The sequence below is a fragment of the Oryza glaberrima genome, chromosome 7 (genome assembly GCF_000147395.1).
Source record: "Oryza glaberrima chromosome 7, OglaRS2, whole genome shotgun sequence".
In the NCBI taxonomy this organism is placed as follows: Eukaryota; Viridiplantae; Streptophyta; class Magnoliopsida; order Poales; family Poaceae; genus Oryza; species Oryza glaberrima.
The window spans coordinates 10,008,594-10,080,682 of record NC_068332.1 but is presented as its reverse complement, the minus strand read 5'-3'; the positions used below and the strand labels follow the sequence as shown (position 1 = coordinate 10,080,682).

At 41.0% G+C, this 72,089-nt stretch overlaps 3 protein-coding genes and 2 pseudogenes across 10 annotated transcripts in view; 4 read left to right on the top strand and 1 right to left on the bottom strand.

Moving 5' to 3' along the window:
* The window catches only part of LOC127780804 (uncharacterized), a 5,142-nt gene extending 567 nt beyond the window's left edge, over window positions 1-4,575 (top strand). The window contains exons 1-12 of one of the 5 annotated variants that reach the window (XM_052307775.1): window positions 1-156; window positions 313-511; window positions 654-1,256; window positions 1,340-1,480; window positions 1,558-1,896; window positions 2,091-2,802; window positions 2,898-3,346; window positions 3,437-3,521; window positions 3,660-3,797; window positions 3,872-3,978; window positions 4,077-4,149; window positions 4,258-4,575. The exon at window positions 1-156 is cut by the window's left edge and continues 310 nt beyond it. In XM_052307775.1, coding sequence (XP_052163735.1) covers window positions 795-1,256; window positions 1,340-1,480; window positions 1,558-1,896; window positions 2,091-2,802; window positions 2,898-3,346; window positions 3,437-3,502 — 2,169 coding nt within the window. In that variant the 5' untranslated portion in view covers window positions 1-156; window positions 313-511; window positions 654-794 and the 3' untranslated portion in view covers window positions 3,503-3,521; window positions 3,660-3,797; window positions 3,872-3,978; window positions 4,077-4,149; window positions 4,258-4,575. Of the gene's footprint in view, window positions 157-312; window positions 512-653; window positions 1,257-1,339; window positions 1,481-1,557; window positions 1,897-2,090; window positions 2,803-2,897; window positions 3,347-3,436; window positions 3,522-3,659; window positions 3,798-3,871; window positions 3,979-4,076; window positions 4,150-4,257 lie in introns of those variants that run through there. The other 4 variants (XM_052307777.1, XM_052307776.1, XM_052307774.1 and 1 more) reach the window with 4 other exon arrangements.
* A 9,738-nt stretch (window positions 4,576-14,313) lies between these two features.
* LOC127779964 (uncharacterized) lies at window positions 14,314-22,143 on the top strand. Its single transcript, XM_052306897.1, has 11 exons — window positions 14,314-14,680; window positions 16,196-16,388; window positions 16,486-16,571; window positions 17,281-17,365; window positions 18,365-18,443; window positions 18,575-18,702; window positions 20,307-20,393; window positions 20,504-20,616; window positions 20,956-21,086; window positions 21,296-21,423; window positions 21,697-22,143. The coding sequence occupies exons 1-10, from the start codon at window positions 14,598-14,600 to the stop codon at window positions 21,406-21,408; spliced, it is 1,098 nt and encodes a 365-aa protein (XP_052162857.1). The 5' UTR covers window positions 14,314-14,597; the 3' UTR covers window positions 21,409-21,423; window positions 21,697-22,143.
* Window positions 22,144-26,184: 4,041 nt separating this feature from the next.
* LOC127778843 (L-type lectin-domain containing receptor kinase SIT2-like) lies at window positions 26,185-28,075 on the top strand (annotated as a pseudogene).
* Window positions 28,076-31,979: 3,904 nt separating this feature from the next.
* LOC127778784 (L-type lectin-domain containing receptor kinase SIT2-like) lies at window positions 31,980-34,710 on the top strand (annotated as a pseudogene).
* Window positions 34,711-58,788: 24,078 nt separating this feature from the next.
* The window catches only part of LOC127778799 (putative aldehyde oxidase-like protein), a 42,831-nt gene continuing 29,530 nt past the window's right edge, over window positions 58,789-72,089 (bottom strand). For 3 of the 4 annotated variants that reach the window (XM_052305424.1, XM_052305427.1, XM_052305423.1), the window contains exons 2-10: window positions 66,820-68,472; window positions 66,441-66,703; window positions 66,075-66,284; window positions 65,305-65,523; window positions 62,359-63,324; window positions 60,153-60,248; window positions 59,989-60,087; window positions 59,433-59,622; window positions 58,789-59,338 (exon numbers count right to left, since the gene is read on the bottom strand). In XM_052305424.1, the coding sequence (XP_052161384.1) occupies window positions 59,106-59,338; window positions 59,433-59,622; window positions 59,989-60,087; window positions 60,153-60,248; window positions 62,359-63,324; window positions 65,305-65,523; window positions 66,075-66,284; window positions 66,441-66,703; window positions 66,820-68,472 (3,929 nt within the window). In that variant the 3' untranslated portion in view covers window positions 58,789-59,105. Of the gene's footprint in view, window positions 59,339-59,432; window positions 59,623-59,988; window positions 60,088-60,152; window positions 60,249-62,358; window positions 63,325-65,304; window positions 65,524-66,074; window positions 66,285-66,440; window positions 66,704-66,819; window positions 68,473-69,445; window positions 69,494-72,089 lie in introns of all 4 variants that reach the window. The other variant, XM_052305426.1, reaches the window with a different exon arrangement.

Below are 72,089 nucleotides of genomic sequence, written 5' to 3'. Positions count from 1 at the left end.
TTTTTCTAGGGTGATTCCCATGGGGCATTACTTCATTTTTACTAGGTATCGAGTAATACATTTTTTTTGTTTTTGTAGGGCTGCAATCTAATGCTAGAGTTTTAGATTTTTCCTGTCCCATGGTTTGTTCGCGTGATTCCTGAGGGATGTTACTAGGTATCAAGCAATACATGTGTTTTATAAGGGCTGCAATTTTACTGCATTATTAGCGTAAATGATGTACGGTAGTAGTTTCGTCCCCTGATTTTTTCACAAGGTATCAACAATGTTTGAAAAGCGGACTAACTGCTATGTTTTCCCTTTTTTTTGTAGAGCCGTAATGGCTACATCTTCAAATAATTCAGATTTTGTCCATGTTGAGGGAAAGGGTGTGCGGTGCTCACCAAGGTTGAATAAGTTCAAGCAATCTGATATTGGACTGTCGAAGAAGACATGTTCATCAGTGCCGAAGAAGTCATGTGCATCGACCAGTGGAAACAAGAAAAGGAAGAGAGCGGAAAATGGAAAAGAGGTATCGTGCTTCATTTTGCCATAATTCTGTTTAAGTTTCTTTTTCATGTTCATCTTTTCATTGTTTTATACTAGTTCCCTTTAAGTTTTTTTAAAAAGAGATTAAATGAAATTTTTCTTATGTTTTGGTACAATATTTTTAGGTGCAGATCATTAAATTGAGGTGCAACCCAAGCAACATGAGCACGATAGCAGCTCAACTGTCACCAGATTAGATCCGCTATGTGCACAACATCAATTTTGAGGAACTATTGTTGATACAGGGTTGCAGTTTCCCCAAGGACATGGCATTGTGGCTTTTGAACCATGTCAATACTGAGCTTGGTACCTTGGAGTTCAATGGATTATCAATCCCCATAAGACCACTCATTAAGAAGGTGATTGGAATTCCTGAAGGACATATGCGTTTGAAGTTGACAGAAGATACTGACCATAGGTTGAAGGAGAAGTTCACAGAAGGTGGCAGAGGCCAATCTTTAAATAAAGCCATTTCTCGGATGTTACTGGAACATAATGAGGATGAATTTATTGTGTCCTTCATGATGGTTGCTTTGGGTGTCTATCTTGTCCCAGGTAGCAACTTGACAGTTCATAGGGAATATCTAACAGCTATTAGTGATGTGAAGAACATCAAGAACCTGAATTGGTGCAACCATGTTGCTGATTATCTTTTCGAGGCCATCCATGATTTCAGAATAAACACAAGCATCAATCTAAATGTCCGAGGTTGTGTTCATATACTTAATGTTAGTTTTCCCCTTCTGATTTTTTTCTGGGTATCATGTTCCTGTCATTTTTTTAAATGCTTGAATCCATTTTTTTTCTGCAGGTTATCTTCCTGGATTTTGTTGCAGGTATCAATGTTCCACAAGGCACACCGCGCATAGCGCATATAACCACTGCCCATATAGATGAAGTAAAAACTATTGCTACCAGCAGATCCAAGCATGCTGACTATGATTCTATCCAGGTATAAGGCTCTCAATGATACCTCCTTTTTTTTGTATCATGTAGGTAGACTAGCAATTTATATATCATTTTTTTCAGATAAAAGATATAGAATCCACTGTTTATCGCGATGGAGAATCTCCACTGCACGAATCTCCACAGCACATGCTCTCCATTGGATATAGACAGGATGTGGAGGAAGGAGTACATGATGATGCTACTTGCGTTGATGAAGGACAACACACACCTGATCCCCAGGGACATATCACTGCTGGTGTTGACGAAGAACATATGAACATAGGACAACATACGCCAGACCCCCAAGGAGCTCCTGCTGCTGCTGGTGACGAAGAACAAATGAATATGCAAGATGGCCAAGTTGGTCAAGACCCAAAATCAACAGGGTGTGATGCAAATCCAAATAATGTATGTGATGAGGTAAACCCAACAATACATTATGATAGGCAACTATAGCAATACCTTGTTATTTTGCCAGGCACCAGACATGGTACCTGTATTTTGCCAGGTATCAGACTTTGGTACCTGGGTTATTGCCAGGCACTCATCACTTTTTATTATAGCTGATTTTTCATGTAGATGTTTTTTTAAAAAAAATACTGTGTTTTTCACAGCCACCTGTAATCAGCGAGTTGTTAATGAAGATGAAAGAGAAACTCAAAATTAGGCGCACTGAAATCATCTCCACATGCATGGAACAGCTTGAATTTATATTGGACAAATCAGACAACGACATACTTTCTGAGTTTAGCACAGAATTAAAGAAGTTGGCAAGGGTGAAAGGCATGGCAAGTACTTCTGAAGGTGATGCCGCTGTACTTGGCACTCCCAACTTTAACCATGGTCCTGACAAGCATACAGAAGCTGAAACTAGAAGCAATTACAAGGCTGAGGAAATTGGGCGGCACAGTGGCAATGTAGATGCAACTGATTTTGCAGAAGTCGTTGCAATTGGGGCTGTTGCTGCTCATGAGGTATCTCAATTTGATGTTCAGAATGTGAGGGATAACAATATGGATGGCAAAGTTCACCCACCGGCTGCTCATAAAGGTGCTATGGATGAGGGGGCTCAAACAGAGGAAGACGATGGCAAACAAGATGAAGACGATGAAGACAAAGGTGATGAAAAAGTGGAGGACAGTGTTGATGATGAGTATGGTGAAGATGGGGCGGGTGGAAGTCACAGTGCGGGTTCCCAAGGTGGTGCTGATGAGAACAATGACACTGACGACAGCAGCGGTGATTCAAAACAAGGACAACAACCAATTCCAAGCGAAGAGCAATACCCAGGAGCTTCCATGATGGATTCTGTGACGGATGATACCTGTAAGTATCTTTGTTTTATCTATATATTTATTTATTTATTTTCATGCAGATCACTGCCATATATATTTAGAGAGTTTTTGTTTTTTTCTTTGCAGCACTTGGCACACCAGTCTATCATGATGTTGTTGTAATTGAGGATTCATCACAGGAGTCTCTACGCGCCAACACTATGGTCCCTGAACTGACTGAACCAATTGCAAGCGGTGAGCGATTCCCAGATGGTGGTTCTGTGCCTCCAATAAACAAGCAGAGAGCTAAAAGGTGCAAGACAAACCATCAAAGTGTAGAAGCCATAGCAACACTTAGGAAAGGGATTCATTTGGATCATTTTGTCAACGATACCTATGAGAAGCATGTTGTAGACAATTTTGATGGTGATGGTGGTGCAACTAAGGTCAATAGAGCTTGGATCACAGAACAAGATTTCCGCTCCACACTTAGGAGAAAAGGTGAAGTCAGCAACAATTTCATGTGGCTGTGTTGCTCTGCAATAATGAAAGATTGGGATTCAAAATCAAAAGTAATTTTGGACCTTGCCACAGTGGTAAATTTTTTTAATAATCAGTTTTTTGTTTTGTTTTTTTTCCAACTGTTTTTTAATAATGAAAGTTGAGTTTTTTTTTCAAAATGACAGGATCAGCTGGTATCACCCCTGGAAAAATGTTGTGATGCCAAGGTTAGGCGCATTTTCAAAGATTGATTTGAAACTAATTGAGCGGGTACTTCTCATCCCTCATCCATCCCCCTTCCACACTTGACTGTTTTTTTTAATGATTTCTGTGAGAAAATAGGCAAATGTGCGCACTAGCTTATGATATTTCTTTTTTCTCATCTATCTTTTTTTCATGTTTTTTCAGTTGTATTTACCAGTCCTAAAGGAACATCACTGGTTCCTTATCGCCATCAACTTGCGCAGCCGCATTGTGCAGATATACGACTCAATCCGGAATCAAAAGTATAGCAAAAGTGAACACTCAGATGTGTGGGACAATGTGGTAAGTTCGCAAATACTATACATTTCTTACTGATTTTAACTAGGCATCACATTTTTTCCTATTTTTTCTTACAGTGTAGCAACCTCCAAGTTGCTCTTGACACGCGAACGAATAGTAGCCCATTTGGATTTGGTGACTTATTCACAGTCGAGTACCCTGAAACCCCTTACCAAGTAGAACTGTAAGTATCAACAATTTTGTTCTATTTAACTAACTTACACCATAGTTTTTCCTGTACACATTTATAAGTTTTACATTTTTTTTATTTTCTCTACCTAGTCATGATTGTGGGTTCTGCGTTCTGAGAATGCTCGAGTGTCACAATGGCCGGAGTCTTGTTGGATACACTTCTGTAAGTGGTCTTTGTACCTAAATCCATTTTTTTTTCTGTTTTTGGGTTTTTTTATTCATACAGAGATAAACCTCATTGGATTCTCATATTGTTTCCTTTTTTCCTCAGAAAGGCATTCCAACCTATCGCAAGCAGCTATGTCACAGGTTGATATACCATTGCTTCAATGACCTACATCCACATCGTGCAAAATGAGCGATGGTTGCTTTTTAACTATGTAAAGTCCACTATAGTTAACTATGTAGTACCAGCGTTGTCAAAAGCACGTATTTGACGCTTTTGTTCACTGCACCTAGGGGGGCGACCATGTGGTGATAGCTTTTTTTGTGTTTTTGTTTTTTAACAGTAATGTGAAAAATCTTCATGATGTAATGACAGCAGCTGTCGCAGTTATAAAATCATGCACTTTTATGTGTTCATTTCAAAGATACTTGGTTTGTGTGGATGCAATGTTCTGTGACACATTTTTTTTTGACTCCACATTGATATGCCACCCTGATACAGTGTCTGATGCCTATCAGTGTTTGGCAGCAACCCACGTACCAGGCCTGTAACCCCAAGTACCAGGTACCAGGTACCAAGTCTAGTACCTAGCAGTAACTGGTACTAGGTACCAGACTTGGTCCTAGGTATCATGTCTAAACCCAGGCACTAGTATCAGCCCTCACAAATACTGGTACCAGTGTCTGGTGCCTGGCAGCAACCCAGGTACCAAGTACCAAGTCTATTACCTGGCAGTACCTGGTACTAGGTACCAGACATCCAGGTATCAGGTCTAAACCCAGGTACCAGGACTGGTACCTGGCAGTCCCTACTGGGTACCGGACATGGTACCTCACATAAAACCTAGGTATCAGACCTAAACCTAGGCACCAGACATGGTACCTCCCAGTATAGGGGGTATCAGCCCTCACAAATATTGGTACCAGTGTCTGGTGCCTGGCAGCAACCCAGGTACCAAGCATGGTACCTGGCAGTAACCCCGGGTACCAGGTACCAAGTATGGTACCTAGAGTACCTGGTACTAGGTACCAGACCTAGTCCTAGGTATCAGGTCTAAACCCATGTACCAGGCCTGGTACTTGGCAATCCCTACTAGGTATCAGACATGGTACCTAGCATAAAACCCAGGTATCAGGTCTAAACCTAGGCACCAGACATGGTACCTCCCAGTATAGGAGGTATCAGCCCTCACAAATATTGGTACCAGTGTCTGGTGCCTAGCAGCAACCTAAGTACCAGACCTGGTACCTGGCAGTAACCTCAGGTACCAGGTATCAGGTCTAAACCCAGGTACCAGGCCTAGTACCTGGCAGTCTCTACTAGGTATCAGACCTAGTACCTAGCATAAAACCAAAGTATCAGGTCTAAACCCAGGCACCAGACATGGTATCACCCAGTATAGGGGGTATCAGCCCTCACAAATACTGGTACCAGTGTCTGGTGCCTAGCAGCAACCCAGGTACCAGGCCTGGTACCTAGCAGTAACCCCAGGTACCAGGTACCAAGTATGTACTCCTGGTACTAGGTACTAGACCTGGTCCCAGGCCTGGTACCTGGCAGGACCTGGTAGGTCTGATAGCACACGGTACATGCATCATTCATCGACCAGCTCACGGTACAAGTAATAGATAAAATTCAAACCACCTCATTCATGGACCAGTTCACAGTACATGTATCAGATAAAATTCAGGTATCAGTTACATTTTTTCTCAGCAAGTGCAACCACATTTTGACATTTTTCTGACCATACATCACAATTGTTCGGAAGCTTTTCAATTCAGTTTCAAGCAACATGGTTCACCAATCAGCCAAAAAAGAGGAATTATTACATGAAGAAGTCTCATTCAGCAAATGTAAAAAAAATGAAATGTTGCTATCTTTTCTCTCCCACACCCCTTAGTGCTATCTTTTTCTTCTTCACCCCTGCAAAAGGAATGACTCATCAATGAATTTCCTCCTCATAACGCTGAGCTGAAACAAAAGAGTGGGAAAAAAAATAAGAGACCATCTTTTCACCTCATATCAGCAGGTTTGGTTGCTTGTTGATTTCTTCCCTTTTTTACGGCTTGTTGACCCACCACTGGTATCATCAAACACAGAAGATTTTAACCTAGTTGAGTTTTTGGGCCTGCCCCTCGGAACCTTCTTCTTAGGATCTTTCAGTGTTACTGCTACAGGGGTACCATCCAACACTGCAGTGCTGCTCACAGAGGGAGTTTGCTCAAGGTTTTTTGTTGTGTTAATCACTACTAGTTTTTCTGCCAATCCATTAATTGTCTTGACTGCAAGCTCATATCCCTCTTTTGTTTTGCAGGCTTCAGCTGCAACAGAGGCTGATTTCTTACAGAGCCGGACATACTTCATTTTCTTGCTTGATGCCTCATCGATGTCGGCTTGCACAAGAGCATTTGAAGCATGTTCAGACCCTCTGAGCGTCCATCGATCACAAAGGTACTTTTCTTGTAGCACATACACATTCAACTGTGTCATCACTTTCAAAGCATGCCCACACAACATCTTGTCCCTCTGAATTTTGTTGCAGGCGCAACTGAAGCTTTCAGTGAGGTCATAATGAACTAAGAATTTTTTACTGTCATCCTTTAAAATCAGCTGCACAAAATATGATCCAGGTTCCGGGCCAGCAATTGTTTGATAAGTTGTACTCAAGTACAACCTATGCTGAAATTTGCTGAACATTGCACGCGTATAGAACTTTGCAGCTTGTTCTTCCATTGGGTAGCCGGACCACATATCGGGGTCTGTTTGGACAGTGAGGTAGCGCTGTTGGTCATCCCTGTCGAGACAAGATTGGGCAAGTTTCTCATACTGGACGATGAAGTTTCTGATTGAATCCGCCGGGTGAACAAAATCTTTGAACAAATTGTTCATGCTCTCACTTCTTTGAGAGCTGCACATGAAGGGGAAGAAGCAATCCATGAAAAAACATGTGGCCCACTTCTTCCTGTTCTCATATAGGTGCTGCATGTATTTGTTCCCCTACAACTCATATCTATTGATCATAGCATCCCAACTTTCATCAAATTCTTGTTCATTCAACGAGGTCTCAATACATGACTTCAAATCAAATTCAAACCCCTCTTTCTGGTTCAATAGCACACCAAGGTTTGAGCTAGCATTCCTGTGCAAGTGCCACATACAGCGCCTATGCACGGTATTTGGTAGTATTTTTGCAATTGCAGTCTCCATTGCTTTGTCCTGATCAGTCATGATGCATTGTGGCACTTTTCCATCCATTGCTCTCAAGAAGGTTTCGAACACCCATTCAAAAGTCTGAACTTTTTCATCTTTTAAGAATACACACCCAAACAACACAGTTTGGCCATGGTTGCTTACACCAATGATTGGAGCAAAAGGAAGGTTATACCTATTGGTGTAGTATGTTGTGTCGAAGACGATAAAATCACCAAATTTTTTATAGGCTTCTTTGGAGGCTCCATCCACCCAAAATAAGCTACCAACTGAACCATCAAACTGCAACTCCATGCTATAGAAAAACATCGGGTCTTCTGCTTGCAATTCTTGGAAGTACTTGATGGTTTCAGCCATGTCACCATTGCATGTAGTCCGGTTCCTCATTGATGTCCTTATGTTACTAACATTTTTCTTTGTGAACGGTATGTTGCGAATGTTTCCATACAGGTCAGACAAAACAGACATGATCCTGCGAGTGGGAATATTGTTGTTGTGCAGCAACTCAATCAGCTCATAGTCTTCATCCGATACATTACGATGAGATCTTAGGAACCTGAGTGAAGAGGGGCTCAATGGAGGAGGGTTGTGCTCTAAATCCACTATAGTCACAACCCACTTGATAAGGACATAACTAGCTCGGATATAACCATGACTACCTTATGTATTAATCAAATAAAGGTGCATATGTTCTACATTAGATTTACTTGTTATATATTTGAACAAATGTTGCTACACAATGAGTTTCGTGTGTTTTCGTTTACAGAGGTACTTGCTTGGGCGAAGGAAAAGAGACCGAGCGTAACTAATAAATGGATGATTGAAGAAGTTGATTGGGGACCAAACCAAGACCTCTCCAAGTCTACTTCTACCTCACCACATCACTTTTGGTCCATAGAAGACAAGAGATAAAGTTCTACACGTTTTGGATTCGAATTTGGGCCTCCTGATAGCATCAACTTCAAACGGACCTAGCCGCTGATCTAGAAGGAATTTCGGAGCCCATGAGTACTTGTTGGAAAGCTTATGGAGTCTACTTTCAGATGGTTTTGGTCCCACGTCAAAATTCCTACCGAGCTGCCGGGAATCTGCAAAACAAGCCACGTATCTCATCCAGTCCGAATCTGACTCGGGTTTTGGGCCTTGTAATTGTATCGTGGGCTTAGCCCAAGGGGGTGTGCGCCCTAGGGAAACCCTAGGACGTCCCTAATCATATTAATTCAGTAGCCGTCATCATTTAGAGTTGGGTTTTGCTTAGATTATTCTGTCAAGAACAGTTTCGCCGCTAGATCGGTTTGTGGAACCCCAAATTCGAGTGCTTAATCATTCATATGCAATTTGGTTGCAATCTATCTTGTTCTTGCTTGTGTTCTTCGATTCGCATGCAGGGATTAGCCTTCTCAGCGAGGTCAACCGGGTTTCGGCACGGTTGATAACCAGAGGAGACGTGGTGCTGCGATTGCGGGGCTCAGTAACGTGTTTGTTCAGAAGCCGGATCGAGTTGTGTCACGACTCCGCCCAAATCGTTGTTTATCAATACCTATCGGAAGATCGGGACCTAATATCCCTCATCAGTTGGTATCAGAGCGCGGTTGCCCGTTAGGTAATTTATCTTCCCATAACCAGAAAATTGCCACACAAAAATATTTATTCTTTACCTAGACAATTTGAGCCATTGCATTGTTCTATTAGATTTTACTTTGTTGAATTCTAGGTTGCATCGTCGTGTCGAGTGCTGGTTTAGTTTTAAATTTAATTTTTAGTGTTGAGTATTGCATCTGTTCATCACTTAGGTCTAGGGTACATCACTCAAGTGTGTGAGTTGTACGTCAATTTTGGGTCCAGTTTTTCATCTCGTTAGTTGTTGCCGGGACCTTGAAAAATTGAATCATCTCGTCGTCGGGTTTCCGTTTTTGTATTTTGGAGAAATTTTTATCCAACGGTTTGGGAGTTACTCGATTTCTAGAGCTCCTATGTTGCACTGTGCGCGCGCGTGAGGGGAGTACTCTGTGCGTCTAAGGAGAGACTCCGGATCAGATCAGATCTATCTGTGACTATCCGTATTTTCCTTTATAGAATTGTTAAGTAGCGGATTTGAGATATTTGTATAAAAACGAAACCTACATGATATGAGCAATCCATTTTTGAGATGATCCAATTTTAGTTTTGCACTTTGCGTTTGAGTCCCTATATATTCATATTTACATTTGAGTCCCTGTTCAAGGTCAGTGGTCAGTTTTTTTTGAAAAAAAAGTAAAAAAAAAGAATAAAGAAATAAAGAAAAGACAGAAAGGTGCAAAGAAAAAAAAGAAAAAAGCCGCACCTAAAAAAAAGTAAAAAAAGGCAGAAATGTGCTTAAAAAAAGCCGCACCAAGAAAGAAAAAAATCATTCATCTTTTGAGTATGTTTTCAGAGTGCAGAGTTGTGCATTGATTCGTATCTAGTCCTTAGTGTGGTCGGGTGGTTGCTTGAGCTAGAGTTGAGTCTAGGCTAGGCCAGCACGTTGACTAGTACTTTGAACTATTATTCAACTTTGCATTTTCTGATTAGCACAATTGCATTCCTTTGCTACTATATATTGTGCCTCCCAAGCTACACATATATACTTCTGGTCAGCACCGCTTTAATCCTTGCAATCGCCACATCACGTCCTTCAAGGTGTCATGAACCAGCCACCGGTTGTACCGTCCTTAGCATTGTTGGTAAGACACTTATAAGAGCTTGGTAAGGTGCTCCATTTGGCTGAGTTGTTGAGGGGCACCACTACACCGCGTAGCAGATTATTAGGGATAACCTTCATTATTTGTTGTTGTTTTTGTGTTGGCAATGACAGATATGAGTGGCGCTCAAAATCAGCGATACCAACAAGGTGCACGTGATGACAGTACTTTGGTGCAACGAGTGCTAAGTTCTCAAATGGAAAAAGCGGAGCAATGGCAATATCACGAATTATTTGAAACAAAGTTTGTGGTTAAGGATAGAGCATGTCGTACTATAATCGATAATGAGAGTTGCAATAACTTGGTGAGTTCAGATTTTGTTGAGAAACTTGAGTTGCCTACACAACCGCATCCTCATCCATATTACATCAAATGGTTCAACTCTTGTGGTAAGTTCAAGGTAAATAGAATTGTGAGAATAAACTTTTCGATTGAAAATTACCATGATACTGCCAGTTTTGATCTTGTCCCTATGCAAGCATATTCTTTGTTGTTTGGTCAACCATGGGTATATGATAAAAATGGTTTGCATAATTTTGTTGCTAATACATACACATTTAGACATAACGGTCGAAAAATGAAATTGGAACCAATGAGTTTTTCTGAAATTTTCGAAGATAATCTTGAAAGGATGAAGAATGGAATCAAAGAAATTTTCAAAGATAGTATTGAAAGGACGAAGAATAGAATCGATGAGATTTTCAGAGATACCAGGAATAATACTAATATTATGATGCTTTCAACTAAGTCTGAGTTGTTACAAAATGAACGTAATGTTGTGCCTATTGTTTTGGATACTAATATTTTGCAGGCATCTGAGAAGAACCAAGTTAGTAAGGAGGAAGAGAAGAAAGATGGAGAGGAAAAAGATCTATCTATAGCTACATGCATGCGGGAAGAATGTTCAATTGACCAAGCACCTATAATTTCTGAAGATGAGAAAAAAAGTAATGATAATGGTGCTACAGCTACTCAAGGTATGCATATTTATGATGTGCTAACTATGTCCACAACTTATGCTACGTTAGAGCAACCCATAGTGGAACCGATTGTTGAAATACCTTTGTCACAAAACAATTTGCTTGATGTTTCTTGTGATAAAGAAGAGTTGTGCGATGCTTCACTTATATCCATGCAACAACTAGTGAATGAACATGTTAGTTCTATAGTAGAGCCACTATATATTGAGTTTAAACATGTTATTCACATTGCTAGCGAGAATGAAGAGCCTAAATTGCAATCTTTTTTAAATACTTGGGGTTATATTCAATTTGATGATCTTTGTCCACTCAACTGCTTAGAGAAGAAATTATTTGATAGAGTTGAATTGCCATGCCCTTCTGATGTGATTTTTCATATTATTGGTAATTATGATAGTAAAGGAGAATATAATGTGCATCGAGTATATATTTGTTCGAATTTGACTATACTTCATTTTCATGATAAAATGTATTGTCGAGAGGACCGCGTGCATATAAGTAATTCTCTATCTAGTTCCTCTAGTTGTTTAAATAAGTTAAGGGTTGGTTTGCAAAAAGGGGAGTGTTGTGGTTTTTCGACTACAAAGATTTTAGGATCCAATCATATGGCCATCAAGAAATGTTCCGCACAGGATGTTGTGATAGACAAAGATAAGTACAATACACTCCATGACAAGGTGAAACCGAGGACGGTTTCCAATCAAGAAGGGAAGGATGATGAGGACATAACTAGCTCTGATATAACCATGACTACCTTATGTATTAATCAAATAAAGGTGCATATGTTCTACATTAGATTTACTTGTTATATATTTGAACAAACGTTGCTACACAATGAGTTTCGTGTGTTTTCGTTTGCAGAGGTACTTGCTTGGGCGAAGGAAAAGAGACCGAGCGTAACTAATAAATGAATGATTGAAGAAGTTGATTGGGGACCAAACCAAGACCTCTCCAAGTCTACTTCTACCTCACCACGTCACTTTTGGTCCATAGAAGACAAGAGATAAAGTTCTACACGTTTTGGATTCGGATTCGGGCCTCCTGATAGCATCAACTTCAAACGGACCTAGCCGCTGATCTAGAAGGAATTTCGGGGCCCATGAGTACTTGTTGGAAAGCTTATGTAGTCTAATTTCAGATGGTTTTGGTCCCACGTCAAAATTCCTACCGAGCTGCCGGGAATCTGCAAAACAAGCCACGTATCTCATCCAGTCCGAATCTGACTCGGGTTTTGGGCCTTGCAATTGTATCGTGGGCTTAGCCCAAGGGGGTGTGCGCCCTAGGAAAACCCTAGGACGTCCCTAATCATATTAATTTAGTAGCCGTCATCGTTTAGAGTTGGATTTTGCTTAGATTATTCTGTCAAGAATAGTTTCGCTGCTAGATCGGTTTGTGGAACCTCAAATTCGAGTGCTTAATCATTCATATGCAATTTGGTTGCAATCTATCTTGTTCTTGCTTGTGTTCTTCGATTCGCATGCAGGGATTAGCCTTCTCGGCGAGGTCAACCGGCTTTCGGCACGGTTGATAACCAGAGGAGACGTGGTGCTGCGATTGCGGGGCTCAGTAGCGTGTTCGTTCAGAAGCCGGATCGAGTTGTGTCGCGACTCCGCCTAAATCGTTGTTTATCAATACCTATCGGAAGATCGGGACCTAACATCCCTCATCACCACTTGTCTTTCCTTTTTACAACTACCATTCTTGCTTTGCAATCGGTTTTTCGTAGACTGTTACACTTTCTTGCGTTGCCTTTGGGTTTTCCCAAACTCTCGCGGTTTTTTGACCCACTGCTAGCGCTTGACTTTGGATTCTTTTTCTGGCTTGTGCGCTCAGAGTAGCAAGCAAACTCATATCTGTTGTACTCCTTGGTGACATTGCTTTTTTTGTTGCTTGAAATCTTTGTTCCGAAACCCCAGTTCTTTGCATAACGATTGTAGTAATCTTGAGCTTCTTTTTCTGAAAAGAACTCCATACCAACAGTAGGGACTGCAGGTTCAGATTGGACCGCCTCGTCTTCAGTCTCTCCATCTTCACGTCCAAAGTCATCTTGTATTTCAAACCCATCACCTGCATCAATCCTGATCAATGCTCATGGCACCTGTAAACAGCCCAGTTTCAAGCAGTGCTTCCCTCAACATATCATCATCATGACTTGCTTCCCTCAACACATCATCATCATGACTTGATACTTGCTCCATCTCTCTTTCAACACAAACATCATCCTTGTCACTCTGTTGCTCTTTCATACTTCTTTCACCAAGGACATCACTCCCCTCATTTGGTACCTCTTCCATAATTCTTCCAGCAGATCCAACTGAGGAATTCATTCTGCAGGTAAGAAGAAGGGTCAGTACCATATTCTGACTGAAGACCGAAGATGCATCATTACTATAATTCTGTTTTCTGTGGACAGTGTATGTCCTACATAACTCAGTTGAGAAAATTGAGATAGTTTTAGATAGTGTGATTTCAGTTGCCAATTCACATGATTAATACATGGTAAGAAGCATTTGTTTCTTTTTTGGCACCATGAATCCTGCTAGTACAACCATGATATACTTGCTAGAATGTGAAATGTACCTCGGTTTTTATTTCTGAACCAGTTTTTATACATACATTCAGCATTTCATTTCATGTTCAAACCAACAAATTGCCGCTAATGATGAATGCACAACATGGTACACAGTGGTTGCATGATGGCACTACATTTTTCCAGTCAGTTTTTCGACACATAATAAGCAGAACACAAACCACCATTATAGCTTGAAAAAACAGAGACAAGCTGGTACCTAACTAGAGAAAAAATTGATACCTAAAAAAATAGAAGCTGATACTCTAAAAACTAGTTGAATAGATACCTGTGTGCGGGATGCAGGACGAAATCCGGCGATGGAGGTCGGTGCCTGTGTCGGATTTTTGCCGGGGATTGCTGCGGATAGGTGCACGTGCTGCCGCCGGTGAGGTATCACGCGTAGAAGTGCTAGATTTGGGGGAAGGGAGCACTTCTGCTCGTTGTTGTTGCAGGCGCCGCCGGGCCAAGCCCTAGTTGAGAGAAGGAGTACCTGCCGGCGAGGTATCGCGTGCCCCGGGTTCTCATCGGGGGAAGGAGCTCGGAGTGGCGCACGACTTCTGGTTGGGGGAATCGTGTGTAGGAGACAAGGCTTGGTCGGAAAAGGGATCTGTATTAATTTTATCCCGTGACTGCCGTTTTGCAACGGAAACCCGTGGGGTAGCTGCCCTCTTCTTCTAGTCTTCTGCATCGCCTCCTTTTCGTGAGCTTCAAAACAGCGGGGAAGAAAAGAAAAGAAAAATCGATCCAGATCGGAGAAGCCCAGCGCCGCCCCTCCGCCCGCCGCCGCCGCCGCCGCCGCCTCGCGCAGTCGAGCAGCATCACAGCGGGAAGGCTTAATTACCGCCGCTCCACGCGTCGGGCGTCGGCGCCGCTGGCCTGATCCGGCGAGTCGGACCAGGGGCCAGCAGCTAGCTGATCCGGGGAGTCGGACCAGGTGGCAGCGGCGAGGCGGGGCCTTCGAAGATGATGTCGCCGAGGCCCTCCGCCTCTGCCGCACCGGAAGGCGGCGGCGGTGCCTCCACCTCCCGCTCGGTGCCCACGGCGAGGTGAGCTTTTCATCTAACCGCTTCCTGCCCGTCGCTCCTGCTCCTCGGCGCGAGATCTCGCTGCTCGTCATTGTCATTCCGCTGGGTGAAATAGCTTAGCCGCAACGCGATCAGTGTTCCATTGGCATTGTTGTCCTGGTAGGAAATTAATTGATTGGAGCGAGCGATTTCAGAGGTTTATTGGCGTTTTGTTTCCAGTATGCACATTTCTCGTACTTCCAGTAACTCGATTCTGCACGCTCCACTAATGAGTTTCTCTGTAAGATCTGGGATAGCTGAAATTCTACTTCATACGCATAATTAGGGAGACGCACAATGAGCCTGTGATTTGTAGTAAATCAGTAGGTTTAAACTGACTAGCATGTAGTTCAAGTGTAGATTTCTCCAACATTGTCCAGTATGTAGGAAAAAAATGGTCAACATATTTGTTCTTAAACTGTATATATTAGTTATATTTCTCATGCGTATTTCTTGTAAAGGTTGGTAGTAGCAAGACAATGTAGCAATGAGATACCGAACACTTTATCCAGATATAGCTGAATTTAAACTAGTTAATGTTCTATTTCAGAAGGCAGCTCGACTTAACTAATAGTGACGCTGTAGATTATAGTATATACAAATTTTACAACAACAATATTTTTGATTTATATTAGAATTGCTATGGACATTGTACTTGATATTTTGACATTTATTGTAACATTTTATTTTGTATCACTTATTTAAATTGTTATTGCTATTAAAAAAATAGTATCTGCTGGTTTCTCTTGCTTGTTCTTCCTTTACTTTACCATACTTTGTATTCCTTTTTAACAGTGAATCATACTCCCTTTTAAAATTTGCCAAATTTTATGAGAGAAAGAAGCCAATGATATACATAGATGAACACCCCATTCTTCTATATACCATCGAGAAACTTGTTTTTTCTTCCTTTTGTACCATTGCCATTACAAAACTGTTAGCCATCTTTCATTAGGCTGGTTGAAATGTCCAATTTACTCATATATTACCACAAAACCGATATTTACCTGAATACAAATGTTTGAAATAATTTTTGGAGGCCATTAAAAGAATGAAGGCACTTTTGCTGCATTCAATTTTAGTTTCATAAGAAAACACATGCCATTGAGATAAATGTCAGTTTTGAGGTAGCTGAGTTGTGTCATTTTACCTTGTTCAATGAAGCACACAAAACTGTTTTATAATGGAAATGGTATAAAGGGTACATAATGAGTTACCTGATGTTATATATTGAAATTGGGCCAATTGTGTGTGATTGACATATGATGAAATTCCTCAAATTTCATTGATGAATGAGAGTGGTCAAATATTTCAAGATTGCTAGCTTCTCAATTCAATTGTTTTTTCTACCCATTTCAGATCTGAAAACACCCAATTTCCCTAATTATTTTTCTCATATCAGATGTTCATTTGGCTTAGCACCCTTAAGATATGTGATATCATTCAGTATAATAGCACGTTTTTGTTAACCAAACTATAATGTTTTCTATTGGGCAGGTCAACACCGTTGCAAGTTATTCATATTTTGGGAAACTTTGCTAGAATTTGGTCTGTGTACTCCCTGTATAACTACCTGTCTAGTAGTGGGGATTCAATGGTCGGCTTCATCTTCAGTTGCCTTGTACCTGCTTCAGTCATCTTCCTGGCTTTGCAGAAGCCTTGGAAAGGCCGGCCTCTGCCCAACACACAGGTTGATTTATACATTTTTTATTTTATTGAGATTATGTTATCTACCACTATAGATTCTTGTTTTTGTTTTATCATTTAGGTTGCATGTTTTATTTCAGGTTGTTCCGACAGTTATCAATGGAGGAATTCTGGCATTGTACTTCGTGCTGTGGGGTAAAGGACTTCTTGCTTGCGGACCACTTGTGTAAGTACACTGTATTTTGTTTCTTTAAACACCCTGAAATATTAAAGGCCTAATTGGTCTTCGTTGTGTTGTGTGGTCTACGGATGTCGGGAGAGCACCTGGTGTCTGGTGCAAACCCCCTCTACATACAATTAATGCAAACCATGCTGTAAGGCAAGGGTGCCTGATCAACTAGAAATTTAACAGCATTAGTTTGATTGGTATCCTGGAAAATATTCACTCCATCTAACCCTTTATGCATGTGTCATGGATTTATGATTGAACAACTGAGGGAATGGGTTTGTATGTTTTTTTTTTTTGCTTGTGGAGACGGTTACACTTAGATGCTCAAATGCTGTTCTAAACCATGGGTGCCTATTTTCTAGGTATCAACCCTGCCTAGCACCTAGTTTCCCTTTAAGCAGTATTTGGTTCCTTTAATCTTGATACTATTTGCAGTAACCATAGAGTAATAGAGTAATCTGCTCTAATGTTTCCAATCAAATGGAACCTGGTAGGCTGCCTGTTGCCAGGTGCTAGGCAGTAGGCACTATCCTGTTGCCTTTCTATCACCTTATTTCTGAGCACTTCCATTATAGAACTTAGTTCAATAGTACATATGCATAAATATTTTGTATCGCTCTGAGCTTAATTATACTTCTCAGAGTGCTTCCCAATTTTTTTTTGTATGCATATCTAAGCTGCATTTACTCATGTCTATTGAGTCTAGCGCTCTGCTGGCGGAGTACGCAGGTGCTGTTCTTGGAGTTCTCTCAGCTGCTTTATATGGAAGGAAAGTTAACATATGGAAGAAGGTAAATTGTTGGTATTCTATGAGAAACTAGTATTGTACATTTGTTTTTGCTATTTTTATTTACTGAAACTTATCACTTATTAGGAACTAAGAACTGATTTGTACAAAAATGCACTTTGGCATTGAGTATCGTCTAAGACTGTTATGATAAACCCTTTTTATGATAAAATATATGGAGATGACTGAGTTTGTATGTAAGCACAAGTTCTAGCACTTTGTTTATATGCCACTTGGCCATTAAGGGTGCATTTGCCTGGCTGAAGGAGCGAGTCTGTCCCTACTGATGCAAAAATGAGGCACATGCGTAGCTCAGCAGAAATGATTCTCAATTAAGTTTCGTTGGAACCTGACCAGGGCGAGTGTGCATTTGCCCACATGGACTGCAATGCATGAGCTTCTTTTGAGGCAATTGGTGGCAGTTTGAAGAAGTCAATTAAACCAAACAACTTCTCCACAGGCCCTGGCTAAGCAGATGGGAGTAACCAAATATAGCAATATTACACAACCAAAACAGGCTCATCTTGGCCAGGTCCAATTGTATGAGCCAGGATAGACCCAATACTTTCAGCATGAAGCTGATACAAAGAGAAGTATACAAACTATGTTGTCATAAGCCCATTTGCTGTGGTTAAAAGATATCACTTCAATTTTTGAAAACGTATAGTGCATTTATATGGGTAATCTGATCGACATAAAGCACAGATGAGGCTGCATGCATGCATGCACGAATCTTGAAGTGAATATTCAGAGGAATACATTCTTCATGGTTTCTTTTCAGGAAAGATAACTGTTAGAAATCTGTGCAAGTGTGATTATATTACTGGATAAACTAATTCTTGTCTATGATCATGTGTAGCAACTATTGAATTTTTTCTGTGAGTTTTGTCTGAATTTCTCAAAACATTGCTCCTATACTGATATAAAAAATGAAGTAGCAAGTCAGCAACCAGTAAGTTCTTCATTAGATGATTTTTCACATCTGTTTTTCCTGGCTTTGTAGATTGGTGGGCTCGCTGCTATGCTGGTAGCATACTATCTCTTAGGAAATGGATGGGCTACAAGAACACATTCACCACTATGTATCCTATTTTGCAGATCTGATTCTGAAATAACACGCTGCAAAATTCTATCTTTTTTGTCAATTAAGACTTCCATCCAAATTTCTTATGAACTCAAGTAAATGATGTTGAAAATCCCTGACTTTGTATAGATAGCTTTGGAAGTGAATCACTGGAGAAGGGAACACAAGTTATTGGAATGAAAGAAATGGTGGTCCCACTTACTGCTGGAATTTTATCTGCTTTGAGGAGAGTATTAGCTCGGCGGGTGTCCCTTAAGGTACTCTTGATTTCATTAACTTTATCAATAATGATAAAGTGCTAATTATTTTCCTTAAGAAATACTAAGTTACAGGCAGTATCCATAGTAACCAGGATAGTCATTCTGCAGAAGGTAATTAGCATGCAACGAGACAGATCATTTTCTGCAGAGTATAAAACATTGTGGAACATGAACATCGATTAAATTTCTATCGATTCAATATGCAACCACATCCATTATTTTGAATCCTTCTGCATAGTACGCATGAGAAAGCTGATATGCACTTTTTGCAATGTTTAAAGTTCTCCCTCTGGCACCTACTTACTCTGTTGATGATATCGTGGAATTTGAAGTATTGCGGCAACTGTTTCTCAATATCAGAATCTACAACTTAAGTGTACTTAGAGTATGGGGCACATCCTCCATACATCTTTATACTATCAACTTATTTTGAGTCGTAAGCATAGTACAAAAACTCGGACTGGAGCTCAACCCGGTCAAAGCTTTCAGTTCACCGGTACGGCGGTGAAACCGGCCGGTCTGCCGGTTCATGTGCTGAACCGTCAGTCAATAAAGTGATGCGTGTTTTTGTTCTAACTCCCTGTCTGCATGCGCTATTGTGTTTTTTTTGTGTAAATAGCACATCTGAGATGGTAATGGGCCTTGATTTGGCCCAATAAGGAATGTACAGCCCAAAATTTCTTGTGCTGTTGGTCCAACAGGTGACAGTTTAATCCCGATTCATGGTAAAACCGTGCATTTCAGGCAGTTCAGACTTCAGAGTAGGTCAATTGCATATCCGGTCTTCCCATAGAACCAAACCATGGGCAACACTGGTTCCCTTTTTTTCCGGTTGGATCGCCGGTCCGATCTGGTTTTTACGCTATGGTCCTAAGTTACAATATAGAATTTATATGTGAAATTAAGGGAAAAAGTCCATTTTACCCCCCTGAACTTTTTCGCTGGAGCACTTAATCCCCTAAACAATTTCTTGGCTCATTTTACTCACCGAACTATTGAAAATGTTGTCTTACTCCCTCACGATATTTATCTTTTTTGTTTATCTCTATATAGGTCAAATTTTGCAATGAAATTTGGTGGGATTGATATATGCATTATAACTAAGTCTCAACAATTTATTGGCATTTTTAATCGCTGTTTACATAGGTTGCAAGCATTGAGACTAATTTAAACATATAGGTTTAAAATTTTAAGAAAATAGTCATGAAAAAATATTGAAACTATTTTAGAACTTTGATAATGGTGTCATCTATGGCTCTTCAAAATATAAGCTTAAAATACTACTCATATAAAGAGAAACAAAGAAGAGAAATGTAATTAGCCAGTAAAGTGAATCATTTCTAACAGTTTAGGGGTTAAAATGAGTAGAAAAATAGTTTAGGGGGTTAAGTGAAATAGTTCGAGGGAGTAAATTGAACTTGTTTTTCAAATTAAGGAATCTCTTATGAATCTGTTTCTATCATGACTATTCCATGCGATATTGAGATCCCTGATCATGTGCTGTTACTGCAGCTTATTGGGATATATATACTACTGCTATCCTTAATTTATGCTGAGAAGTATTTGTGGAACTGACAGTTGCCTATTTTGTTATTCCGCAGAATCAACTTAAAAGGCGACTTCATGCAATTAATGTTGCTTCTGCTACATGTTTTCTTTTTCCTTTTGCAATGTGGGATACAATCCTGGTGAGTATACCTTGTCTATGCCCTAGCATGTAATATCTGTTTGCTGCAAAGATTGGCATTACTTTTTTCTTCTCTTTGATATATAGTGATAAATGTTCTGTTGATCACAGGGCTCGGCATCTGACAGCATAGTTAAACTGCAGTTTCCAAGCTGGGTGTACTTGAGTACTGTTTTGTTTGGAATGGTGCTTATATTCTATGTTGACAATGTTGCCGAGGAAAAGTAAGATTTTTCTTACAGATGGGTAATCTCAACTTCTATTAAAAGGGAAATGTAAAAATTGCTCAAATCCTTCCATCAGTTGTCTTCTGTTAATGTAATTGACCAGGCTTAATTATTTTGTTTATCACTAATCTAACTGATCAGAATCTGAGCAGATTATGAATTTAACTTAATTAATATCTCTTAAATTCTTCATGTGTTCCACATAAAACTTAATATCTCTTAATATCTGACGTTCTTACTAAACACAAAGACATAACAACTTGTTTAGCGAACTCCCATTTTGTTCATGATATAATGTCTCTAATTTGTTGATTGTTTTATTATTCTCTCGGGCAGATTGCATCTGGTCTTCTCTTCTCCAAGACATCTAATGGTTTCAACAGGTTGCATCATTGTTTTGGAGATACTGTACAAAATGGATTTCTCCCTTTTGGGCTTTCTGCTTTGTTCAGTGATTTTAGGATTTGGTGAGTTTTGAGGTCTCATCCTTTATATATTCATATGTGATATGTAAATTCTCACAAACTATACTGTGTCAGTTGTATAACATTTGGTTGTTCCTAATCTAAATATTATATTTCTTTAACTGGTAGTTGCCTCCCCAGAAATTTAATGATATACCATTGTTCTTTTGTTTCAGTGCAAATTGCTTAGTGAGAAATGTGTTCTTTTGTAGGCATTTTTGAAGCAACATCCTTGGAGCGCTCGAAGAAAAGTCCTTTGGAGGCACATGAACTATCAAATGGATCATTTCACAACCAGTTGCCAATTTCTGCACTTCCAAGCTAAAAGTATTAAATCGGGGTAAGTTGCACCAAAAACCTTGGGTTCTATTGAGTATGATATCAACCTACTATGTTTTGAATGAGGTTGTTATATACAGTAACACTAAGATCTCAGCTTCAAAAAATTGAGTTGCTTGGTATGCTGTTTGAAATTGAATTATTATCGACTTCCATATGTTGGGTTTCAGTCATGGGGAGGAAAAAAGAACAACAGAGAAGCCTTGAATGTTAAACCAGTTTGTCTACTCATCTCATTAACACTATGATGCTAATTTGCCCTCTTATTCTGCAGCTATAACATGCGGACATGCATACTGTTGCACATCTCAAACTTGTGGTTTCAATCCACTTTTTTAAGGCTTCAACCACAGATAGCTTTGGGTATTTCGACCTTCAAATTTTGCCTGTGAATCTGTGATCCTCCATTGACATTAGTAGTGCTGCTGTTCGTCGCTGCAACGCCCTGTAGATGTATATTCATGTTTGCAACGCAGTTCACTCGATTGCCCCCCAAAAAAAAAAAATCCCTCTCCATCCTCTAGCTATATGATTATTGCAATCACTCAGTTGGACCTCCTTTTTTCCTATGGATTTGTAACCCATGTGTAAAATGAAGATTACCCCTTGCCCGTGTACACATTCCACCTCGATTGAATTCCGACTTCGGAAAGCAGCCAGCATAGCATGCTGCTTTCATGGGTTATGCAAAAATTTTGTTCTATGAAATTCTGAATTTTTACCTGGATTGTCAAGCATGGGAACAACATGCTTGGATGGAGATCTCAACATAATTAAGTCGTAAAAACAAAGTGTTTTGTCCATTTACATCCCAGATGATCTAGGTTGCCTCCGGTCACAAGTTTAGTTCTGTTTTGAAATACGTGCAGTCAATATGTTTAAACATTGACAATAATTTTTACTTTAAATATTTCGATCCAATTATGAAAATCTATTTTGTTAGATTTGCCTCCAAAATTGTACCAAAATCTTATACTCTGCCATACATTCTACAAAATTTATACCCTTTGCCATACATTATACAAAATCTATACTAATAAACCAAATGCATTAGTTCCATGTGGTTGTCTAAAACAACACTTATTTCAGATGGGAGATAGTATTCAATTGAGTAAATTGTGTTGGTGGTTCATAAATTTGTCAGGTGGGTGCGTGCAATTTAGAACAAAACTTGTAAATGCTCATTATGGTGTATGAACTTGTCTTGTCTAGTCCGAGTGAACCAAGTCTGAAATGATACATTGTGACTAATCATGTTGAGTTAGAGTTTAATTAGGATGTCACACGAATAAACTAGCACATGAGACATATCTTATGTGTAAATAATGTTTATTTATTTATTTATTTTGTTCTACCATACTTTGTATCTATTGCATATTCCTTTTATGTTTTATATACTTTTTCTATGTACGCTCAACATGACTTACTCTATGATTGAGTATATGTTTTTTTTTTCTAAAGAACCAGGAGCTTTGGTATTTTAGTTGATAGGAGAGAAAAATTCGAAAGTACATAGTATTACCATGCGCCAAGGCGGCAGTCATGGAAAAAAAAACTATAAGGAGCTAATCTCCTATGAAAAATGGAGCCAAAAACACAAACCGCACAACTTAGTTAAATTAGTTATAACATGCTTTTGATTTTAGTTTGCAAACCCTAGATAAATTTGTGCATCAAAACAATTAATTTATAAATTTATACGCTAAATTATACCCACATAATAAATTCGTATACTGATGTACTCTATTTAAATATAAAGCTTAACATTTAGTCCTGCTTTACTCGATAGCAGTCGTGTTCACCACTGTTCATGCCCTTGTGACTCGAATGTAGCTAGCCATTAGAATCTTATCTTTTTCAAGATGGCAACTGGCAACATAAGATCGAGCCAATAGCTAGCCCCTCGCTGTAATAAGGCAGTAGAATTGCACCTCGCCGTAAGGCGTAAGCTAGCTTGACTGTATTTGGACTCAGAGCTATCACCGTTTGTTGTCCTGCAGCACCTGTACCTGTTACCCTCTGTCATATTCTGCGATTGTCTCCTATGACGCCTCTGAGGGCCCCTTTAAATCGTAGGAATGAAAAAACAGAGGAATAGAAAAAACACAGGATTCTGATAGGAATACAATTGTAAAACAGAGGATTGCAAAACACAGGAAAAACACAGGAACGACCGTTTGATTGGACCACAGGAAAAACGCAGGAATCAGATGAGAAAGATAGACTCAGAGAAAATGTTCCAAGAGGTTAGACCTCTTGCTAACTTTCCTCCAAAATGTGCATAGGATTACCCATTACATAGGAATTTTAAAGGATTGAATAGGATTCAATCATTTGTTTCAAATGCCTCCATATGATTTTTTTCCATAGGATTAAAATCCTTCAAAATTCCTACATTTTCCCTACAAATCAAAGGAGCCCTTAAGATTGGGGTTCATTTCATTAGCATGTGTGCCTTAAATCAATCCATTATCGACCAATTTTCCCCAATCAGTTCAAGGGCAAAAGAGTCTAACTTAATCTAATTTGCATAATAAAGTAAAATTCATATGGACCTAATTAAGTGACATCAACATCAGTAAACTTTGCATAATAAAAGCTAAGGAAAACCATATCCATTTCAAACGAAACTAAAAAGAATGTTCTAGAGTGTTGTTTGTTCAGTTTTGAACTTTTTTTTCCATTTGAAATGATCTTCGAGCACGGTTTAAGAGGCAATCTAAATAAATATATAGTTGTGTAATTGTATTGTTAACTAGCATATTGCCTGTGCGTTGCAACGAGGTTTTAATTGATTATTAACCTACTATTATCATTGTTTTTTAATACATCATCACTTAAATTTTAAATACATTTTTTTGATGGGAAAATTTTATTTTATTTTTTAAATATATTTGTAACTAATATGTGGACCCTATGATATCACAATATATTTTTTTTCACACAAAAGAAATAGAGATGATGGGCAGGGATGAAAACTGAGCGGATTCTTTCTATGGATATCTTTCGGAGCAAATAATTCCTCAAATAGTTCAGATACGAATACGGGTACATATATTTTCTCCCGGATACAAATACAAATATGGTATCGGGGTTTTCGACGGATGCAGATAATAATACGAATATCCGGCGAATAGTTTCGGATATCCGCTGAAGCCATGAGACCCCATTTCTTTACAGCTCTATGACCTTCAATATAGCTTTTTAGATTTTAATAGTAGCGCACCTCTTAACACTAGTCCACACTATTAATATTATTTAAACTTTTAAATATTTTGTTAAATTATACTATATTTTATATAAATTGAGCTAATTATATATGATGATGTTTGTTTCTATTAGAAGTTGAGGTGGTTTTCGTGTTCCGAGAAAAAAATATTTCCGTACTCGTGTCCGATCATATTTGATCCTAATTCGTATTCGAGATAATTCGTATTTGTTTCGGTATCTGAGCTATTCATATTTGTTTTCCATCTGGCAAAAAAAAAAAGAAAATGAAAATGAAAACAAACATGGTATGAGCATTATCCGTCCGCATCCACTCCGTTTTCATCCCTAGTGGTGAGGGTAGTTGATATGTGGGTTCTTTGGCCCCATATGTCTTTTATTCACCATTACTATTCCTTTTTAAATGAGTATAGATATTTCTAAACAATGCAAATGTGCAGGTTAACAACTAGCTATAGACATTCCTTGGCAATATATTAATAATGAACACGCTTTTAAAACATTTACTTTTAGAATTCGGTATAAATTGGAGTAGAGAATAGAGGAGAAAATTGCCCCAAATATTTTGCGCTTGTATAGTATTTTTGTTCTGGCTTGTTCTTTTGTTTTCTGCTTAAAGGGGCATGCGCTTGAGATCTTAAGGTGTGAACCAACATGTTACACATCAAATAGATTTATTTTAAAAATGAACAACTCTGAGATTTTCATTTACTACCATTGATCTGACATACTATTCCCTCAAGTTCTTCATTTCTTATCATTTTGGACATGATACCCATATTAATTAGGGTGTATATTATTTATTCTACCCATATTAAATACCTTGAAGTGGTATATTTAGAGACCTGAGAGTGTTATGTTTAATTGGCTTAGGCTTTATTTGTTCGAGATTTTTGGTAGGAACTAAACAACAGCACACAAAATATGAAATGCCATTATGATATGATTAATTAAGTATTAACTATGATAAGTTTTTAAAATAGATTTATTTGTTTTTTTAAAAAGTTGTGTATAAAAAGTTTTTAAAAAACATATCGTTTAGCAATTAGAAAAATATGCTCATTGAATATGAGGGAATAACTAAGCCCAAAAAACTCAGAAGAGCATTACTATTGGAATGAAAGGCCCAGTTCCGATTTAATGAGAATTTTACAACTTCGCTGTTAATAGGTTTTTTTTTTCACTGCATGGCGCATAGTTGGAAATAATAACACCATTAACTACAAAGGGCAATCTCGACCTATACCGGCCACCACTAAAACTCTTCAACGACAGTCGACGAGAATTCTCATCCACCGCAACAAAGAAAGCTTATTCAACCACTAAATTAAGCTGCTATTTTTTTTTTCTTGTGTTTATACTTTTCTTTTATTCTTAAGTCCAAAGTCAAAGTCATAATCACTTACAGAGCGTGCAGAAAAAAAAAGAGGAAAATAAGGTGGCCTATCATGACTTTTGTTGGGAAAAATTGACAGGTGAAAGAGCTGTGATAAAGAAGCAAGCCGCTGCAGATTGAATTGCTGGGTAGGATATTTCTAGGCTGGGGCCATAAGACAGTTCTGCAATCTTCAGCTCGTGCTGGGTGCTCTTGCATCTCGGATTTGCTATCAGCAACCAACACCATGTCCTCCAGTACGTTAGTGCTCCTGCAGCTCCTATACCTTATTAGCCTTATCCTACCAGCCTTCTCTGCCAACGATGACAACCAATTCGCCTACTCTGGCTTCTCTGGTGCTAACCTGACCATGGATGGTGCAACTATCACATCAGGTGGCCTCCTAGAGCTCACCAATGGCACAGTCCAGCAGAAGGGCCATGCATTCTACCCGGTCCCTTTGCGCTTTGTCCGATCACCCAATGGATCAGTGCTCTCCTTCTCGGCATCCTTCGCATTCGCCATCCTATCTGTCTACGCTGATCTAAGTGCTCATGGCATGGCCTTCGTCATTGTGCCAAGCATGAACTTCTCAGCTGCGTTGCTTGGCCAATTCCTGGGACTCGCCAACATCCAGAGCAACGGCAATAGCAGCAACCATTTCTTCGCTGTCGAGCTCGACACCATCAAAAACAAGGAGTTTGGTGACATCAATGCAAACCATGCCGGCGTCAACTTGAACGGTCTCCGATCAGAGCAGTCCTACTACGCCGGCTACTACGATGACAAGGATGGTAACTTCCATAACTTGAGCCTGATTAGCCGTGAGGCCATGCAGGTGTGGGTGGACTACGATAGCAACAACACGCAGATCACTGTGGCCATGGCTCCCATCAAGGTTGCGAGACCCATGAAGCCATTGTTCACAGCCAGCTACAACCTCACATCTGTGATTACAGATGTTGCATATGTTGGTTTCTCCTCTGCAACTGGCACAATCAACGTGCGGCATTGTGTACTCGGCTGGAGCTTTGCGATGAATAGTCCTGCTTCAGCCATTAACTTAGGTAAGCTACCAAAGCTGCCACGCATGGGCCCAAAGCCACAATCGAAGGTATTGGAGATTGTTCTACCAGTAGCAACGGAAAGTTTTGTCCTTACTGTGGGCATTATTGGTCTTGTACTCATACGAAGGCATATGAGGTATGCAGAACTGCGTGAAGATTGGGAGGTTGAGTTTGGACCGCACCGGTTCTCTTATAAGGATCTGTATCATGCAACTGAAGGATTCAAGAATGAGAATCTGCTGGGTGTAGGAGGATTTGGGAGAGTATATAAGGGTACCCTTCCAGTATCAAAATTGGAGATTGCGGTAAAGAGGGTGTGTCATGAATCAAGGCAAGGAATGAAGGAATTTGTTACCGAGATTGTTAGTATTGGTCGTCTCCAACACCATAATCTTGTGCAATTACTTGGCTATTGTAGAAGAAGAGGTGAGCTGTTTTTAGTGTATGACTACATGCCAAATGGAAGTGTTGACAAATACATACATAGTATAGAGGGAAAGACCATTCTAACTTGGGCCCAAAGGTGGCATATCATCAAAGGCATTGCATCTTGCTTGGTCTATCTCCACGAAGAGTGGGAAAAAGCTGTTATCCATCGGGACATAAAAGCTAGTAATGTTCTTCTTAATGGCGATATGAACGGACGACTTGGTGACTTTGGCCTTGCAAGATTGTATGATCATGATGATGACCCACAAACCACGCATGTGGTTGGAACAATAGGATACCTAGCTCCAGAACTAGGACACACTAGCAAGGCGACCCCTCTTACTGATGTATTTGCTTTTGGCATGTTTGTTCTTGAGGTTGCCTGTGGGCAGAGACCCATCAATCAAAGTTCACTTGATAGCCAAACGATGTTAGTTGACTGGGTGCTTGAGCAATGGAACAAAGGATCACTAGTCAGTACAGTGGATAGCAGGCTTGAAGGAAATTATAATGTTAGAGAGGCAGTTTTAGCTATAAAGCTTGGACTTTTATGCTCTCACCCTTTTGCTAATGCAAGGCCTTCTATGCGACAGGTCATTCATTACCTTGATGGTAGCATTCCATTACCAGAGATGTCACCAACAGATTTGAGCTATCATATGATGACAATAATGCAAAATGAAGGGTTTGACGAGTACATCATGACAAGTTCATCGATGGTAAGCAATGGCACTACATCTGCCATTTCAAACGGAAGATGACATGAATTATGGTCATCAGATATGAATGCACTGTTCTTTTCTTACTCCTTTTGTAAAAACTGCTTTCCTTGTATACAGAAGGATCTTTTTGCTAGGTGAGAATTGTATGTGATTGTAAGTTTTTACAATATTTGTGTAAAAACATGTAAACAGTTTGTTTATAATGAATTTAACTATTTTTATACATAATAGAAGAGTTGCTCCAAACGGCCTCTGTATGAATTTAACTCATAGTAGCCAATATAAGCTCTTGTGGTTGCTTAACTGAAGCTCAAGCCATCCGCGCATGGAGCTGAGATGTGAAAGAGAGGTGATTGTAAATCATCTTTAGCAAAATGTCTCTGCATAATACATATATAGTTTTTCTATTGAATATAAACATTTATGCACTATTAATTATAGGGTATAGGTAAACATTTCCATTATTGTTTGGACATCACCACTATAGGTAGATTGTATATGCACTAGTCCAATCACGTGATAGAACTGTCATGGGGCAAACGTGTCAAGTATCGAGAGTGCCTGTGCTCACCTCACACTTGTACACTTGTATCACGTGCTCTGGACGTACTTGGACTGGCTGTGGAAGTTCAAGCACGCAAAACTAGTAGCATGTGCAGTCGTAACTTACACCACTAGACTACCAAAGGGTGTGCACATAGGAATGACAATAACGTCGCCAAGGCTGGTAGGTTCATATAATGATGCATTTAGAACACACCATTTTGGAATTAGCTACCTACACCAGGCAGGTATGGGGTAATGTCCACCATAAGCTGAAGATTTCGCATGCTCCTCCTCTGGTGACCTATTATTCTGGTGGTTTGATTCTCGTCGCCTTCTTCCAACAAAGTCCAGTTGCGCTGCCTAGCTTTGATGCTGTTCTTATTCTGATTTCGTGGCTGGTGTGGAAAGAGTGAAATGCTCAGGCATTCCAGCAGCGCGTCTGCAGGTTTGCGTCGCAAGTGGCTCAAGCGATCTGGGAGGAATGGGAATGGTGCAACTGGCCTGGGAGGATACTGCAGCAGGGCTCCTTTCTTTGTGTAGCTAGATTGGGTGCAGTAGTGCAGGCTTTACCCCTTGTTCTTATGTAAGTCAATCACAACAACCGTATTTGTTGTTTAAACTTCGTACATCCTCTACATTTTTTTCCCTCACTCTTAATACAATCTGGCATTCCACTGGCCGGACCGACGAAAACAAAACATTTTGGAATCTGTACATTTATTTATACACACACATATATAAAAGCCTAAAGTAGGTATTAATTAATTATAACTTGTGACTGTACATAATCGTAGGTACTATATATGATTGTAATATTTTACAGAACCTCCTCACATATATAAAATATCATGTTTGGCCCATATTTACTTAAATTTCATGTTAGAAAAGTGTCCATGAAATTCAGTTGGTTTCTTGGCTAAGATCATTGGTTCAACTCATATTACTTTGAACAATATAGCTAGTGATTCAGTATATGCCAAATTAGTTCAGTACGCCAAATTCATATTATTCCCTCCGTTTAGATCATATACCCTTCGTTTGTATCAATAATCTGAGGATTTACCCTCCTATGCAAATGACATATATATGGGGGGGGGGGGGGTTACTGACATGTGGGTCCGGAGGGTAAATCATTAATTGCAATCTAAAGAGGATATGTACAATTAGAGCCCCTTTGAATCGTAGGGTAGAAAAAACAGAGGAATAGAAAAAACACAGAGGATTGCAAAACACAGGAAAAACACAGGAATGGTCGTTTGATTGGAGCGCAGGAAAAAAACGCAGAAATCGGATGAGAGAGATAGACTCAAAGTAAATTTTCCAAGAGGTTGGAGCTCTTGCTAAATTTCCTCCAAAATCCACATGCAATGTGTCATTCCATAGGAATTTCATAGGATCTGGAAAGCTTCAATCCTTTGAATCAAAGGGCCAAATAGGAAAATTTCCTATAGGATTTGAATCCTATGAAATTCCTATATAAATCCTTTGATTCAAAGGGTCCTTACATTTTACTTTCTACTTCTCCAGATATTTGCTGTCCAGTCCTTAAAAGTTTGGTCCCTACATGGAACAGAGTTCCTACAAAATATCAACTTGAAGCTAAGTCATTGAAGTTACCTCACGTTAAGGCAATATATCTGAGGTCAACATCGAAGAAATCCTGTCCTACTAACTGAAAGGAACTCCCGTGTATTTTTTCCCTTTTCGTTGTCGTCCATATACTTATTCTGCAATATTGACGTATCGAATACTTTTGATCACCGATGACATTTCAACGCCGTAAGAAATATGTTCACCTTGGGTGTGTTTAGTTCACGCCAAAATTGGAAGTTTGATTGAAATTGGAACGATGTGACAGAAAAGTTGGAAGTTTGTGTGTGTAGAAAAGTTTTGATGTGATGGAAAAGTTGAAAGTTTGAAGAAAAAGTTGGGAACTAAACCAGGCCCCTTTTCCATGGAAGAACACAACTGAGCTGTCCAAATCAAGAAATCAATTTCCACAAAGACAAAACCTGTCACATGGAATTGAAGGTGCCAGGTGAAGTTTCAAAGTTAGGCAGCACCTTGTAAGTCGCATGGAATCTGATGGTCCTTTTGTGGTATTCCATTCCCGCAATTAATTTCTATGGAATAATTTGTTATGTGATGTCAACATCTTCTACACTAGCACAGATTCTTACATCTGTAACGGGTCCAATAAAACCGTTATAGATTATGTCATCTGTAACGGGCGACATTGGCAACTGTTATAGATGACCAGAACATTCTTGAGCTGTTACTAAAGCCGCCTTATCTATAACGGCTCCTAATCAAGAGCCGTTACAGATGTAAGCTCCTTTATCTGTAATGGCTTCCTCATTGCCCCGGCCGCACAACCCTTCCCCCTCCCGCTCCTCCGTGCCACCGCAGTCCACATCATCATTACATTCCTGCAACGCGACGTCGATGTGCTGCCGTGCAGTGGCCATTGGTAGAGCAGGGATGGCCGGAGTAGTAGGAGGCTAGCAGGGATGAAACCAGATTGGATGTTTTTTGTTCTTTCTATTATAAATCTCCACATATGTAACAGCTTACGAGTTTAGTTTATCTTTTTTTTAAGCTGAATTTTCACATATGTAACGGCTCCACGTTTTGAGCCGTTACAGATAACTTTCATCTATAACAGCTCTCTAGCCCTTACAAATGAGTCTTCACGTCTGTAACTGTTGGTCTGTAATGGTTAGTCCAACCATTATAGATGTGATTTTTGAGCCCTTACAGATGTAGTGTTCTGTACTAGTGTATAATTGTACCTTAAACCACTATAATAGTTTGAATAGGTCAATGTTTTATTAAATTTGATTTCTCTAAATAGAAATTTGATTGTAGATTTTTTTAGAAGAGATGCAATACATTCTAATAATTAAGAGTGTTTTTTAAGAGTTACCACCCTTTTTAGTACAAATTTGTGCACTAAGGTGGTGACCATAAAAAACATAGTAATTAGATAGTGTAAACCAGAAGCTTATCAAAACCATATTATGTTGTATGGGTAGAAAGATATTTGCAGCACAGACTGATGTCAGGTCATGTTTCTTCTTTCAAAAAAAAAAGTCAGGTCATGTTTTGCCAAAAAAAAAAAGAAAGAGGAAAAGCCCCAACCCCCTAGGATGCAAACAGATATATAATCAGAGAGGCATAGAGGGGAAGAGAGAGGACCCAAAGTATCCATGGCTTCTATGTCTTAAACTTTGTCTACTCAATGAGCTTCAGACATGTCTTGGACAAAGCCCATGTCCTCCCTCCTATGCACCATCCTCTCCCTTGTTCTTATCCTTGAAGCTTTCACAACCAGCCATGGCGAGTTCGTCTACCATGGCTTTTCTGGTGTTAACCTCACCCTTGATGGAAATGCCATGGTCACACCAGACGGCATCCTTGAGCTCACCAATGACACAATTAATCTAGGACACACATTTTATCCAACTCCACAAAACTTCCGCAAATTTTCCAACAGCACAGTGCAATCATTCTCACTCAGCTTTGTGTTTGCAATCCTCTCAGTGCATGATGATATAAGTGCAGATGGCATGGCCTTCTTTGTTGCTCCAAGCAAGAACCTTTCCAATACATGGGCACAGTATATAGGTCTCCTCAATAGTAGGAACGATGGCAACAGAAGCAATCACATGTTCGCGGTCGAGCTTGATACTACCCAAAATGATGAGTTCAAAGACATCGACAACAACCACGTTGGAATCAACATCAACAGCCTCATCTCTTTGCAAGCTCACCACACTGGATACTACGATGACAAGAGTGGTTTCTTCAACAACTTGACTCTGATAAGTGGCAAGGCCATGCAGGTATGGGCTGACTATGATGGAGAGTCTGCACAAATCAACGTTACCTTGGCTCATCTTGGAGCACCCAAATCTGTAAGACCACTGCTTTCATCTTCCTATAACCTCTCAGATGTTCTTAGAGATCAATCATACATCGGTTTCTCAGCCACAACAGGTGCGATTAGCACAAGACATTGCGTACTTGGTTGGAGTTTTGCTATGAATAGTCCTGCTCCAGCTATAGACATCTCCAGACTCCCAAAGCTACCACGCCTTGGCCCAAAGCCTCGTTCCAAGACCTTAGATATCACCCTGCCTATAGCCACAGCAATATTTGTCCTTGCTGCTGGTACCGTTGTTGTTTTACTTGTTCATAGAAGATTGAGATATATGGAGCTACGGGTAGATTGGGAGGTTGATTTTGGGCCACATCGATTCTCCTTCAAAGACATGTACCATGCTACGGAAGGGTTTAATAAAAATAACCTACTAGGAGTAGGTGGGTTTGGCAAAGTTTATAAAGGCGTTCTTCAGAAGTCTAAAGTTCCAGTAGCTATTAAGAGGGTGTCCCACGAGTCTACACAAGGGATGAAAGAGTTCATTGCTGAGGTTGTCAGTATTGGTAAGCTCAGACACCGCAACCTAGTGCCTCTACTTGGTTATTGTCGGCGAAAAGGTCAACTCCTTCTAGTATATGACTATATGTCAAATGGCAGCCTTAATAAGTATTTGTATCCTGAAGATGGAAAACCATCATTGATTTGGGCCGAGAGGTTTCATGTCATCAAGGGTGTCGCATTTGGCTTGCTCTATCTCCATGAGAAGTGGGAAAAGGTTGTCATACACCGAGATATTAAACCAAGTAATGTTCTTCTAGATAGTGAAATGAATGGAAGATTAGGTGACTTTGGTCTTTCAAGGTTATATGACCATGGGACTGATCCACAAACCACTCACATGGTTGGAACCATGGGGTACTTAGCTCCAGAATTGGTACGCACAGGGAGAGCATCCACTTCTACAGATGTCTTGCATTTGGCATATTTCTTCTTGAGGTCACCTGTGGGCAAAGACCTATTAAGAAAGACTCACAGGGAAACCAGCATAGTTTGTTCGATTGGGTTCTTCAGTTTCTGCATAATAGCTCACTAATCGAGGCCATGGACAGTAGACTCCAAGCTGATTTTAATATCGATGAGGTTTGTCTTGTCCTAAAGCTAGGTCTTCTATGCTCACACCCATTTACTAATGCAAGACCTAGCATGCAGCAAGTCATGGAGTACCTTGAAGGTGATACACCAATACCAGAGATTTCATCAAGGCATTTTAGCTTTACTATGCAGGCTTTGATGCAGAGCAAAGGATTTGAATCACCAGACATGTTATGCCCACAGTTTACGAGTATTGGCACATTCTCTGAACTGTCAGGGGGAAGATGATATACTAGAAGTTATGCAGAACTAAGAACATCAGAAAATCATATTAGGATATACATGTACATTTTTCTCAACCAGAAATCTGTAAACCGGAGAACAGTTTGTAGTGACATAAAAATAGCAACAAATGCTATGTAAAATGTTTTCACGTTTCTTTTTCTAGAACTTCTTATGAAAAAACGAAGTGTATTTACTGTTTGTTTTTGTCAAGATTGGCTAGAAAGCTGCCTCACTTCATTAGTTCATTGTACTGAATAGATCTCTGGAGGACTGAAATATATGCAAAGATTCAAGAATTTTAGGTTAATAAATGGTTGGAAGCATATATGCATTGTCGCTCTTAGAAGATAAAAACAGCGAATTGTTATAGTAATCAAAATTTTAGGTTAACAAATGGTTGAAAGCATATATGCATTTGCATAATAAAGTGACAGTGGGATATTATAGAAACTTCAGTGAAAATAAACATTGAAAGATCCAAAGATTCATGAATCGTGAAGTAAAGATCCAAGACCTTAATTATACATGACAGGCTAGGAGGATGGGAGCAGAGGCAGCAGATTTAGTTGTGCTAACTGACTCGTGAAAGAAACACCATCCTGCTCCTTAAACACCTCAATCCTAATCTGACCCAGGCTCGTAATAAACCCTTTGGTATTAACAGTTGCATTAACCAATGTGAAGGTAAACAATCTATCAATTAGATCCCACTCACCCAACAAGAGGTAAGTCCATCTTGCACATCATAAGATGTTTGAGGATAACTAATATGCTTAAATGTTATTTTATGAACTTAAGCAACTCAAATTTAGCATTGATGTAGTTTGCAGTGACACATATGTACCCCCAAATTCTGAAATTCTAATAATTAGTCCAGAGGTCTACAGTAGAATTAACATTGTACCACCTACTTTTCAACATTATGATGCAAATTGTTTCTTAGTGTCCTCATTAATGCAAGACAATTTAATCAAATAGTTTGCTGTCTAACTATCCGAAAAGATGGGTGGATGCAATTTAACAATTTATTCCAGTTTTGGATCATCTGTTTTCTGAAATACAATTTTCAGCACTAATAAAGAGCTTGGCGATTAGAATACGGCACACCTGAGGGTCAAATGTAGGTTGTCACCATCTGAAGAATGAATGATACTTCCAATGTATAAATAATCTTTCCCTCTCTTCACTTGGAATATATTGGAACAATACATCCCAATATGCCTATTTAGATTATTTGTTCCTTGGCCAGGTCAGTTGAAAATTCAGTTTGCAACATTTGCAGATCGACTTTTATTTTTTCCATCAATAATTTCTGGTTCGACATAATATCCAAACCCTAGACCTTTTCTTCTGTGTGCGATGTGAAAGATCAACTGAAAGACATTCAACTGAAATCTCTGACTTTGAAACTGTTCTCTCCACTGTAGGAAGAAAAAAAAAAGTTCATTTCTAATCCGGAAATAATCTGAAACACAGGTGTACAAAAATAATTTTTGCATTACCATACATGCTAAGCCAATTAAGGAGTGCTACATCCATAATAAGTTATGCCACACAAATGTTGCACGGTTATAAAATGTGATATCTCAAATACCCAATTCTCCAAGGATATTTGTGCCAAATGTGAATCACTAAGTCACACAAAAAGGTAAAATGGTTTGCTGGACACGCAAAATAAATAGCCATTTAAGCCAAATCATAGGAAAGAAAGAATCAAAGTAGCCATTGTTTGCTAGTCACATAAGAAGACAACCAAAGACAAAGATCACACTCAGATGTACTCATTTGAAAAGAGATCTCCATTAATATGTATGTCTAAATTCCTTCACATAACTTATTGAGTGAAAGTGTTGAACAATGTAACAATTAATTTTCTTAAAAATATCATTCATAACATCATAAAGTTAAGCCTAATGCCCTAATATACAATGCAAAGTGAAGGTATATAGAACTGCAGACAAGAGACAATAGTGATGCCTACTAACTGCCTATATAATCCCCTGTTACCCATGGATAACGGTTCCATCTGGATCTCTTGCCACATTTCTATTGCATTATTAAAGTTAGCTAGTTCTTCATAAGAAACCGTTGATCTCATGCTTCCACTGGTATGCAAGTTGAAAGATGAGACGATGACTAATCCTGGGAAAAACTCTAGGCCCATCCAAGTTCCCTGTTGACAGTAACAAATTAAAGCAGCAAAATGTGGATTACTGGACTGTATTCTGTTCTCACATTTTCCAATCCAATATGCAGACTTCTTTGGCAACACCATCATCACCATTAGAGCCTGTGCACACGTGCACTGGACTGGAGAGGAAGGGAGAGGGGGTAGCCGGGTACGGGAGGGACCGAGGGAGACAGATGTTCTCACCAATCAGCGATTGCTGGTGCCTCTGCCGCTGCCGCTGCCACCGCGGCGGCCACGGCCGCCAACGCTCCCGCCGTCGCCGCCGTATGCTTGGTCGCGCGTGAGTTTTCCCCTTGCCGTGCTCGAGTTGCCTGCAGCCGACTAACCATGTGCCCGTGTAAGGGCTTCGCAATGAGAAATTGAGAAGTCATTTTTTGTCACAGCCCATCTACTGAAACTTTTCTAACTTGTATGGGCCACGTTCACACGCAGCCCATGATGATTTTTTAAGCGGAAAAGAAACACATGAGGCCCCTCATCCTGTCGCCAAATTACAAATTCGTCCATAACCAAAAAACAGATATATGCATGACATCCTTCAACTTACAAAACAGGATCACTCTGAGCCCTTAGGCGCAGTGGCGGAGCTAGGATATAATTATAGTGGGGGCTCCTTAGCTTTTTAGGCCTTCTAACCATCTCAGACAAAGTCTATTTTAGCCTACTTGCAATAGACATATGGATTTAAATTTTAGGGGATCTTAATGGGGGCTCTAATAAATGTTCTGTTGCCCACTGCTTAGGCGGTTTTGTCGAAACAAGATTTCGGCAATACTAAAAGGGGTGACTATCAAGCTGGAAAAGTGGATGGATTAAGAGACAAGGAATTTTATACAGGTTCAGGCCTTCTTAATCAAGAAGTAATACCCTACTCCTGTCCGGGGATTGATCCGCCGAGTGTATTATAGATCGTATGATCTGGGTGAAAATCGTGCCCTTAGAGGCATCCGGACCCCTCCTTATATAGGGGAAGGGGTCCGTATTACAAAATACAGTCCATATCCCTAACAGAATAGGTAGTTACAGATAAAATATAATCGTAACCGACTAGGATCTTGGGTATTTCCTTGACATACAAGTTTAGAATTTAACCCGAGTCCTCTTAAAGATATTCTATCTATACATGGCACCCCATACCCAGTCGGACTATACATACCGTGTAGGTATGGGGTATCCATAATCTCCACAGTAGCCCCTGAGACCTTTACAGTCGACGAAATAGTCTTCTCTTAAAATCCAAAACGAAAATCCGAGTACTTCGACCTCTTCTGCCCTAATCTCCGAGTATCAAAATCAAAGACTGTGAAGGTCTGAAAATAGAAAAAATCAGGTGCATCGACTAGATGCACCTAGTTAGATGTAGCCCCCGACTATGTGATTAGTTAAAAACTAAACATATAGTCAAGGTTCGAATAACATCCAACCGAGTGGTTTTACAACCAAATGTTCCAAAGAATAACATAGCTGAGCATATGCGATATTCAATAAAATATCCAGCCGACTGCTTTAGCTTTAATATACCAAAAATGGAGATATAAAAAGGCCCGTGTAAAAAATACTCTAAAGGTCCATAAATCAACACATATGACAAAAATCCGAGTAAAAACTCTCAAAGATCCATCAAATGTGGTATAAATATGATATCATGGCAATTGATGAGTCAAAATAGCCTAGGCTATGACTCACGCCATAATCAAAATAAGCATATAACATGCCGAGAGAATGACTGTTCAAAAACCAATCATCTCAACAAAACCCAAACAGCCTTTGCAGCCTAAAAAGGCCTACAAAAGAAGTATAACACCTTTTTGTCGGGCACCTTTTTATTTGCATCGTGATAATTCCAAGGAATTATCTAACAGCGTCAAAAAGGATTTTAACAGCATTGGGCTACACTGTTGCGTGCAAGTATTGCTGAAGCAAAACGCCTAAGTCCCTAAGGATCACAACTTAGCCACGCTGATAAAAAGAAGTGGGCTGAAGTACTGTTCCGGGCCTAGGCCCATTAGTACTCCCGATACCCTAATAATACCAAAAACCCAACGCCGATTCATCTTCCCCGCCGAGACTTTCGCAGCTTTCCCCATTCCCCGCTACAGTGCAAAACCGCACCGGCGAAGCTAGGGTTCCCCGATTCGCTCAAATCCGTCCTCCAAAACTCCACAGAAATCTTCCGCGCATCTAGCGCATCAATCTCCCATCCATTCCCAGCCACATTCCGGACCAAATCATACCATCCAGTTCACATCCATGCGGAAGAGAGAGAAAGCTTTGAAAGTCAGTGGGCACCCTCCGACGTAACGGAGGAGAACTTGAAAGAGATGGTGGCGCACGGCGTTCTTCCGGCAAAAGAGATCATCGGGTGGCGTCCAGCATGCGGTGAAATGTTTCCGACCCCCGACACACACAAGGTGGTGGTATTCTCCCATTTCTTTTATGGCGGGTTTTCTCTTCCAACCTCAAGTTTCTTCCGAGGAATTTTGGATTTCTATGGAATTAGCTTGCATCACCTAAACCCCAATTCCATAGTCCACATCGCCAATTTCATCCATGCTTGTGAAGCTTTTCTGGGGATTAGGCCGCATTTCGCTCTATTCCACCGCATCTTCTTCCTCAAGCCCCAGCCAAACAAAAGCAAACCATGCGTAGTTGGAGGAGCCGGATTTCAACTGAGGGGGACCTTGAGCCAAAAATACTTCTCCATGCCATTCAAGACCTTGAACAAAGGTTGGCATGCGAACTGGTTCTATGTGCAAAATCCCGAGCCAGCGCTTCCTGGATACTCCTGTCTTCCCCTAGTTTATCGCGATACCTGGAACTCACCGCCGATGGGAGAAGAAGCCGCCCAAGCGCTCGTCTTGTTGGATCGCATGCTGAAGCTGAAAGAACAAGGTCTGCAGGGGGAACAAATCACCTGGCACTTCATCAAGACCCGGCTGGCACCAATCAAGGAAAGATCCAGAACAGCCTTTGAGTTTGACGGCAAGCATGACCCCAACCAAGAGAACCCAGAATCTCTTGAGTTCAAAATTATGCAGGAGAGAATGTACAAAATCTTCTCGAATGCCATCGTGGTCAGCTACTCACACTTATTGCCAGTTGTGCCATACAATGCCTTCAACCCTCCTCCACTGGTATGTATTATACAACTCAGCCTCTCTCAAAGCATGCTTTTATCCTCTATAAAGTCGACTGAAAACTTGAAATACCATGCACAGGAATTTGCTTTGATGAAGTCCGATCCCCCAATTGCTCAACGCCGCTCACTTCACCGACACACTGGCCAAGCCAGTGGAGGGCCGAAGATCTAGTCGGACGTCCAACCCAACGCCTCAAGATCAACTAACCAGTCAGATTCTCGTAAGAGGAAACTGGTTTCAAGTGACGATGAAGGCGATGACACGGAGAAGACGGGCAACAAAGGGGTGATTGGAAAACAACCAAAGTCAACCAATCCGAAGAAGAAAACATCTAGTCGTCCCATGCTAAAAATCTGGAAGTCATCCAGGTATGTGTCCTCTGGCAATTTCCCCTGTTTTACTAGTTACTCTCAATTGAAACAGAGCTGATAGCGTGTCTAAAATTTGTAGAAAACCATCTAACATAGATCCCTCTGGAAAAGACCCCATGCCAACTGGCACAGAGACTGGTCCTTCAGTAGAAACTGGGCCGACTGCCGAAAACCGCCCGGGTAATAATCAACTGGCAACCGGCAATGTAGATACCAGCAATGAGCCCCCGACTGGGAACCAGTCGGCCGAGGCTGAAGCCAGTGCAGATCAGGAGCCCCCGACTAGAAACCAGTCGGGTACAAAACAGAATAGAGATACCCTAGAAATGGAAGCTCAAGTCAACAGCCCTCCCAAGACGGACACCTGTGCTTTCCCTGGAACTAGTTCTCCTACTAGGGTCCAAGGACCTGCTCGTCCCTGACCAGAAATCATCACAGGTAAACAAGTTCTCCAAATCTGCTTTGATCTGACAACCTTTATTCAATTACTTCACCATTATTCATGAATATATAAGGGCCAATGACTGGTGATGAAGAAGAGATCCTCCGGATACGATCGACTGAAGATTCTCGCCCACCAATATTAGTCAAGTGGTGGGATGATGAAATGCTACCACAAGGAATTGTAATAAATAAACATAAAGAAGACGAGGAAATATGCCTGCTGAAAAGGACACTTGGCCAAGCTACTTGTCTTGTAAATGTAAGTCTACTTTTTACACAACCTCAACCATCCCGTCAGCCACCTTGCTTAAACAAAGATAAATCGGTGGTGCAGAGAATCCATCTTAGGAATGAGGCGAAGACCGCAACCCTCGAAAAGTTAGTTCCCCACCTCGGAACCCTTGAGGCCACCAGAGACCAGCTACACGAAGCCAAGGAACTTGCCAGGAAGACTGAGCATGATCTTAGAGATCGGATCGCGGAGCTTCAAGATTCCAACTTTGAGCTGAGCGGCTCATCAAAAGGTAACTCTCATCCTTGTCTGACTCATTTGATGCTGCTATCCATATGCTATCAACCAACAAGAAGCAATACAGTGCAAGCCGCCAAGATATCCGATCTGGAGAAGCGGCTCAAGACTCTGGAAAAAGATAAGGACGAACTGACAAAGTAGAGGGACTCGGCCTTGAAAGATGTCGAAGGTACTTGCAGCTAGAACTCCAAAAAATCACTTCTTATCTTCATGCCCACTTGCTGATTTGAATGTACTTGTGCAGATCGTAAAATAAAATCACAGGCTCAATTCGACGTTTTGGTCAACAAATCAAGAGGCTTGAGGGAGCTAGAGATGAGGTCGCCAATGCCGCTACACCACTCGTCCAAGCCATGTTTTTTAATAACAATGGTCCGAGTGCATTTGATGCTTCCGAAATCTTCGACAAGCTGAGAATTGCTCCAGATACATATTTTAAGAAAATCAAGGAAGCTAGAAGTATGGGAGCAAGCTTGGCGTTGGCAATGACCAAGTCCTTGTACCCGAAGATTGATATTGACACCGATGATGGCTTTGCAGACGGGACAAGCGAAGAAGCTGCTCTTGACCTCATCAATGACGCGCAGAAAGCTGCCGATAAGATAGCCGTTGATGTAGTTGAGAGATTCCAGGATAACGACCTCCGGCCGACTGGATCTAATAACTCTGATGATGAAAAGACTGATACTGATTGATGTTGTATTATAACAATGATGATGATGATGGAGACACAATTTGTACAATACTGATGAATTTATGCTGTGCTTGATGCTTGAAACTTAGCTCCTGATTTCTTAAAAGTTTTTGTCAAACCTCATTGAGCCTAAAACCCACAAAAGTTGTTAAAAACATTCAGTCCTCATTGACTAAGCCAAAAAATCAAACAAGGCAATGATAAATCAAGTAAGCAAATTAAATTGATAAAAATCACACTCCATTATTATTATGGTAGCCCCCGACTGATAACTCAAGAAAAAAAAATTGACGTTAGCAGTCAAAGAGGAAGATACAAAAATAATGCCTAAGCATAAAAATGACGAAGATGTTTAATATTCCAAGAGTTGTCGATATGAGTACCGTCTTCACGCTTGAGTCGGTAAGAATCTGGCCGAGTAACTTTAGAAATTATGAACGGTCCTTCCCACAAGGGAGATAATTTGTGCCGATCCCGTGTAGTTTGAATTTTCCTCAGAACCAGGTCGCCGACTAAGAAAGCTCGTGATCGAACATTGCGATTGTGATAATGGCGCATCCCTTGTAAATACCGAGCCGACTGAATTAAGGTTGCTTCACGGGCTTTCTCTAGTCGGTTGAGATCATCTACTCGGTCTTCTCGGTAGCGCTCCTCGCTGAAGTTACGAAGTCGCAACGACTCAAATTCCACTTCGCTTGGCAACATTGCTTCTGCTCCATAGACTAGAAAAAATGGCGACTGGCCCGTAGCCCGACTGGGTGTGGTGCACAGAGACCAAAGAACAGATGGCAACTGTTCTACCCATTTGCCAGCATAGGGATGCAGTCGGTCGAAAACTCGTGCTTTTATTCCTTGAAGTACCATACCATTGGCACGTTCGACTTGTCCGTTGCTCATGGGGTGCGCTACAGAAGCATAATAAATTTTGATGCCGAAGTCCTCACAAAAATCTTTAAATACTCCGGCAGTGAATTGAGTGCCGTTATCAGTGATGATCCGATTGGGTACCCCAAACCGGTGCACAATGTTTGGTAATCGTGATGACCGGTTTGGCTTCGATCCACTTGGAGAACTTGTCAACAGCTACAAAGAGATGAGTATAACCACCGACAGCCTTTTTAAACGTGCCAACCATGTCGAGCCCCCAAACCGCGAACGGCCAAGGCAATGGGATGGTTTGCAACTCCTGAGCCGGTAGATGAGTTTGTCGGGCGAAAAGTTGACAACCTTCACATGTTCGCACAATCTTGTCGGCGTCGGACACAGCCGTGGGCCAGAAAAAACCCTGTCGATAAGCCTTGCCAACGATGGTTCGTGCGGCCGCGTGATTACCACAGATGCCTGAATGTATATCCTTTAGCAATTGTCTTCCCTCCTCCAAAGACACACAGCGTTGCAGGATTCCTGATGGACTTTTCTTGTACAACTCGGTCTCATGTATGACATAAAGTCTGCTGCGCCTGGAGATCCGCTCGGCTTCATCTTTATCTTGAGGGAGTTCTTGTTTGGTCAAAAATATTATGAGGGGCTCTCTCCAGTTGGCTTCAATCATGGTTACATCTTGAGTGTCCGTGGCCTCGATTATCTCTTTCCTTGGTACGGTTGGCTCATAAAGATGCTCAACAAACATGTCAGAAGGAGCTGCTTCTCGCTTTGAACCAAAATTAGCCAGTCTGTCGGCTGCCTCATTATTATGCCGGAGAACGTGGGTTAGCTCAAGTCCATCGAATCTATCTTCTAACTTGCGTACCTCCTGCCGATAGGCAGTCATGTTATCGTCGAGAATCTCCACGGACTATCAGACGCCAAATTCCCAAGGAGACCGCAATCCTTAGTCCGTGAAGAAGCACCTCATATTCCGCCACGTTATGTGACGTAGAAAAATGTATCACAATAAGTAGCTCAACCTTTCTCCAGTCGGGGAAATTAGAACAACTCCCGCTCTGGTGCCTGAAAGCCTCTTTGACCCGTCAAAATGCATAGTCCAATACTCCATCTTCTCTTTAGGTGTGTCTTCTTGGCACTCAGTCCACTCGGCAACGAAGTCGGCTAAAGCTTGGGACTTGATCGAAGTTCGCGGCGTGAAGGAAATATCCAAAGACATCAACTCTAAGGCCCACTTTGCGATCCGCCCATTTGCTTCGCGATTATGAAGTATATCCCCGAGTGGGAACGATGTGACCACCGTGACCGAGTGGCCTTGGAAGTAGTGAGATAATTTCCTAACGGTAATTAAAACACCATATAATAGCTTTTGAACCTGAGGGTATCTTGTCTTGGAGTCAGCCAAAACCTCGGTAACGAAGTAGATTGGTCGTTGGACTTTTTGAACATGGCCTTCTTCTTCACGCTCGACAACCAGGACTGTGCTTACAATCTGGGAAGTTGCCGACATGTATAACAATAACGGCTCTTGCGAATGTGGTGAAGCTAAGACTGGTGGAGTAGTGAGAAGTTTTTTGAAGTCTTCAAAGGCTTTTTGTGCTTCGGGTCCCCACTGGAAATTGTCGGTTTTCTTCAGCAACTTAAAAAAGGCATCCCCTGCTCGCCGAGTCGTGAAACGAACCGGCTGAGTGCCGCCATGCAGCCAGTTAATTTTTGAACATCTTTCTGGGAGCTTGGTGGTTTCATGCTGAGGATGGCGTTGATTTTCTCCGGGTTGGCTTGTATGCCTCTATGGGACACCATAAATCCAAGAAGCTTCCCTGACGGTACTCCGAAGATGCACTTTTCAAGGTTTAATTTCATCCTGAAAGCACGGATGCTCGCGAAGGTCTGTTCTAGATCCGTAATCAATTCATCCTTCTGCTTGGTCTTGACGACTACGTCATCCACATAAGCTTCAACGTTGCAGCCAATTTGGGTTGAAAAACATCTCTGGATCATGCGTTGATAAGTTGCTCCTGCGTTCTTTAATCCAAAAGGCATGGTGATGTAGCAGTAGACCCCGAAGGGCGTGATGAATGAAGTCTTCAAGCAGTCGGATTCCTTTAGTCGGATCTGCTGATATCCTGAGTAGCAATCCAAAAAACTGAGTAGCTCGCAGCCGGCCGTTGAGTCAACTACCTGGTCAATGCGAGGCAACCCAAAGGGATCTTTGGGACAAGACTTGTTGAGGTCGGTATAATCGACACACATGCGCCATTGCCCCGTCTTCTTCCGAACCAGGACTGGGTTGGCCAGCTAGTCGGGATGAAGGACTTTCTTGATGAAACCTGCTGCTAACAGCTTGGTCAATTCCTCCTTGATCGCATCCTTCCTATCTTGTGCGAAACGGTGGAGTCGTTGCTTGATCGGTTTTGCGTCTTCCTTAACATGTAAAGAGTGCTCAATCACCTCTCTAGGAATACCTGGCATATCAGATGGTTTCCACGCAACGATATCTTTATTATTTTGAAGAAAGGTGATGAGCGCGCTTTCCTATTTACAATCTAACTCAACGCCTATTACAGCAGTCTTAGTAGGATCGGAGGGATCTAGAGGAATCTTCTTGGTCTTGGCGTCGCTTTCTCCGTTCTTTGGCATCTTGGTTGTAGGCACTTCTCCTTCGCTTGTTGTGGACGCAGCCAGTCGGATTTCTTCTCGGGCGAGCATGATCTCGCGGGTCTGGGCCATCTCACAGCTTTCCTTGTCACACGTGACGGCTTGCTTGATGTCACTCCGCAGGGATATGACTCCTCGAGGACCAGGCATCTTCATCATCATGTAGGTATAGTGCGGGACAACCATGAACTTGGCTAACGTCGGACGTCCGAGTATAGCATGATATGCTGTCTCGAAATCAGCGACTTCGAAACAAATGTTCTTTGTGCAGAAGTTCTCCCGAGTGCCGAAAGTAACTGGAAGAGTGATCTGGCCGAGTGGTGTAGCAGATAGTCCCGGGATGACTCCGTGAAAGGGCGCATTACTCGGCTTTGATTCCGTGCGAGGGATCTGCATGTCGTCCAGAGTCTTGGCGAAAAGGATGTTGAGTGCACTGCCACCATCGATGAGGGATCTGCGAAGCTTGACGTTGCGAACCATTGGGTCTAGTACCAGGGGGTACCGCCCCGGGTGGATCACTCGGTCAGGATGATCCGAGCGGTCAAACTTAATTGTTGTCTCTGACCACCGAAGATATTGGGGCGTGTCAGGCTGAACAGCGTTCATCTCCCGTTCGGTCAGTTTTTGCTTTCTCTTGGATTCATAAGCCAGGGGTCCGCCAAAGATGTGGTTGAGTTCCTTGCGATGGTCTTGAAAACCAGTCGGGGCATCATCTTCATCATCCTTCGTCTTTGACGTGCTTTGATCTCCGTCAGAGGTCTTGCGTGCGTTCTTGGCGTATTGTTCTGCAAGCTGTTTGTAGACGAAGCAATCTTTGGCCGCGTGATTGGAATTGGGATGATGCGGACATTGGGAGTTCATGATCTTGTCAAACGTGTTGACGCGCGAACGTTGTCGGGAGGATGGTGTAGTAGTTGCCACAAGTTCCTTGGGCTTGCGCTTGCAATCCTTGTGATTGGTACTTCCACTCCCCACTGTAGTCGGCGTATCTTTCTTCGGCTTCCAAGTGGTGCCCGACTGCTTGGACGCGGTAATGGCATCTTCGGCTTTGGCATACTCATTGGCTTTTTCGAACATCTGCTTGACCGTCCTGGGAGGCTTGCGCCCGAACTTGCTGACTAGGTCATCGTGGCGAATGCCCTTGGCGAAGGCGGCGATGATGACGTCGACGGTGATGTCGGATCTTATTGCGTTGCTCGGAAAAGCGTCGGATGTAATCTCGAAGGGATTCTCCAGACTTCTGAATAACGTTGTAGAGATCAAACTGCGTACCAGGGTGTTCAAAGGTACCCTGGAAGTTAGTGATGAAGTGGTCGCAAAGTGCCGCACAAGATCCGATTGTGCCACGGGGTAACCCATGAAGCCAGGACCAGGCGGAATCCGCTAGGGCCACAGGCAAATAGTTTGCCATGGCTTTGCTGTCTCCTCCCGCTGCGCGAATTGCAAGACCGTAGATGGTGAGTCAAGACTCTGAGTTAGTGGTGCTGTCATACTTCTCAATTCCAGTCGGCTTGAAGCCGGCTGGCCAATCCAGTTGACGCAGGTCGCTTGTGAAGGCAGCAACTCTATCCACGTCGTCGTCGTAGCGATCTGGTGAATGGGGGACGTAGCCTCTTGCCGCGTGGCGTTGGTTGATAGTTTCGCGAAGATCGATGGGGCGCCTGCGATGTGGGGAGCGGGCTCGTTCAGCTCGACGCTCCCTGTGTCGTTCAGGAGGTGAGTGAATAGATCACTCGTCGTGACCCCTGCTCCTGCGACTGGATCCCGCGCCGATGACGCTGAGGCTTGGTTGTTGATAGTCTTGAGATCGAAGAGGGGGAACTCGGCTGCCAGTCGGCGTGCGGACGCTTGCAGAGTTAACCGGGACCGAGGCGGCGATCATGGTCTTGGTCTGGTTCAAGATGTTGACGACGTGATTGGCTTGATTGAGTGCGTCTTCCTTGAGGAGGGTGTCGAGGAGGGTGATTGCTGCAACCGCGTACTGATGAGGGGTGCGAAAAACCGCCGTTCCCTCGATGTCTTGCTGTCCGATAAGTTCTCGTGCTCGTCGCCCGGCATACAAGGCGCGCTGTCGCCGGTCCTTAGCCTCCTTTGCAGCCCGTTCACGCTCCTGTTGCTCACGCTGTAGCCGTTCTCGCTCTTGTGCTTGGCACTCCTCTTCTAGTCGGCGTCGTTCGGCTTCCTGTTGCACGCGCTGTTCTTCTGCTTCTCGGGCTTTACGCTGTTCTTTCGTCTCGTTGTCGGCCATGAAAATGCCGAAGTAGAGAGGCGTGTAGTTATCTTCAAAGTCTTCGTCGAAGTCGTCGAGATTGCGGTAGTCGTAGCAGTAGCCAAAGTCGTTGTACTCAATGATCTCCGTTGGCCGTGAGTCGACGCCGGGGGAGCAGAGGTAGCCATCCAGCTGTTCCGTCGAAACCGTGCCGAGAGGCTGAAGTATGACGCCGACTTCCCTGGAGCTAGGCTGGATCGAGGCCGAGGCCGGATCCCACCTAGACCTACGGGGAGAAGACGCCCTTGTGGTGAAGACAGCAGCCAAATCATCAGGGAGTTTCATCAGAATTGGCGGATAGGCCCCATCGTCTTGATTGGGTCATGTTAGAGTAGATTGGATCTCGTCCGAGTGGTTTGAAGCCGACTCGGTGGAGATGATCTTGGGGTAGATATCGGCCGAGATCGGGATACCGAACGGGGCGGAGATCCAGCCTCTTCCCGACTGGTTCGAATCCGAGTCGAGGAGAGAAATCTTGCTGAAGTCGTTGGTGATGAAGTCGAGGCTGCCGAACCGGAACGCTTGCTCGGGAGGGAAGACGAAGTCGTCGACGCCGGAAACGAAACCCATCGCACTAGTCGGCGAAGAACTTGATGCTACCCCTACCTGGCGCGCCAATTGTCGAAACAAGATTTCGGCAATACTAAAAGGGGATGGCTATCAAGCTGGAAAAGTGGATGGATTAAGAGACAAGGAATTTTATACAGGTTCAGGCCTTCTTAATCAAGAAGTAATACCCTACTCCTGTTCGGGGATTGATCCACCGAGTGTATTATAGATCGTATGATCTGGGTGAAAATCGTGCCCCTAGAGGCATCCGGACCCCTCCTTGTATAGGGGAAGGGGTCCGTATTACAAAATGAGATAATCCATGAAATGTCATTGACAAGCGTCTAAGTTCCAGAAATACCATCGACAAGTGTGAGTTCTAAGAAATGCCATCGTACAAACGATTTTGTCCCAGAAATGCCATCGCCGTTAGGGTTCCGTCCATTCCGTGCCGTTAAATACACTGTTCATCCTATAGAACTTAACGGCGTGGAATGGATGGAACCCTAACGGCAATGGCATTTTTGGGACAAAATCGTTTGTACGATGGCATTTCTTGGAACTCACACTTGTCGATGGCATTTCTAGGACTTAGACGCTTGTCAATGGCATTTCATGGATTATCTCTTACAAAATACAGTCCATATCCCTAACGGAATAGGTAGTTACAGATAAAATACAATCGTAACCGACTAGGATCTTGGGTATTTCCTTGACATACAAGTTTAGAATTTAACCCGAGTCCTCTTAAAGATATTCTATCTATACATGGCACCCCATACCCAGTCGGACTATACATGCCGTGTAGGTATGGGGTATCCATAATCTCCACAGGTTTTGTCCCTGATTTTGTCCGACGTGATAGTTGAGTTAGCATGGAACCAACGTAGACCCCACATGTCAACCACTACTTCCCCTCCTCTCTCCACCTCTCTTCCTCTCTCTCCTCCAATCTTCCGCATCTTCTTGGTGATGGTGACGGGGAGAAGGGCCGGCGTGGTGAGCACGGTTTGTGGCCGGTGGGGGAGGGGTGCAGCCAGCAACGGGTGGGAAGAACCAGATGTGGCAGCGGCCGGCAATGGCCCTCACTGGCAACGGGCGGGGAGAAGACTAGCGGAGAGGTGTTACGCAGTGCAACAACGTCACCGAGCTCAACCGGTCAGGGGGACGGGGAAGCTAGGTGTCCGTATTGCCAATGAAGGAGATAGAGCGGGAGCACGGGACAGGGAGGACGCCCGCCACCGCGGACGACGCCGGTAGCGAGGGCGCAGACTCGCTCCGAGTCGTGCCTCCTCAGGCGGGCGACGTCCCGTGCGAGGTCGGTTGTGGCCACCATCCTTAGCATCGTCGACACCATCTCACCCATCACCCCATCGAGCATGGTGCAAGTCTCCTCCGCCACTGCCGCATCGTCCATTGGGCCACGAAGCATGTCCACAATCCTGCACCTGGCATTCCGGACCTCAGTGCGGGAGGAGAGGCCCTGGTCGGCGGCCTCGATCAATGGAGGCAAACGTCAGGAGAAAGCGTTTCCACCGCTAGAGGGGGAAAGATGAGGGCATCGGCATCAGCGACAGAGGGCTAGACGTAGGTAGTGTGGAGGCCGCCGGAGAGCTAGTGAAGGAAGCCGTTAGAGGGCCAGAGGGAGTTGGCAGTGGAGGCGGTGAGTTAGGGATGACAGCGGTGACTTGGAGGACGACGGAGCGGTGATTGTCGGTGACACGATCGTCGGTGTGCATCGCCTACAGTAGCTTGAGCAGCATATCCTGTCAACGTGATTGTGGCCATGGCCAGCTGCCGGAGGAGGAGCAATGTCACATGGGCCGCCGCAATTTGGAGGAAAGGAGTAAGGGATTTGGGAGGAAGAGAGGTGTAGAGTGTTGGTGATATGCCCTAGAGGCAATCATAAAGATGATTGTATCGCATTCTATATTTACATATTTATCCGACATTGTTTCTTGAAATTGATAGCTCATTATTGGTTACTCCCTCCGTTTCACAATGTAAGTCATTCTAGCATTTCCCTCATTTATATTGATGTTAATGAATCTAGACATATATATCTATCTAGATTCATTAACACCAATATGAATGTGGGAAATGCTAGAATGACTTACATTGTGAAACGGAGGAAGTAATGAATATGTGATTCTTTCATGAGACTCTTTATGTTGTATGTTGTTATTTCTAAAGGATCCCTGATCAAATATCATATGTGGAGTAAATATGTTTGAATGATTAGCACATGTATTAATTGATGATCATGTCTCATGGATTATGGTATAGAGATACCAAATTAATAAGGTGGACACATGTTGGAGAACATGTTGTTGGATAGACCCAACATGAGACACTGCAAGAGCCATATGTGTTGTGTCATCAGTGATCTCATTTAGTGTTGGTATTAAATCCTTAGACCTGAGATTATCATGGTTCCCAACATGTGTAGTAGCTTGCTTAGGGACTGCTAAACGCTACTCTGTAATTGGGTAGTTATAAAAGTAGTTTTCGGGTACGCTATGAAAGATGTAGTGAGATATGAATAATTAAGATGGGATTTGCCTCTCCTATAGAGAGATATATATGGGCCTCTCGATGTTATAAATTATGGAAGTGCATGGCCATGCCAAAGGTGATTGAGGAGTCAATCACAAGTTCGACTAAATGATTGAGCTATTAGAGGATGACACATATCTAGCCTTGAGCTTAATCGATATCGTGAGGCAAAGGGGTTCTTACAAGTATATACTAGAGGTTCAACCGATATGATCTTCATGTATTCCCAGTGGGTCAATACGTTCTGCTAGGGGCCGCTGTTGACACGTGGACCGAAAAAAGTTTTTGGGTTGCAGCCGAGTGTAAATGAACCTACAGGGTCGCACGCTTAATGGGCCAGAATAAAGGGATTGGATAGAGATCCAATATGAGCTTAATTCGGATAGGGATCTGAATATGAGTCCTATGGGCCTTGGAGACCCGAGTCATAGATCCTATATATTCGTGAGGGGTGTGACCGGCAGTGAGATGGTATCACGTGAGAAACCCTAGCCACCACTTCCATCCCTGAGCAAAATCTTAGCCGTGCATGGACGCTAGCACGTCTACGCGTGGTGTTTCATCCCTGTACGTGTGGATACCGGTAGAGGTGCCGATGGTTGGCGATGCTGATCGGTGTGAAAGCACGGCGAATAGAACACACAAGGAGGAGAACGTCGAGCTGTTGCGATCGACTACTTCCTCTACACCGACGCACGCTACGTCCCCGGCGTTTCTTCGGCTACTTAGCACTTACTTCCGCTGCATAGCGTGTCGAGTGGTAACGATCTATGATCTAGTACTTGCATGGGTCCTGGTTTTCGCGGTAGAAAAATTTTGATTTATGCTATCGTAGCCTACGCGTATCTCAACATAGATGATGGCAGGGGTGGCTGGCGACAGCATCCTCGGTCGGCCACCGGCCGAATCAGCACGGGGGCAGAGGTCGCCCCTCTGAATCCACGTCACGCATGTTGACTGCTCGAGGCTAGGGGGCACGTGGATTGGGAAGCCAATAGAGGTGACACCGTTTCGTGGGACGAATCCGCGACGGCGACGGCTTGGCTCCAACGACGGGTGAGGTCAGCGCTAGACGACAACGACAGCTGCAGTGGATGGCGACCTAGACTTCCGTGGAGACGGCTGCACGGATGGAGGCCCTAACGAGGGATGGCGCTACCGGCTTGACCTTGTCATCGCCGCTGCGGTCCTATGGATGAGGGCACTTGGAGCATGTGGCGGTGGCGGTCGGAGCGGATCGCCGCGGCGGCGCACCATATGGTGGCGGCGGCGCCCGAAGCCGATGGTGGTGGTGCCCGGAGCATCTCGCGTGGACGAAGAGAGTGCGGGAGGAGAGAGAGAGAGGAGGGAGAGAGCATCTCGCGTGTGGCCCACGGTTGGAGATGCAATTTTGTCTGGCCAACTTTTGGCCATTGAGGGCACTAGTTTGGCCATCTAGATGGCTTGGCCATCCGGTTGGCAAGACTGTTAGGGCTCGTTTTTGTTCTATAGTTTCTAAATTTTAGCTTGGAGGGTGGGATAGCTATTTTGTTGGAGATACTCTAAGGGCCTAAAGTGACCTGATTTTTTTGTTAAGTAACGATTTTGTAACTCGGTGTCAAGATGAGGAGTTATTCTTTCCCTTTTTAAGCTAACTAGGAAGGTGGCCCGCGCGTATGCGCGGGCACTTATATTATTGAAAGGTAAGATTATTGTTTGTTCAGAAATTTTGTCTAATAGATTTAGGGCAAACTAAAGTTTGGATAATGTTATTTTATAATAATTTAAGGGTTCTATTTTTCTTAAGGTATCTTAGAAAACCATTCACAAACTTTTGGGTAGGAGATGGACTAAGTACTTACAACTTTTGAATCATGTTTTTTTTCTTGAGTAAATAAGAAACTATTGCTAGTTAATTATCATATAGTCCATCTATATACGTACGTGTAGTATGGCCGCAAATGAAAAATGCAAGTGCAAGATACTCAAAATTATTTTGATTAAATCGTCCCATGAAGGCGCGTGATATAGTAATAAAGGGAGGGAAGCATATGCATGCGAAAAAAGAAGAAAGAGAAAAATGAAAAAAAGAGAGGGGAGGCGTACGTACCCATGCACGTAGGTGCGTACCTATGCCGAGGTGGGACCTCGTACTATTTAGTTTGTTTTAAGATCAATTTAATCTAACGGTTTATAATATTGGACCTACCGATTTAACTGAAAATCAAGTAATAGATACTTTGATTTTTTTTTCTTAGAATTTCTAATATTTGCCCTAATTTATTAGAGCACCACGTCTCAGCTTGAGAGCATTTTAAGGAATTTTAGATGACTAATTAGAATATTAACTGTGCAATATATATGTAAGGGACATATGGTAATATTTGTTCCAACTTCGTCCATGTTTATATACATGTAGAGAGAAATTAATTTTGTGGCTAGCAAGCCATTAAATGTCTAATTAATATCAACTAATTTTAACACCTATTTACAATTGTTCATAGTAACTCTTACATATTCATCTTACGACTTCGATGATCCGTTGATCACCAATTTACTGATCACCATGGCTCGCATGAAAAAAAATGTAGTACTTAAGGTTTAGGATAGCTGAAATTGATGAATTATATAATTTATGTGATAGCTATTTGAGGGTATAAATGAATGAATTGACTTCTTAAAAGTGAGAATGTTGTTTAAAGAAGACACCATTTAGAAACCTGGAAAGCGTGCAAACAAAAACCAAAATATAGAATCGGGAAAAAAAGAGAGGGCCTTAAACTCCCTTTATCACCCTTGTTGTAGTAAGAGTTCTATTGATATTCGTCAATATTGCGCTCACATTTATAACATAATGATTCCTTTCACTTGTACGAACAAATATTACAAAATCCAAATACGACATAACACAAATACATTATAATTACTATGTAATCAACTCTCGGTAATTAGTATTGAGAAAAACACAATCCATGGTGCTTAATTATTCTCTCGCTGCATCACACCTTTAATTTTCTTTCCATGTTATTAACAAAATTAATCATCTCCACATATGATTTGATATGTGGCAAAGTGGTAGCATTACAACAGTTGTGATCAACTTAGATGTCTCAGACACTACGCTTTGTCACGCGTGTGAAAGGCCAAGGTGCATACGTGCATTGTGCAGTGGGCAAAAAGAGAATTTCGGATGCTTTATTTATTAGCAAACAATAGATCCAATGATTATAATAATATGTCCAACAATTCTAGTGTAAGTGTAAATTAGTTAATATAGATTTTAAACTGTTAATATAATGGATACACAATATAATGGTGTAGACCTTATTTTGAAACAGTCCATTACTTGAGAATAATAGACTAATGTAATAAAAAGTAGATCCGATGATTTATATAATGGGGCCATCAGCTTAAGTGCACATATAAATTAGTTAATATAGATATTGTTTATTTGATAAGTACATGATATAATTGTGTAAAATTTATTTTAAAGTAGTGCATTATTTGAAAATAATAGTACAAAGTAAAGTACACCGGTTTAAATTATATGATGGTAGATTCTTTGTTTGTAAAATAATGATTATTTAAAAAATATATCCATTAAATATATAGATTGAAAAAAATAAGAAAAAAGGAAAAAAAAGGAGGGGAAGGAAGCGTACGTACCATGTACGTACGTACGTATATACTCCACTTGCCAATGCACAGGAGGAGGATAGGTGGGACCCATGGTATTTAGTTTGTTTTAAGATCAATTTTATCTAACGGTGTATAATATTGGACACACCAATTTAAGTGAAAATTAAAGAATAGATGTTTTGCTTTTTTCCTTAGAACATCTAGGATTTTCTCTATTTTATTAGAGCGCCACGCGACGGCTTGAGAGTGTTTGTAGGAAGTTTTATGGACTTTTAGTATATAATAGATAGATAGATAGATAGACAGATATCGCTTGTCGTACTTTTGACCCACATAGCTCATGGGCCGGATGTCCTATTAACAGGCATAGGCATAGGAGTACTAAAAAACTAAGCATAAAACAACCTAGTAGAATCCTACATGTATGTGTATGGTCCTGCTTAGTTAATACCAAACTTTCTCCCAACTCCCAACTTTCTATCATATCACATCACATCTAAAACTTTCCTACATACATAAACTCCCAACTTTTTTTCCAAACTATCGACTTTCCCCAAACTTCTCCCCAATTTCAGAAACTAAACACAACCTATATATGGATCTATTTAAGGAAGTTCTTGTTAATTCTGGCAATAAAGCTCTTTTAAACAGTTTAGTTTTTTTATCCAGATTTTAAGAAGTTGTACTGTAATCATAGCTGAACAAATGATACTTTCAGCAGTTTGAGGTGAAATAATCTGGTTTAAAATATTTGTGAGGAAGTAGTCACTGACTTTCTTTTACTTTTAGCGACAATCATTGAACTTCTCCTTTATTTCACCCCACACACAAATGCTCCAGAAAACGGCGGATCCAATGCCCTACCTGGATACAATGGTTTTATTTTTCCCTAATACATTTATATATACTCCATCCATCCCTAAATATTTGATGTCGTTGACTTTTTGAAACATGTTTCACCATTCGTTTTATTCAAAAAATTATGTGAACATTATTCAGAAACTTGAGTAGTAGTAGTATATTTAACAATTAATCAAATGATATGAAAAGAATTAATAATTATTTAAATTTTTGAACAAGACAAACGGTTAAACATGTTTAAAAAAGTCAACGGCGTGAAATATTTAGTGATGGAGGGAGTAGATGAATGTAGCACCATATATTGGATGCTTGTGTGCATAGGATGCGTTCCCATGCACACAAGCCTTCTTATATACAAACTGTGCACATCAACTTTAAAAAAAAAGACTAAAAAAATATGTACATGTATTTTTAATTTATTTTTAAGTAGTATTACATTTATATTTATATGTAAAGTCCTATCTCAAAATTCGTTACATATAGGAAGAAAAAAAGAAACAAAATTTTGATACTCTTAAAGCTGTCCGGAATTTTATAATTTTTTTTGTTACGGCCAAAATATAATAAATTTGAGCTGAAGACTTTACAAATTAGTGTAATGATGTTGAAACTATATGTACATTTTTTTCTATATTTTTTTAGAAAATATGTTAGTTGGTGTGCACATGATATTGTTCCCTGTGTGCACAGGATACAACAATACGCTCCCACCCAACTATACATGTTTTGATAGTATAATTTAAAACTGAGCAAAGAAAGCTTTCTTTTCTCTTTGTAATCAAATTCCTTGATCACAAATAATATTTTTCAGTGACTTTTACCTATGCATGAAAAATCTTATATGTTGCAAAGATTTTCATATGCATATTTGTTTACAAACAACATGCTAACACATCTAATGTGTGTTTCTTATCATGATACATTCTTTTGTTCTATATTTGGCAAAATTATTGTTTGATGCACTGTTGACGGTCGTTATCGACTAGTTTCGACCGTCAATATTACCCAATGTATGAAGACTAGCTATGCTTGCAATGCATAATTTACAAATAAAATAACTACTTCCACTATATGCTATGCTACTAACATGTATGCAAGAGAAGCACTCATAAATGAAGAGAAGAAGGTGGAAATATATCGATCAATCAGTCGAAAGTCTGTCGGTGACCTGCAATTGCATGAGAAGGCCCAAAAGTCCAATTTAACAATCACAAATGGGCCCAAAATGTATATCACTGATTTAGGGGCCCACATAGTAGTCTACTGGAGAAAATTGAGGGCCAGAAGAGCCAGCAAGGGGCCGACCCCTTGGTTCGGCTGACCCACAAACTGGCCCAATTGGCCTCATCTTTCACAGACAGTTACTTACCGACTACCCAAGGTCGTTATGACCGGTCCCCGCACTATTACCGACTTCAGGAGGACAGATGGCATGAGGAGAAGAAAGATGCTCCTTGGATGCCATGGAGGATCTCCACCCTCTCAAGTCATCTCCACCTATAAATACCCCTTCACTTCCTTCATTCCAAGCACACACTTAAGAAGAAGAGCTCTCTCCCTCTCTCAAGTTTAGTTGTACACTAGTGCTAGTGGAGTAGGAATTAGAATAGTATTCTTAGTCCTCGGGTCTTTAGGAGAATTTGGGTATGGCTCTAGTAGCTTTCCTCTCTTCTTTTGTAAGACTTATTGAATTAATAAAATATTCTTCTTTATACATCTTTGGTATTTTATTCCATTTATATTATCTAAGTACCGACTTTACTTTATACTTGTGCCAATATAGTTGTATAACTAGCTTACCAGAGAGGTCTAATGGTGTGGGTTTAATGTCCGAGTATTCGGTTACTCTATGTCGGATGCATGGATGTAGAGTAGTATTTAATAATGTAGATGTGGTGTCTAGATTATTAAGTATTATTAATTGGGGTTATATGCTATGGATACGTCAAGGTAGGCCGCTGATGGTGACAGCTCAGTATGGGTATTCCTCCACACGTGTATATAATCCTAAGTGCAATTTCCTGGGGAGGGTACTCTTCAATATATGGCCATGACAGGTTATCGTAAGTAACTCGGTAATCAGGGGTAGTCTCTTGAAACATCAGGAGGACACTATTAGGGGGTATTGGTTGCATGACTGTATACTAGCAAGTGTAGACTAAATGTGTATGTATACTAGAGGTATAGGAATGAATTCTTTTCTTATTGTTTCTCCACTTAGCTTAGTATTTATTTTAGTGAGAGTATCTTACTTTCTTTCTTCTGTATGTCACCTACCCTTTGAATCATTTAACCTCTACATAGACTTTAATGTATACAAGTAATATATAAACTATTAGCATAGTACTCTCTTATCATATCTTCCCTTGGTATTAAATAAATACAATACCTTGGAATACTCCCGGATGAAATGCTACAATGATATATCCGTGCGCTTGCGGATCATATCTATGACTATAAATAAACCATGAATATTTCTACGTCATTGCTGGGAATTATATTTCTAGTAATATCACTAAGAAATATCAACAAGCATTTCTGGAGCCGTTTGCCGGGGAAGATTAATGATTTAAGAGTTTACTACTTGCTAATAATTTTATATTTATCTCTGTATAGTCACTGTCCTTTGTAGGCAAATCTTATTATTTTCTCTTTTATGTGAAAACAGGGTAGTATAGGACTGGTTCTGATCTACCGACCACTTTCGTATCTGGAGTCACTAGTGAGGTAAAGCCAACCCCATGTCGTTCATCCGCAAGTGACTCTATCAGCAATCAGACCAGCCAGCTCCTCGCCACTAGAGTTTAGCGATATCGCTGAGAAGGCCTGCAAATAGACACTGCAAAATAGACAAGGCCTGTACATAGGCAAAATAGACAAAGCCTGTACATAGGCACCGCGCAGGGCTCCCAAAAATTAAGGACTCTAAAATTTAGCTTTCAATTCAATCCAATGAAATACATTCTAAACTTCTAATATGTTTTAGTATATTCTCATTCTATTTTTATTAAGTTTCATATCCCTTCCTCCAATATTTAGCTAGAACAAGGTTATTTTTCTTGGTTTTGTTAAGAGTAAATTCCCTATATACCCTTGAAAACTCGCCCAATCCTTTTCATTCCCCTGAAATTTACTCAATCCCTTGTATATCCCTAAAATTTCAACTTGATCCCTTTCATACCCCTGCCGTTACATTTTCCTTCATTTCACTATTAAGTTTGGTTGCAAATGTATTTTATGCCCTTGATGATTTAGATTTGAATATAAGCTTGAAAAACGAATGAAAATTTTGTTTGAGTGCACAATATGTGCATTTTATGAAACTAATGAGACTTAATAATTAGTGCAGAAAATTTTGACATAAATTTTGAAAATAAAACAAATGTAATAAATTAATTTTTTTTCTTTAACATTTTCATAGGACAATAGATTTTTTTTATCGGGAGTATTTATAAAAAAAATATCACGAGCATTGTTAGTCCTATCTTTTATGAATGCTCCTCATTTTTTATAACTTTTTTAAAATAATATCATACAAATTTTTTATTTTATTATCTAAAATTAATTTTTTTCATAAATAATGTATCGCACAACAAACTCGTAACTATGTTCATCCAAAGGGTAAAATGGTTATTTTTATAGAAATTAGACTATCAATTAACGGGAGAGGTATGGAAGGATCAAAATCAAATTTCAGTGACATACAAGGGATTTTCTCTTTTTTAAGTGTTTGATGGTGATTATAGTCACCTCAAATGCTCTTATCTTATGTCGACAATGTAAACACACGTTTGTTTTATGTACTAATAACGATTCCTTTTTTATACTTTGTCAAGAAGATAAAACCATTGATCAGAATGCAAGGTATAAGCTTTCTTGTTTACCTATTCGTCTATACGGTGTTTTCCTATATGACTCCTGCCATCATAAGTGATCTTGCATACATATACAAACTATGTAGACACACAATATAGACCATTGTGCACTTTATTTTTGTTTAGCTTATATACAGTACATACATAATCCATGATTTTTGGCACATATGTTTCGATTGACCATACCTTCAAAACAAGGAAAAACTCCTATATCATCAACAGTTGTCATGTTTTAATAAACATAAAAAATATCGGTGGTTCAGTACCATCAAATTGTCGATAAAATGGTTGAAGAAGAACACTGAATATCGCAAACATTTGAATTTCACTGTTTTATCAAGCCCCACCGAATGGATCATACCACTCCTTTCAATAACTGAATGTTACTGAATTTCAGAATTGCAGATAATGCTCTAGTTGCAATTTCCAACTCCATGGCTAGATAGATCTTCCAAGTACTTCTCCACAATATCCAAGCCGCACAGTTCCTTCACCAGCGTCATTGGAGCAGGGACATCAAGCTGAAATGTGAGCAATGAACTTGTAGATTCGCTGCCACCTGCAAACTCTATCCTCGCTGCTTGGATTGCTTCTCTCACCGCACAATGCACAGATGCTCCAAGAACCACGGCAGGTTCCCCAGAAGCTAGGAAAATCAATAGGTAAATTACTTAAAGTCAATGTTAAATTCAAGCTGCAAAAGAATCATATTGAATTGATGAGACCAGACTGTTAATTACCTTTTGAAGAAAGCACACGGTTCTTATGGTATCCAGTGTTGAGCACCTCTACGTTGAATTGCTTCGGGATGGTGTCCACACTTGGGATCTTGTAGTCCCAGGTGCTGTTGCTAATAACCAAGCCATCACTGTTTGTTTGGTGTTCTTCATAGATGAAGAAACCAATTCCTTGTATAAAGGAACCTTCAATCTGCATGATAAGAGAGTACAGATCATATATGACGTTCGACATGCATTTAATTTTCTCACAATCCCTTCAGAACTTGAATTATGTAATTTAACCTGTTTTTCGAGCCCCTTCTAGAGGCGGTTAATATTTTTTTTCATTCCGGTGGGGCAAGTATGTCTAATTATGTCTGCTCGTTATTTTATATGCCAGTGAAAGCTTTATGAGAGAAATGTGTTGTCTATTTGTCATCACAGAGTCGAACAAACAATTACATAAAAAAAGAGAGCAGATCCATCTGATACTTGATACACACTTGTGTGACGACCAAAACTCATCTGTTTATACTCAGACACATGGAAGAAGATTTGAATGCAAAATATATCAAACCTGGCCCAAGTCTACAGCAGGATTCAAACTTTTGCCAGAGTCATAAATAAGATCACTCCTTAGTATGGTAATTGCTCCAGTAAGAAGATCAATCTCAACCTGCATTCCAGGAAATTTTCAACACAGAATGGTATAGAAAATTCTACCATAACAGAACTACGCACCTCACTTGTACCAGCTCCATAGTTCAAGTAAAACTTCGAGTCTTGGTCAGGCACCCAGTATGCACTTGCTGACAAATTAACATTTTCCTGAGAGGCCTGCGTATGAAGTTGTAATTACGTAACGGCCAAGTGTAGCCTAGGGGAACCGGCTTTTCTATTATGAAAATACTACACCCGTCACAAAATAAGTGCAATCATAGATATCTGTGTCCAACGTTTGACCGTCCGTCTTATTTGAAAAATTTATGAAAAAAATAAAAAAAATTAGTCATACATAAAGTACTATTCATGTTTTATCTTCTAATAACAATAAAAATATTAATCATAAAAAATTTTCAAATAAGACGAACGGTCAAACGTTGGATATGAATAGTACAAAACTGTACTTATTTTGGGACGGAGGGACAACATTATATTCCATGATTTTGAAAATTCTAAAATAATCATAAATGTAGCAAACAAACAGTTATCTAAATCCACAGAAAATCAATTTATTTTTTTTCTCCGGTATCATGATAGGAGTAGGACAATGACCAGCGATACTGCTAGCAGACGATGAGTAGGTCTCCTTTCCTCTTTTCTTGGTCTGGGAGTGGATTTGCATTTGAATTGTTAGCAGGAATTCACAACTCTGTACTGCAATCATTTTTTTTTATTTGGAGTTCTTAAAACATGGTAAAATACTAAAATTGTGAATTTGCTAGCTGGATTTTTCACATTTTGGTCCTTTTGAAAAACTTATTTCGCAAATAGACCCCTGAAAAAACTTATCCCAGAAATGGTCCTTTTTGGGGCGCCAGAGTGGCTGGCGCCGTTATCCAACTGGACGGCGCCAGCCTCTCTGGCGCTGTCCCCCTGCCGACGTGGCGGGGCGATGCTGAGGTGGCTAGGGGGAGCGCGCCAGAGTGGCTGGCGACCCTCCCCCCCCTCGGAAATTTTTTATTTTTGTTTTATTTGTTTGATATTTTTTTCACACTTAGAGACACACAAAAACCAACCATAGAAAAAATGAACTCAAATGGACGTAATATGTGACCTGTAGAATTTTTCCTCTCCTCTCCTTTCTCTCCGAACTAGTGCAGAGGAGAGAGATGTGCAACTTTTTTATTTTTATTTTATTTTTTGATATTTTTTTCACACTTAGGAACTCACAAGAACTAACCATATAAAAAATAAACTCAAACGGACGAAATATGTGGCCTGTGAAATTTTCCAAAGCTCTACCGAAAAACTTCTCTCCTCGAAAACACAATCTTGCAAGCGGAATTTGGAGGTTCTAATATCGCCGAACCCCGCAAAGCAAGAAGAATCGGATGTAACTTTTTCTGTAGATATCCGTGGATATATTATTTGCCTGATTCCGAGTCCGTATGAGAAAGTTACGCCTATTTTAATAAATGACATATTTTGTCCGTTTCGGTAGAGCTTTGGAAAATTCTATAAGTCACATATTTTGTCCGTTTTGAGTTTATTTTTTCTATGGTTGGTTCCTGTATTCTTCTAAGTGTGAAAAAAATATCAAAAAAATAAAATAAAATAAAATAAACTGCATCTCTCTCTACTATTTAACTTATGGCTATCATTTCATGTGGTTATATTTTGAATTAGAGATTAAGTAATTTCATATAGTGGTAGAGTGTATTATAATTAACATGCTAATCAAAGGTATTTACTAAAGAAGTTATGGTCTAATTCTGATGAAGGTGCAAAATAGGCTAAGTGGTATGCTATTTTCGGATATCTAGCTAAGTGGTATATTCCGTTCAAGTTTAATTTTTTTTAGCTGGTTGTATCGTATCCTAAGTGCGAAAAAACATCCAAAAAAATAAAACAAAAATAAAAAGGTTGCAATATAGAGAAACAAGAATGGAGGCGAGGAGTGGTGGGGGAGGGGGAGGGGGGCGGCGCCAGCATGGCTGGCGCCCTCCTCCCTAGGGCGGCGCCAACCATTTTGGCGCCCTCCTCTTGCCACGTCGGTTTGCGTGTGCCACGGTGGCAGGAGGACGGCGCCAGCCACTCTGGCGCCCCAAAAAGGACCATTTCTGGGATAAGTTTTTCTAGGGGTCTATTTGCAAAATAAGTTTTTTAAAAGGACCAAAATGTGAAAAATCCAGAATTTGCTAGTGGGACGCCGTTCCATTACATAAACAAAAAGGGTATTCTACTTTACTGTGCATAAACTGACATTATAGAAAACTGGAATCACCTGCGAAATCAATGTATCCCATGATACTATGCCTGACTGCAACTGCAGCCTATCCAAGACTGGCTTTAATCTCTCAACCAGCATGTTGCACGCCTGAAGGGCTGCTGCACAACTAGATTCAGATGTAGTGCTGCCAGCAGTAACGCCACCTTGAATTAAGTTCAATGTATCAGACTGAAGAACACGGATTCTGTCAAGAAGACCTTCACACCCGTTAGGCCACAACTGTCCCAAAGCATAAACCGCCATCTGCTGTACTTTTGTCCAAAGTCCTTGCCCAAGTTCGATCCCACCAACCTCGATAACAATGGAGCCATCACTGAGTACAGAAACTCTTCCAGGTGCTGGTCTCACTCTTACCTTCAGAATGAGGGGCACAGAAGAAATGCCCCGCTTTCGCCACTTATTGCAACTGTTAAACTTCTTGATGGATTCAGCACGTTTTAGGTAGCTAGAAGTTGAAGCTAATCTGTCAAAAATAGAATGTAATGTGTACGTAGACGATTCGCCTGCGCTTTCCGGGTAGAACAAAACAAGGCTATCATAGGAGTGGAAATTCTTCTGCCTGACAGTGTTGGCGTCAAGGGAGAGTACTGCAGCGACATGTTCAATGATGGCTTCAGCAATCAAAGACCCTTGTGTTTCTCCAGGAGCTCGCATCACTGATTTGGATGTGTTGTTTGTTTTGCAGAGCTTGACATCAAATGAAAGAGCACCCCAGTTGTACTTCTTCAGACCTGATATAATAGTGCCAGGGATTATGGGGCTTGCATCAGCAGATATCCCAGCATTTATTAGTAAATCCAGGTGCAAGGCTGTAATTTTCCCATCAGACTTGAAACCAACGGAGTAACGAGCTTTCATCGGGTGGCGACCCCCAACCATGATCATGTCAGTATTGCGATTGAGATACATGCGCACTGGACGACGTAGCGTGTGTGCACAGAGTGCAGCTGCTGTTGCAATCTACAAAAGCATATGGATCAGTCAGAATCAACAGGTGACACTGTCACTGTCAGTTATTTTTTCTTTCATGGAGTTACTTTTATGGTAAGAACTACTACCCTCCCTCTTCTCTCCTTCCTCCTGATACCCTCTCTCCCCCACTATTTTTCTCAATCAGTCCCGATTCCTCTCCTCGTCCTCTCTCCCTCCTTTTCTTTTTTCTTTTTTTTTCGTTTTTTCCTCCTCCCGATCCCTCTCTTTTTTTATTTTTTTTCGTTTTTTCCTCCTCCCGATCCCTCTCTTTTTTCTTTTTTTTTTCGTTTTTTCCACCTCCCTCTCCCTCATTTCCTTTTTTTCATTTTTTTTCTCCTCCCGGTGCCCTCCTCTTCGTTTTTTTCTCTCTCCTTCCCATCTCTCGTTTTTTTCTCCATTCTTTTCTCTTTTTTAAAAAAATTAAAAATAAATTGATGAAATTAAGACTTGAACCCATGATTTCATAGTTCATGGCAAGCTATCCTAACCAATTCACCGTATGATGTTATGGAAATAGTAAATATTGTTTACATGCTTTGTATGTCTGTTCAAATTGCGTGAGAACCAGTTAATCATACATTGGTCCTATGATTTCGCAGTAACATATCCTAGAAGGGTAGTAACATGATACGTTACTACAAAAATTGTCGGTTGTTACTACAAAAATTATAGGTTGTTACTGCTGTTTTGGCAGTAACAACATGACGAAATTTGCAGTAACAGAAAACATGCATAGTAACGGGTGGCGCTATAGTAGTAATGTTTTTGTAGAGCTAAAATATTTTAAATCTCAATCTTTAGATAGCAGTAATGTACATGTCATGTCTTATTTTTCTAACCCGTTTGCATCATGGCGTTCGTAAAAGAAGTTCTTAACGAAACTAGAACCATCGTAAACTATAGTAACGGGTGGCACTATATTAGTAATGTTCTTGTAGAGCTAATATATTTTAAATCTCAACCTTTAGAGAGCAGTAACGTACATGTCACGTCTTATTTTTCTAATCCGTTTGCATCATGGCGTTCGTAAAAGAAATTATTAACGAAACTAGAATCATCATAACTATTTTTTAACGTCATTACTGCGAAAAGCAGCCATGTTACTACACATTGACCGTCGCGTTACTACGCCGTTCCAGTGAGACGAGGACTGAAAAGAGGTAAATCTCAATCTTTAGAGAACAATATCTCTCACGCCATATATTATTTTTCTAATCCGTTTATACCATGATGTTCGTAAAAAAGTGCTTAACAAAACTAGATCCATCATGACTACTTTTTGATATCGTTACTGCGAGAAAGTTGTCCTGTTACTGCACAATCTCTGAGAGACGAGGATAGCAAAGTGATGGGCGTGGGGGGGAGTTAGTGGGCGGGTTTGACCGGCGGGAGGACGCTTTCACCGAGGTGGGAGGGGTGTTTTGGGCCCTAGGGAGGGTGTGTGAGGTGGGTTTGTCCATGGGAGGGAGGGGGTGTAGAATAGTTATTCTAGAGGAGGGGTGTAGAATAGATTTGCTATATATATATATATATATATATATATATATATATATATATATATAACAGTGCAAAATAGGGTCATCAAACCTGTACACAGCACAGTATAAATCTAATGTTTCTTAATTCAACACCGGGGTGGGGGCCTGGGGGGTGCTAGGCGTTCATGAATGCGAACCACATGGAAAATGTAAAAACAGTATAGATTTCCCTTCATAGTAAGGCATAGCAATTACTAGACTAGTGTGATAATACAAAAGGGCATGTAGCCTAGTGGTTACAGTGACCTGAGTAGTACCCCAAGGTCCTGAGTTCAAATCTCCTATGGAGCGAATTTTAGATTGGGTTGTTTGTGGGGCTAAGTTCCCTATTTCAATGGCCGTATATATCTGGTTGGATGTAGAGGCCAGGTAAAAAAATACCCTTCTCTATAAAAAAAAAGACTAGTGTGATAATAAATTAGATTCTCACATGGAGTGATCTGACTGCCTTTCCACCAAAGCCACCTCCAACCCTTCTTGTAATGACCCGTACATTGTTGAATGGAATGCCGAGGCACTTGGAAATGACATTCTGTGCAAGTTCAGGGAATTGTGATGAACTGTATACTGTCATGGTGTTATCTTCATCTGGAATTGCTAGTGCTGTCTGTGTTTCCATGTAGAAGTAGTACTGAGAAGCAAGTTTGACCTGTAATAATCAATATCACGCATTATTACATGAGAAGATGTTATACTATGTTGCCTTAGATGAGCCTTACTTATAGCTTGAGGAAAATTGGTCACTCCAGTTACAAACTGTAACATATAATAACATTCCAATTGCAAGTATGTAATGGCGATTACAGTTTGCAAATTAACTGGTACCGATTATAAATAGTTTCAAGGATCAATTTAAGTACAAACAAGGTAACATTCATAAATTTTATGAGAATTATTATGGGTATATAGTTAACAGTTCATAATCTCTTAAGAAAATCATTATGACAATATAGTTATTATATCTGAAAAGCAAAAGTATCATGAACTCCAACCACAAGGAGAATGTTGTAGTTGCTGTTTGTTCACTGCTCTAACAATTTTTCTTTGTTGAATACTACGAATGTCATAGTTTCAACCAACAAATATCAAAACTAAGCAGGTGATTGGTAGAAGTAGAAGAGTATCTTATAACTCCTGCGTCTTTTAATAAAGCAACTGAGATGATGCTTTGAGGAATCACAGAGAATGTAAAAAACATACTTCTTCCGACATGATCTTGTGATCAGCTTCTGCCATTCCGTTGGAAAAATCACCAACTTGCTTGGGAGCCCTTTCAGGGGGAACCTGGAAATAGCTATTGCTTTGCACAGCTTGTTCCACTATTAAGATTGGTGCCTTTAAACCATCTGTGGTATATTCAACAACTGCCTGTTTTGCTGCCATGTCAGCATATCGCTGTGTTTCTGCAATCTGAGTTAAAGAACATGTTTTATTTACGTGAATATGGATCATGGAAAAACAACAAACCCACAAATAAATTTCATAACATTGTCTCATTATAGAACAGTCTTCTGTTAAGTGCTTGAAACCTTGTATAAAATATTAAAAGTATGAGAAGATAAGTACCACAACACCGAGAGCTTGTCCAGCAAACTCAGCAATTGGATCACCAAATAGTGGTTCTTCATCCCCAAACCAGAATGTTGATCCAATATTTCGCCCTCCAGTTGGAATATCCTTGGCAGAAACAACTGTAATGATCTTCTTCGATGCCAAAGAAGGTTTGAATTTAATACTCTTCACATTAGCAAGAGGTTGTGTGCTGTAAATAAATTCTCCATATAGGCAATTCTTTGGAGCAGGAATATCATCTACATATATTGCCTCCCCTGCATTCGACAAGAGAAGAGTATATATGTAATTCTCCAAGGAGGATTCATTGGGAAATATCAGCTTGATTATTTTTGTAATTGTGATGATGCCACGTAATTACGTTACCACATACCGGATGCTTGAACCTCAACTTTATACTTCTTGATTGGATCTCCAACAGGTGTATATTCATCACCAGAAAGTGTTTCTCGTCGTGAAGACAATGGCTTGTTATGGACATTATCAGTATCTACCAAATCTTCAGAAATACTGAGAGTTTTTCCAGGCTCTATCACACCTTTACAAAGTGGAGATAAGAAACTGAACAGAAATCCAACAGCCACACTGACTCTGTATTCAGGATGAGTTGTTCCTTCCACCGGTACAATTGTTTCTCTCAGCAATCGAATTGCTTCAAGCACAACAGATGCAGAAAGTATTTTTCCTGTCAGGTATTCCTCAACCTTCCTTGCTCTAATAGCATGTTTAGTTCCATAGGCACCAAAAGCCAAGTGCAGGTTACTCAATATATTGTCACCTGATGATTTATCCAAGGAAACATGTCCTAGGAAAGCAGAATTAACATATGAAACAGCATTGCCAAGAGGACGTGGAGCTGCTCTATAAGTTTCAAATACCAAAGTATGCTCTTTCTTACAGTCTGAAGCCCAATGTGGAATAAATATGCTCAGAAGTAAAGTACTGTGATCCAGAGGAGGTTGCTCAAGGAACTGCTCCAAATTAACATGTAGTGTTTTCGAAGAAACCTGAAGATTGACAGTTGCGGCAGCACCAAGAAGTATGGTTGCAATGTCTGAGCGAAAAGGGTATTTGTGTGCCAAAATTATGTTTCCTCCAATGCTTGCTGTGTTACGAACAAATGGCGAAGCCACTTTGCTCATGTGCTCAGCAAGTTTTCTGAAAACCACACTCCCATTTGGAGAGGATGTTGATTCACTTTCTTGGTTAAGTATCTCAATGGTCCTGGAAATTGATGTAGCTGCTCCAATTTCAATGCCCTTATCTTTCCTTACAATAGCAGAAAGTTCTGGAATGCCTGCAATGTCAATATACTTGTCATAAAGGTCCTGATCCTTATAAACACCAGTACTTGTGTTCCCAACCACCACTTTCACAGAGCTTTCACTAAATAAGCCAGAATTTACTAACTTATAGTACTGTTTGATACTTTTGGGACAATACCATCCCTCCCTGGGGCCTGAAATACTAGCATCATTGAAGTCTAGCGAAGATTTGATCTCAGATTTAAGGAAGTCTGGGAAGGTACAGATCCCACCACCAAGAGTGTAGCTTGGCAATTTGGTAGGATCTGGGTGTTTGTCACCCTTTTTCCAGAATATATTAAGGCCCAAATCCTCTAGGTCAACATCCGATGCAAAACTTTTACAGGCATCAACAATCGGTCGGTAACCGGTGCATCGACACATGTTACCCGAGAAAGACCTTTCTGCTTCTGATACAGATAGCTTTGAGAACCCTTTTGGTGGTGCAGGCTTCTTGGATTTGTCAGCATTGACAAGAGAGGAGAAAATAGACATGCACATGCCAGGGGTGCAAAAACCACACTGGGAGGCATGAAACCCGGACATTCTTTTCTGTATAGAATGGAAGCCATCTTTGGTATTCCCCAGACCCTCAGTGGTGATAATTGAACAGAAATGTATACTGTAAAGAAGTGTTAGGCATGAGCTTGCATTGAATTCAGTCACTTCATCTGTCTTTGGATTATACTTGGCTATAAGGATTACACAAGCCCCACATCCACCTGGAATAACACAAAATATTATGAAACTATGAATAAATTCACAAAATGTTATAACCCTCAGTTTACTTTAGGTGGTGAGGAATTTGCAGAACAGCTCTTTAGCTTGGAGCATGAGGGTGAGTTGATCTCTGAAGAAGGGGAGTTAAAGGAACACATCATTGCTTTTTACAAAGAGTTATTTTGGGCTAAGCCCCTTCCAAAACACACTTGAGCCAAGATTTCTGGACTGACTCACATCACCTTACTGAGGAAGAGAGTGCTTAGATCATAAGACCATTTACCCTAGAAGAGCTGGATAACGTCATTAAAGAGGCCAAGCTTAACACTGCCCCCTGGCCCTGATGGTTTCCATGTACAATTTTATAAAACTTTCTGGCAAGAGTTAAGAGGTGACCTTTTTGAAATGCTAATCCTTTTACATAACAATGAGTTAAATCTAAAAAGACTAAATTATGGCATTATTTCTCTGATCCACAAAATTAAGGAAGCTGCTAACATTAAACAATACATGCCTATTTGTGTTCTAAATGACTGCTTTAAGTTCTTGGCTAAGGTAGTTACTAATAGACTTACTGTTGTAGCTAACAATGTGATTTCTCATACTCAGACTGCTTTTATTCCTGGTAGATTCATCTTAGAGGGTTGTATTACTTTGCATGAAACTCTTCATGAATTACATAAACATAATCTGAAGGGAGTGGTGTTTAAGATTGATTTTGAGAAGGCTTATAATAGAGTTAGTTGGGATTTCCTTTTTGAGGTGTTAGATAGGAAAAAATTTCTTCCAACCTGGATTAATTGGATCAAAGCTTGTGTCCAAAGGGGGAGAGTGTGTGTTAATATCAATGGGGAGATAAGTGAATTCTTTAGTACTTACAGAGGGCTTAGATAGGGTGACCCCCTCTCTCCCCTGCTATTCAATTTAGTAAGTGATGCACTTGCGAAGATCTTTGAGAATGCAAAAGCTGCTAACCTTCTGTCTGGGCTCATTCCCCATCTCATCCCTGGAGGACTAACACACCTGCAGTATGCAGACGACACTGTGATCTTTATTCCTTTCATTGACAAAGAGATTGTGATAACAAAGTTCCTTCTTTATTGTTTTGAAGAGCTTTCTGGGATGAAAATAAATTACCACAAAAGTGAGGTGTTTACTGTGGGGTTAGAGTTGGAGGAAAGAGAGAGTTGCAAAAGATGGAGGAATTTAGCTTTCCCTAAAGAGTTTGGTGGCCTGGGCTTCACTGAAACTAGAGCTTTCAATATCGCCCTCCTGGCCAAATGGATCTTCAAACTTGAATCAAAAGAAAAGAGTTTGTGTCTTGATCTTTTAAGAAACAAGTATATGAGAGATAGAGGCTTTTTCTATGGTTCAGAGGTAGGGATCTCCCAATTCTGGAGAGGTTTACTAAATATTAGAAAGTGGTTTGTTCTTGGGGGACAATGGGTTCTAGGAAAAGGGGACCATATCTTATTCTGGGATGACGTTTGGATAGGTAATTGCCCCCTGAAAATTAGGTTCCTGAGTCTCTATGATATTTGCAACCAACAAAGAATAAATGTGAAAGAGGTGGCTCATGAGGGGTTAGAATGTCTTACTTTCAGAAGACTTTTTGGTAATGCAGAGCTAACTGAGTGGAGAGAGTTATCTGAACTAATACAAGAGATTGCTTGTACTGATGAGGATGATGTGCTCAAATGGGTTCATGGAAAAAATGGTGTTCATACCTCGAAATCGTTATATCAGTTGTTAACTTTTAGAGGTGTACTTGACCCCCAAATGAATATACTGTGGAGACTACCGATCCCTCTTAAGCGAAAACACTTTCTCTGGCTAGCGATGAAAGACCGGATCCAAACCACTGAACAATTGTGACAGAAAAACTGGGAAGGTTCAGAGGCTTGTGAGCTTTGTGGTGTCACTCAAAATGCCGAACATGTCATTTTTACTTGTCCCATGGCATCTTTTATATGGTGTTTTGCTAGAGATGCGTTCAGCTGGAACTTTGTTCCTTCTTCTTTCGATCACTTTTTTGCATCAATGTTAAAACCTGATAACAATTCTCATAATACTCTGAGTTGGATGTTTTTGGCAGCTGTGAGCTGGCAACTCTGGCTAACTAGGAATGACATGATTTTTCGTGATAAATTGATTGGGTCACCGTTCACGATTATCTATCGTGTGATTTCCCTTTTGCAGCACTGGAAGATACTGGCGAGAGCAAAGGACGTCTCAGGCTTGGAGTTTGTGACCTCGTCACTGCTTGAGGAAACTAGAAGATTCCACCCGCAGGCAGGAATAGGTTGAGCGTGATGTGGTTCCTGTTTCTCTTTTAAGTATTTAGCTGTTAGTCCTCTAGAGTTCTGTTTTGGCCCATAAACTTTGAGAGCGCTGGATGTTTGATTTTTCTTCTTTGAGTTTTTACTTTCCCTTTGGCCTGCGTGCCTATTATCATGTTCCTAGAGTGAATCCTGTAAAGCTGGTCTCCCCAGCAAAAACAATCTATTGCTTTCTATAAAAGCAGGGCGTCAAGCCTTTTATCTAAAAAAAAGATTTGCACAACAGAACATTAACTGAACTAGATCAATCTCACCTATCTTTCTAATTCATGTTGTACATGTAATTCAAAACTTGAATTAGTCGAATACCAGAAGAAAAACATAGGAAAGGGATGTGATAACTGAAATGGCCATGTAAAGCACAATTACTATTTCAGCCCTAAATGGAAGAGCTGTACGAAAGAAAAGAATAGTCACAGCCTTTAGCATACCACAAGGTTGGGACTTCGGAAGAATTGGATAGAAGAAAGCATTTCCATCCCTTGCACACTGTGGATGTATTTGCACACAAAAGAAAGCATTTCTGTGGTCACGACGAGCTTAATCATGAAGTTGATTTTTGCTACCAATCCCATATTGGGCAAGAGAGACAGTAAACATTGGAATACATAAAAATATTATTTTTAAGGAGCTTGAAGATGAACAGATTATTTTTAAGGAGATTTTTGTAAGTGGGTAGACTCGTAAACCCACTTATAAATTAAATAACTGGTTTATCCGCTAACTTTATCTATAAGGTCTTGTTCGGTTAATCCTTATCTATTGTGATGTGAAATTATTCCCCCTCAATCCGCTCCAATCCTTTTCAATCCACTCCAAACCGAACAAGACCTTAAATGGGTTTGCGGGTCAGCCTACTTGTATCCCAACCGAGCACCCCAGCTGCCACAGCCCACCCCGCCAAAGCCTTCCCCTCCCACCGACCGACGCCTCAACTAGCCAACCCACCGCCTCGCCGCGCCAGAGCCGACCTGACCTGCCATCGAAGCGCCATGCCAAAGTCACGTCGCGCGACTTGTGCCCACGCTACATCGGTGCCTTCCTCCTTTGGAGACCAGCGGCCGCCGCCCGCGCCACCTCCCCGCCGCAGATGGCCATAGTGGCAAGACCACCTTAGCCCCTTCCTAACGTCCCCCCACCCCCCGACGATGCGGAGCTCCGGCGCGCGCACCTCGTCTCTCTCCGGAAAACTCCCTGGGCACCGCCGACGCCTCATTCTGTCATTCACCCCGAGCCAACCCTCTGCCACACCAAGCCGCTCTGCACAGCCGCGGGCTTTC

Bases quoted from the DNA above. Each gene is read 5' to 3' on its own strand.
- LOC127779964 (XM_052306897.1), top strand. From the start codon at position 14,598: ATGATGTCGCCGAGGCCCTCCGCCTCTGCCGCACCGGAAGGCGGCGGC. The intron at 16,572-17,280 runs GTAAGTACACTG...TATTGAGTCTAG, and splicing joins CTTGCTTGCGGACCACTTGT to CGCTCTGCTGGCGGAGTACG. The intron at 20,394-20,503 runs GTGAGTATACCT...TGTTGATCACAG, and splicing joins CAATGTGGGATACAATCCTG to GGCTCGGCATCTGACAGCAT.